At 44.4% G+C, this 62,197-nt stretch overlaps 1 protein-coding gene and 1 non-coding gene across 2 annotated transcripts; both read right to left on the reverse strand.

The window, feature by feature from the left end:
- Positions 1–42,869: 42,869 nt before the first annotated feature.
- LOC121159188 lies at positions 42,870–42,976 on the reverse strand. Its single transcript, XR_005884318.1, has one exon. It is a non-coding gene; the product is annotated as a U6 spliceosomal RNA (small nuclear RNA).
- Positions 42,977–45,448: 2,472 nt separating this feature from the next.
- LOC121159187 (SLAM family member 9-like) lies at positions 45,449–50,953 on the reverse strand (the record flags this gene model as incomplete). The annotated part of the gene is made up of 5 exons (XM_040984168.1): positions 45,449–45,683; positions 45,938–46,023; positions 46,216–46,359; positions 48,888–49,184; positions 50,570–50,953. Coding segments are annotated over 5 exons (914 nt in total), but the record flags the coding sequence as incomplete, so codon positions are not given.
- Positions 50,954–62,197: the final 11,244 nt, after the last annotated feature.

Consider the following 62,197-nt stretch of genomic DNA (forward strand, 5'->3'; position numbering starts at 1 on the left):
ACCAATCCAGCAGAGGAACAAACCAGGAGACACAGAATTGCAGGGAGAAGAGTAGGAAAGTCACTAGACTGCACTGAAGCAAGAAGATCAACACGGCCTGCAGGGCCAGTCAGAAAAAGAAAGAAAGGAAAGACAGTACACCACGCAAGACTTGGTGAGTTGCGGTCCTACACAGGGGGAAGGTCGGCGGCACAGCCTTGGCCGACCCAGGAAGGACAAGGGCAACTGCAAAAACAAGCTCCCACACCAGCAGGAGCCACAGACTACTGGCGCCCCGGAAACCCTAAGGGTGGCTACAGGTTTGAACATAGGGGCCATCAACTCCTGCAGAGGTTGAGGACAAGCAGGGGAGGGGGCCCCAGCAGAATGGCCCGCCAACAGCTCAGCACCATTGAGAGAGTGCAGAGGCGGCTGGAGCCACTTTCGGGGACTGGGTCATAGAAACTTGGCTCCAACCTGTGGATTAGCTGCCGAGTTTCCTGCTGTGCTCGGCCTGAGCCCCAGAAGGGGAGCACCGCACCTCAGAGTCAGCCAACCCAGATGGAGGTGAGGGATAGAAGGGACACAGCTGTGCACCTTACAGCTGGGGAGCACATCTGAGAGAGTTCAGCAGGAAACTTCACTAGACCTGGACAACCCAAGCTTTTCTAACCCAGCTCCATGCTGCGGATTCCAAGCTGCAGGCAACTGGAAACTCCAGCGGATATCAGCTTTCCTAACCCAGCTTGGGGCTGCAAATTCCAAGCCTCAAGCCGGCAGCAGAAGGCTTGGGCGGAACCCCCTGCCAGGCTCAGCTCTTAGCCCAGAGGCGGGGCACTGATTCGCAGGCTAGCAGGACCAGGGCAGTGTGTTCCACAGTGCAACAGCGCCTTTGAGAAAGCCCAACAGGGGCCCTCACTAGACCAGGGCACGTCAAGTTGTCCCAAACCAGCTCAGGGCTGCGAATTCCTAGCCACAGGCAGCTGGAAGCTCCGGTGGAACCCCCTGCCATACTCAGCCCCATCTCCAGAGGCGGGCAGCACTGCTCTACACAGCTAGCTGGGCCGGGCAGGGTCACAGGCTGGCAGGCTTGGAGGGAGGAGACAGTGTGCCTCACAGTGGGACAGCGCCTTTGAGCTTGTGTAACAGGTAGAGCAGCCTCACACTAGGGCCAGGCCCACAGAACCTTCCGACACAACTCAGGGTCAGAAAGAGCAGCAGGTGGCTGGAGACTGGGATAGAACACCCTGCTGTGCTGTACTCAGCTTTAACTCCAGAGGCGGGGCACTGCTCCATAGAGTCTGCTGACCTGGGTGGAGGCGCAGGCAAGAGGGCCACAGCAGCGTGTCTCCCAACAGGGGAGCACATTTGTGAGAGTATAGCAGAGTGTGGAACCACACGCTCTATACCCACCCAGAGCAAAGACAAGAAACCCAAGCCTACAAAGTCTCTCATCCACACTCTATCCCCATTGGCACAACAAGACAATACCTAACCAAGGAAATAGAAGGAGGATGACCGAGAAGGGCAGGCATAGAGGAGGACTTGGTAAAAGAGGGACAAAAGATAGCTGAGGGAAGAGCAGCAGACCAGAAACATGCAGAGAAGAGTGCTTGAAGCGTCCCCGAACACGGAACAACCAAGAAGAATCACGCAACTTAGGAATCCAGAGAAAGTAAGCAGGAAACACAACAACCCACCCGAAGCATGGAAAAAATAGCACAAAGAGAAAAAGCATCAGAAAAAGCAACGACTCAGTTGAGAGAGCCAGCACCCCACCAAATGAGGGCCAAAAGCCATTACCAATATCGGAGATGCGAGATGAAGACATGGAAAATTTACCAGACAAGGAATTTTTAAAAATAATGCTAAAATTCATCAGAGAACATGAGAAGAAGTGGGAAGACTTCAAGAACAAAATAGTCACAGAAGTACAACAAGTCAAAACCAAAATGGCTGACATGGAATTTATAATGGAAAGTTTGACCAACAGAATAAATACAGCAGAAGAAAGGATCTCCAAAACTGAAGACACACTTAATGCAGATACCCAGCTCGTTAAACAGCTGGAGACAAGCCTCAACAAAGCTAATAAAATGATACAAGAAATGAAAGATCACCTCAGAAAATCGAATATTCGGATCATGGGTCTTCACAAAGGAGTGGAAAGAGAGTCAGGAATGCAAGGGGTGCTCGACGAAATTATACAAGAAAACTTCCAAAACACAGACACTTCACCCAGACACATGGTACTGAAGTTCTACTCCAATTAAGTCAAAGAATCTTGAGACAAGTACGAAGCAGAGAAAAGATCACATACAGGGGAAAAACCCATCAAAATCACTGCTGACCTCTCTGAAGAGACCCTACAAGCAAGGAGAGAATGGACAAAGATCTTCCAAATCCTGAAACAAAACAACTGTCAACCAAGAATAATATACCTAGCAAAGATTTCATTTATATATGAGAATGAAATCAGATACTTCCATAGCAAGGAAAAACTAGAAGAATATGTCAACACAAAACCAGTTCTACAAAATCTCCTTAGAAATGTGCTAAATCCAGTAAAAAGGAGGCAAACCATAAACAAAGATGGCAAACAGGAAGGTCTCCAAACTAAAGCTCACACAAGGAAGGGCAATTACACAGACAACAACACACACAAAACACAATCGCATGGCAGGGCAAAATCGCAACCTCTCAATCTTAACTCTCAACACAAATGGTCTAAATTCACCAATCAAAAGACAAAGATTAATGGAATGGATCATCAAACAAGACCCAACTATCTGTTGCCTACAAGAAACACATCTAACCAAAAAAGATGCAAAGAAACTGAAAGTGAAGGGATAGGAAAAGATATTTCATGCCAATGGACGAGAAAAAAAAGCTGGGGTAGCTGTCCTAATTTCAGATGAGATAGACTTCAATCTAACTAACATCAAAAGAGACAGGGAAGGCCATTTTATACTGGTGAAAGGAATGATCCATCAAGAAGCAATCACCATCATTAATGTTTATGCACCAAATCTCAATGCGCCTAGTTACGTAAAGCAATTACTTACAGACTTAAAGGAAGACATAGATACCCACACAATTCTTGTAGGCGATATCAAAATCTTTAACATCAATGGACTGGTCTACGAAACAAAAACTCAACAAAGAAACAGAGCTCACACAAACAATAGAAAAACTGGACTTAGTAGACATATATAGAACTTTTTATCCTAAGGCCACGGACTATACATTCTTCTCAGCAGTGCATGGCACCTTCTCCAGAATCGACCACATGATAGGACACAAAGCGAATCTAAATAACTTCCAAAACATTAGAATCATGCCATGTACCCTCTCAGACCACCATGGGATGAAACTGGAAATCAACAACTCAAAACTCCCCAGGAAATATAGACTCTCTTGGAAATTGAACAATATGCTATTAAACGAACAATGGGTCAGAGAAGAAATTAAAGATGAGATCAAAAATTTACGGAAACCAATGAAAACTCTGATACAACATTCCAAAACTTGTGGGACACCGCCAAAGCAGTGCTACGAGGTAGATTCATTGCAATTGGAGCCCATGTCAAGGCCCAAGAAAGACGCCAAACACAGGAACTAACCACACACCTCCAGGATCTGGAAAAACAGCAGCAGAAGAGTCCCACGCACAATAGGAAACAAGAAATCATCAAAACAAGGGAGGAGATAAACCACATAGAAATAAAAAAAACTATACATAAAATCAACAAATCAAAAAGTTGTTTTTCTGAGAAAATAAACAAAATAGACACTCCACTGGCTCGACTGACCAAAAAGCAACAAGAGAAAGTGAGAATCAACAGCATTAAAGATAAAAAAGGCAACATAACAACAGACACTGCAATCATTAAGAAAATAATTAGAAATTGCTACAAAGAACTGTGCTCCAATAAATTAGAGCACCACCAAGAAATGGAAAAGTTCTTAGACCTCCACCACTTACCAAAACTCAGTCCAGAGGCAACAGAAGAATTAAATAAACCCATAACTGAGACAGAGATTGAAGCAGTCATCAAGGATCTCCCAACAAAGAAAAGCCCAGGCCCAGACAGCTTCACTACAGAATTCTACAAAACATTCTGAACAGAACTAACCCCAATCCTCTACAAACTCTTCAAAACAATAGAAAAGGAAGCAACCCTTCCAAACTCATTCTATGAAGCCAACATCACCTTAATCCCAAAACCAGATAGAGAACCATCAGAGAAGGAAAACTACAGACCTATCTCTCTGATGAACATTGATGCTAAAATTCTCAACAAAATCCTAGCCAATAGAATTCAAAAAATCATCAGACAGATCATCCATCCGGATCAAGTAGGATTCATCCCTGGAATGCAGGGATGGTTCAACATTCGGAAATCCATAAATGTGATACATCACATCCAAAAGCTAAAAAACAAGAACCACATCATAGTATCAATAGATGCAGAAAAAGCCTTTGACAAGATCCAACACCTCTTCATGCTAAAAACTCTAACCAAGGTAGGCATAGATGGAAAAATCCACAACATAATCAAAGCAATCTATGAAAAACCCAACACCAGCATCATACTGAATGGAGAAAAGTTAGAACCCTTCCCGCTGAGATCTGGAACAAGACAAGGATGCGCACTATCTCCACTGCTATTCAGCATAGTCCTGGAGGTACTTGCAGAGGCCATAAGACAAGAAAAAGAAATCAAAGGCATACAAATGGGGAACGAAGAAGTCAAGCTTTTACTATATGCAGATGACATGATGCTGTACATAGAAAAGCCAGGAGACTCAATACAGAAACTACTAGAACTTATACGAGAGTTTGGCAGAGTGGCAGGGTATAAAATTAATGAACAAAAATCAAAGCCATTGTGTACACAAACAGCTCCAAGATGAAAAAAGACCTAATCAGCAAGATAGCATTGAACATAGTAGAGAAAAGTATGAATTATCTGGGAATAAATCTAACTTAAAGACTAGGAGACCTATTCGAAGAAAACTACAAACTATTCAAAAAAGAAATTGAACAAGACCTCAAAAGATGGAATAACATTCCTTGCTCCTGGATAGGTAAAATCAACATCATTGAAATGTCTATACTACCAAAAGCAATATACACTTTCAATGCAATGCCAATCAAATTGCCCAAAGCATTCTTCACAGAACTAGACACAATGATTCAATAATTCATCTGGAAACACAAAAAACCACGAATAGCTAGAACCATCCTAAAGAACAAGAAGTTAGCAGGGGAATCACAGTTCTGGACCTCTGGACATACTATAGAGCAGTGGTTATCAAAACAGCCTGGTACTGGCACAAAGATAGAAAGGAAGATCAATGGAATAGAATAGAAGCACCCAAAGGAAACCCACACAGATACAGCCAATTAATCTTTGATAAAAAGACCAATGACAGTCCAAGCAAGTGGGAAGGCCTCTTTAGTAAATGTTGTTGGGACAACTGGCTGATAGCCTGTAGAAACAAAAAGATAGACCCACATCTATCACCATACACTAAGATCCAATCTACATGGATAAAAGACCTAAACCTACATCCAGAAACCTTCAAACTCTTGCAAGAAAATGTAGGAAATACCCTGCAAGACCTAGGAGTAGGTCCTGACTTTCTAAGAAGGACACCAAAAGCAATAGCAGTTGAGAACAGAATAAACAAATGGGACCTCATCAAACTAAGAAGCTTCTGTACAGCAAGGGAAACAATCAACAAAGTAAAAAAGCAACCCACAGAGCGAGAGAAGATCTTTGCACACGATATAGGCGATAGGGGGCTAATCTCCAGGATATACAAAGAACTTCAAAACAACCAAAACACCAAAACAAACAAGCCACTCAAGAAATGGGCATGGGAAATGGGCAAACATTTCACAAAGGAACAAGTCCAAATGGCAAACAAACATATGAAAAAATGTTCCAGCTCCCTGGCAATAAGGGAAATCCAAATTAAAACATCGATGAGGTACCACTTAACACCAGTTAGATTGGCCCACATAAACAAGAACACCAACGACACTTGCTGGCGAGGATGCGGGGGAAAGGGAACCCTACTCCACTGCACGGCCGGGTCTCCCAAGGGTTAACTCCACAGCACAGCTTGTTTCTCAAAGGTGTAACAGGAAGGGCAATCATGGCCTGATACATTCAGCCCGTGGCTTGACTGCAATTTCCCTCCTTCCTGCCTCCCATTTTTGCACATCCTGACTGCAATTTACCTCCTTCCTGCTTCCCCTTTTTGCACGTCCTTGGGGGAGCTTAGGTGTTGCTTAACCATTGAGAAGATCCTGGGAGGGGCCAAGTAGACTATATAAGAGAGTTCGACTTTAAATAAAGGCCTCACTTCACAAGAATGAGTCTCAGTGTGTTGTGTGTCTGGTGTGTCTTTTCTGTCTCATAACCCTAGTCCCTCCGCTCGACTCGGGGCTCGGGGTACATGGCAATGCAGGCGTTGCCAACAAATGGAGGTCCCACCGAGATCGAGAAAGAGAGGATACACGACGAAGGGTCGTCCCGGGAAGCTGGCCAGCAGGTAAGTGGGACATATTGTAAGTCTTTCCTAAACTGGTAGGAAAGGGAGTTTTATTTTGAAATATATGTAGGTTTAAGATTTATTTTGAAATATAGTTAATGTTTTAGATTTATTTTGAGGCATAGTTAGGTTTTAGATTTATTTTGAAGTATAGTTAGGTTTTGGTGTTTAATTTATCCTGCGAAAAGGACAATAAAATGGGTTCAGCCGTCTCCCAGGATAAATTGGACACCGAGCTTGAAGAACTTCTACATAAAATGGGGAATGCTGTTGGTCAGAACAGGCTGACCGGAGAGTTAAGCAATTCAAGCAAGGTAGATATAAAATAAATAAAAGAAAAAAAAAAAGGGTAAGAAAGAAAAAACAAAAAAAAAAAAAGGAAGAAAGAAAGACACATGTTCTGCAACTTAATTTAACAAAAATAATCTGATGTAGAGTGGTCCACTGTTGAATTAACCTAAAGCATGAGAGGAACCTAAGTACTTGTTCTATAAAATATCTCCAGGTTAAAGTATGTCAAAGAAGAGTTTGGAAATCGCGATTGCAAAGGATTTAAGAGTTGTATGTCTCTGTTCTGATGTGTTTGTGCATATGTTTAGTCACTATTATTGGTGTTCTATTATTTTTGTCCGGACAAAAACTAGATTTTGTTTTATTATTCTTTCTCCAGTTCTGTCTTTGTCTTGAGTTGTTAAGTTGTTCTTGTTCAGAACTGGGTGCGTGTGTGACTGACTGACAGACGAGATGGGACGGACCATGACTTACTCCCTTTCTTCTAGTGAATAATTTTAGAGAGGTCTAACAATCTAACAGGCCCTGGGCAGACCAGACTCCCCACCTCCATTAGGAAAAGTTCCTATGATGTTTTCTTACTGTTTGATCCTCAGCTTACAGTGTTTTCCTGGTATTGATCAAGTCTAACAAGTTAAACTCATTTAGACCTCTAAATTCTTCAGAGTTCTAAACCAATTCTCATGACTTTGAGCGTTCTAGTAGGATCCCTGGAACTCTCAAAGATTGAGACAAAAAAATTTGAGTAGTGTAATTGTCATTCAAAATAATTTAGATTATCAGATGATTCCTAATTATGAAATTGGCCCTGATTGTGAATTATTTGTGTTCTTACTTACAAGAAAGTATGTCAAATTTTGCCTTACAGGAAAACAACAAATTTGTTTAAATTTTATAGTGAAAATGGCTATGATGTGTATGATTTCTAAATTTTGCCTTTAAGACAATGGAGTTGGAGTCTGATTTCTTGTGAGAAACAACAGTGTTTTAGCATCTCTTTCAAGTTTTCACCTTATTGTTAAGTACTTGAAGTTTTTTGAAGTGTGCATACATAAAAATGCTAGTAAATATCTAAAAACAAAAATATCTCTAATTTTTAAAGCTGTTAAAAAATCGAAGCATTGAACTTTAGTCTCTATTTAATTGGTAACTTTATCAAATGTCTATACAGGTTCAGTAAGCTCTATTCTTGTTCCAAACTATGAATTTAGTAAAATTCTTAAAAAGTTATGAGAAGAGCTGTGATTTCAGGAGTATTTTCTATTATGTATTTACTTTGAAATATTTGGGTGATCATTTACATGTGATAAAAATTTTTTGATATGTTGCTGTTCAAATCAGTTTGGATATTTTAAGGCCTCTTGGCATATTTAATATGCTTAACTCTTCTGGTTTTGGACTTCTAGATGGGCCCCTAGCAGCCTCAAAGTCAGAAGAATGTTTCAAAGGTTGGATCTTTTAGTTGGAAAAGTTAATTGTAGGACAAACAACTGATTCAATCTGTTAAAAAAAAAATAATTGGGGGGCATTGCTAAAATGTAATAGTAAACTATAGGTATGGTTTATTCAGATCATTAAAAGCAGAATGTAATTCTAAACAACTGGTAATTTTAACACACTTAAGAGAATTCACTTAAGTAATTCTAAACAACTGGTAATTTTAACACACTTAAGAGAATTCTCAAGTAACTGTTACAAAAGCAGTTTTGTTTTATAATGTGTTATCTGATATACATGTACATGCTTATGTGGCAAGCTATGTAGTCTATCCTAATTGGCTTATAGATGAAAATATTCATAAATGTGAATTGCTAAGCTAAATCCTTTTGAAAATAATATATGGATACATGATTAAGCTCTTGGAGAGGCATGTCTATTTCTGTTTTCTCAGGACCTACAAAGTCTGTGCAGCTGAATGGTTCCGAAAGAGAAGCCTCTCAAGTGCCAGGACGTACATCAAACACCTGATGACTTCTGCCTTCTAGCAGGAACCACTAGATGGACAGACCCCCAACTGCTGCTGTTACCCAACTGCACGCCCCACTCACCAGGAAGAAGCTAAGAGCTGATGACTACGCCCCTTTCCCTAAGAACTTTTGGGATCCATTTTTCTGTTTGGAAATGTAAGAGCCAGATGGGATGATAAGTAGTTGGGGTCTCCGGTTCCTGCTAAAATTGTGGTATACATGTAACATTTTAGCTCTGTGAGATTCTTGATTGTTAGTATTTTCAACAATATTTGAACATTGTTAAGACTCGAGTGACCCTCATGTTGGGAAAGTTATTGTAAATGGCATTAACTGAGAGCAGGGATGTTAAAGGAATGGAGTGGAGTCTTAGCCATGGGGCTGATGGCTACAGCCATGATTGCAGTACTGTTTACTCCTCTTTGCCGCCTATGCAGGCAACAAGCCCCGGAGCAGGTCATCACTTGACAAACTATGATGACTTTAGCTGTGGAAAACCCTAGAGCTCAAGTCCAGTTGAGCATGATGCGTAATGGGCAGCCAGAGACGGGTAAGATCTGGCAGAGCTGATGACCAACCTAAGACAGGGATCCCACGTGCCCCGGGTGGGGCTCCCCATGACGGGTAAGGCATCAACTGACTGCTGGACAACCTAAGACAGGTGTCGATTAAAAACAAAAAAAGGGGGACATGAACGGCCGGGTCTCCCAAGGGTTAACTCCACAGCACAGCTTGTTTCTCAAAGGTGTAACAGGAAGGGCAATCATGGCCTGATACATTCAGCCCGTGGCTTGACTGCAATTTCCCTCCTTCCTGCCTCCCATTTTTGCACATCCTGACTGCAATTTACCTCCTTCCTGCTTCCCCTTTTTGCACGTCCTTGGGGGAGCTTAGGTGTTGCTTAACCATTGAGAAGATCCTGGGAGGGGCCAAGTAGACTATATAAGAGAGTTCGACTTTAAATAAAGGCCTCACTTCACAAGAATGAGTCTCAGTGTGTTGTGTGTCTGGTGTGTCTTTTCTGTCTCATAACCCTAGTCCCTCCGCTCGACTCGGGGCTCGGGGTACATGGCAATGCAGGCGTTGCCAACACTCCACTGCTGGTGGAGCTGCAAATTGGTACAGCCTTTATGGAAATCAGTCTGGAGAACACTCAAACAACTCAAAATCTGCATACCGTATGACCCAGCAATAGCACTCCTAGGAATATATCCAAAACACCTGTTTTACGACAAACCAACATGCATCCCTATGTTCATAGCAACATAATCAGTAATTGCAAAAACATGGAAGCAACCGAAATGCCCATCAGCAGAAGATTGGATAAGAAAGCTTTGGTTCATCTACTCCATGGAATACTATTCAGCTATTAAAAAAAACAAAATGCAGTTCTTTGTGGCTAAATGGGCCCAACTGGAAACTATAATGCTAAGGGAAATGAGTGAAGCCCAAAAGGTTAGATACCACATGTTTGCCTTGATTTAACCTGTAATTTTTTTGTTTGGTTGTTTGTTATTTTTTGAACCTGTCATTGATACTGTCTCAACCCAGATGTTTCCAAGAATGGAACTTGCATTATTTTCAACATATTGTTTACCCAATACTATGTCAATTAATTCCATAATGTTGTATATTGATACTGAGGTTTTGTTGGGGCTTTTAACTGACCGGATCTTTACTCTGTTAGCCCTACCTTCACACCAGAGAAGGTCTCCCCAAGAGGCCACTGAACTTAACTGGACAATAAGACGCTGAACTTTATGCTAGGCATGTGTTTGCAAGGAATGAATCTCAACTGAACTTGAACTATGGTTATGCAACAAGGTGGAGGAATCCACCATGGGGGGAGGGGTATGGGAGGGGTGGGGGGGAATCCCCAGCGCCTATAAAACTGTACCACATAATACAATGTAAACAACAATAAAAAAAAAATCTTTGACAAAAAGACCAACGACAATCCAAGCAAGTGGGAAGGCCTCTTCAGTAAATGCTGTTGGGACAACTGGCTGATAGCCTGTAGAAACAAAAAGATAGACCCACATCTATCACCATACACTAAGATCCAATCTACATGGATAAAAGACCTAAACCTACATCCAGAAACCTTCAAACTCTTGCAAGAAAATGTAGGAAATACCCTGCAAGACCTAGGAGTAGGTCCTGACTTTCTAAGAAGGACACCAAAAGCAATAGCAGTTGAGAACAGAATAAACAAATGGGACCTCATCAAACTAAGAAGCTTCTGTACAGCAAGGGAAACAATCAACAAAGTAAAAAAGCAACCCACAGAGCGAGAGAAGATCTTCACGCACTATAGATAGTGGGCTAATCTCCAGGATATACAAAGAACTTCAAAACAACCAAAACACCAAAACAAACAAGCCACTCAAGAAATGGGCATGGGAAATGGGCAAACATTTCACAAAGGAACAAGTCCAAATGGCAAACAAACATATGAAAAAATGTTCCAGCTCCCTGGCAATAAGGAAAATCCAAATTAAAACATCGATGAGGTACCACTTAACACCAGTTAGAGTGGCCCACATAAACAAGAACACCAACGACACTTGCTGGCGAGGATGTGGGGAAAAGGGAACCCTACTCCACTGCTGGTGGAGCTGCAAGTTGGTACAGCCTTTATGGAAATCAGTCTGGAGAACACTCAAACAACTCAAAATCTGCATACCATATGACCCAGCAATAGCACTCCTAGGAATATATCCAAAACACCTGTTTTACGACAAACCAACATGCATCCCTATGTTCATAGCAACACAATCAGTAATTGCAAAAACATGGAAGCAACCGAAATGCCCATCAGCAGAAGATTGGATAAGAAAGCTTTGGTTCATCTACTCCATGGAATACTACTCAGCTATTTAAAAAAACAAAATGCAGTTCTTTGTGGCTAAATGGGCCCAACTGGAAACTATAATGCTAAGGGAAATGAGTGAAGCCCAAAAGGTTAGATACCACATGTTTGCCTTGATTTAACCTGCAATTTTTGTTTGATTGTTTGTTACTTTTTGAACCTGTCATTGATACTGTCCCAACCCAGATGTTTTGAAGAATGGAACTTGCATTATTTTTAACATTGTTTACTCAATACTATGTCAATTAATTCCATAACATTGTATATTTTTCCCACATTTTATTGTTATTGCTATAATTTTATGATACAGTTCCATATTCCCTTATCCCCTCCCCAATTCCCTGCTCCCCACCTAGTTCCTTTATATCATTACTAACATATAGTCATTTATACTCAATTACATGTCCATCACTGTAGTCATGGATAAAGGCAGAGAGTCCAGAATCCTATTGTCAAGATATAATATAAACAGTTTCACTGTAAGTCCATCCTTGTCTGGAAACAGAAATGCAGGCCACACTGCATCCTCACATCCGAATGTTAGTCTCCATTACATAACTACTGTACATTCCCTTAAATGAAAAGTCATGATACAAAATCAACAATAGAAAGAAAAATAGAAATTTACAATGCCATGAAGTTAAATGACATGTTACTAGATATGACAGTCTCCATTACACAACTGCCATACATCCCCTTAAATAAAGAGCCACAAAACAAACTCAACCTCTGGGAGAAAAAAGAAATTAACAACACCAAAAAGTTAAACAACATGCTATTAAATGTATAACATGTAGCTGAAAAGTGAAAATCAAGAACCTTCTTGAAGAAAATGATGTGACTGTATGATCTACAAGTCATTGAATGATTTAATCAGTAGAAAGTGTTTTGAAGAGATGAAACCAACAGAAAACAACAAAACCCATGTGTTATAGTTTCCGCTGATCTTTGTTGGAGTGTGTCTCCTCCAGAAAATAGACGGATGGGTTTTATTTCTTAATCCAGTCTACTAATCTATGATGTTTGATTAAGCTTAAGCCATTTACATTCAGAATCATTTTAGGAATGGGTTGTTCATTGATCTAGTCTTCTCTTGTCCTTTTACTGGGATGTTCTTCCCATTTGCCTTTGGTTTTGGTAGGTGCTATTGCTCTAGTCTGTGAAAAAAACATCTTGAAGTATCATTTGTAGGGCAGGTTTGGATGAGGCAAATTCTTTTAGCTTTTCTTTACTGTGGAAGAATTGTATTTCATTTTCAAAGATGAAAGAAAGCTTTGCTGGATATGTTATCCTAGGCTGACAATTTTTTTCTTTTAGAGTCTGAAATATGTCACTCCATTCTCTTCTTGCCTGTAGAGTTTCCTGTGGGAGGTCTCTTGTGAGCTTAATTGACATTCCTTTATATGTCAATTGATGTTTTTCACATGCACATTTAAGGATCTTTTCCTTATGTTCAATTGAAGAGAGCTTGATGATCATGTGTCTTGGTGTCTTTTGATCAAGCCTGTTGGGAGTTCTGTATCCCTCCTGGATCTTGTTTCACAATTCTTTCTCCAGATCAGGGAAATTTTCCTTGATTATTTCATTAAATACATTTGCAAACTCAGCTTCTCTTTCTGCACCTTCCGGGACTCCCAGAACTCTTATATTTGGCCTCTTAATAGTGTCTTTCAATTCTTGAATACTTTTTTTGGCCTGATCCAGCTCTGCTTCCAGCTTTTTGTTTGTTTCTCCCTGGTGACAGGAAATATCTTCCAATTCTGAGATTCTTTCTTCTGCTTGCTTCATTCTATTTTGGAGACTTTCCACTGTACTTTTAATTTGCTCTACTGTGTCCTTAATTTCTGATATACCAGCCTTGATTTGCTTTACTGCTTCCTTAAATTCTTTGAACTCTTGTATGAGCTTCTCATTTTTGACCAGAATCTTTAAAATGAGTTTTATGTATTCTGTGTCCCCCATTTTCTCGAAATCTTCCTCAGTTAACTCTAAGGTTGGCATAGGGTTTTGCTCCTCTGCAGGGGAGTTTTCAGTAATATTCATTGTGCCTTTGTCTCTTCTTTTGCTCTTGATCATTCTACTTCTGGTTAGCAGAGTGTTCTTCTTGGGGCAGGTTTCTAAGCTGTGTTAACCACAGGTCTACAGTTTGATTTTACTTATTGCAGTTGGTACACAACTTTTTGCTTGCAGCCACTTGTGCCACAACCTCCAGCGAGTTCCAGGACTGGATTCTTATGTCAGATCCAGGATTAGAGAGACACCAGGTGTCCTATCTAGTTAGGTGGTTGGTGGCGCTGATCTTGTCAGAACCTGTTGGACGTTAGGTCTGGGTGCCACATGGACCTATTTTGACCTGTACAATGTCACAGGTGGTATTATTTTCCTGCGGGACCTCAGCAAGTTCTCTCGAGCTCAGCACATGCACAGTTCACTGTTGCCCCTACAGTCCCAAAGCTATTGCCACAGTGCGCAAAATGGCACCTGACGTGCTGCCCCTACAGTTTTTAATCTGCTGGCTGTCAGATCCGAGGGCTACCCAAACCTGCCCCGGGTGGAACCTGTAGAATGCCACATCATTGCAGTTCACCAAGTCAGAAATGAGCTCACACCCCGCTCAGAGCATATGCTCCATCCTTTCTCTTGCCCTTTCCTCTTTATGCAAAATGGCGCCCAATTCAGCTCTAGAGGGCTGACTGGGCTATGAAATCCACTCTGTTCTTGCACTGTCTGAGATTTGCTGCTCTGTCTCTGCTCCTGGTCAAATCAAACAGACCAGCAGGATGGACTGTTCCCCGTCTGGGTTCACCTCTCAAGCTCCCAGTGAAAGTCCCTTCCCACCTGGTTGCTCGTGGAGTTCCGGCTGCTGGTGGAGTTCAGAACGCCGAGCTGGAGTATCAGTCAATGCAACACCACACTGCTGTGCCCGCTGCTTATCTGTGTCTGTCAGTCTCCAGGTACCCCTCTGCTGTTGTTCTGTCCTGTCCTATTTCCTGAAATATGTCCTCTCTGCTTTATCCTGATTAAATGTTTCTCCCACCATTTAAACGTGTCCGTACCCTATTCCGCCATCTTGATTCTCAACATTGTATATTGATGCTGATGTTTTGTTGGGACTTTTAACTGACCGGAACTTTACTCTGTTAGCTCTACCTTTAGACCAGAGAAGGTCTCCCCAAGAGGCTACTGAACTTATCTGGACAATAAGATGCTGGACTTTATGCTAGGTATATGCTTGCAATGAAGGAATCTCAACTGAACTTGAACTATGGTTATGCAGGAAGGTGGAGGAATCCACTATGGGGGGAGGGTTGTGGGATGGATGGGGGGAATCCCCAGTGCCTATAAAACAGTATCACATAATACAATGTTAATAACAATTAGGGAACCCTGTTGGGGTCTCAGCCACAGCCACCGCCGCAAGACTGGCGGGGGCAGAGACCAAGGCCTTCTCCTGGCCCAGGAGTACCTAAAGCCCCCTCGTGGGTAAGTACCCACGGGGGATGGCTGGGAGCTGGGGGTAAATTCCTGGCTCTCCCCTGTCCCCGCCAGCCAATAGCTGGTGGCAGGACAGGTAGGGCGGGTCCAGTCTCAGGACAAGAGGCAGGCTTAACCCCCCATCAAGGTGGCACTTGTCAGGGGCGCCTCTGCCGGACGGAACCCTGTTGGGGTCTCATCCACAGCCACCGCCGCAAGACTGGCGGGGGCAGAGACCCCGGCTTGGGCAGCCAGTGCACCAAGTGGTGCCAGGCTCTGCCTGCTGGCCACCCAGAGGCGAGCTCTGGGGTTTTTGATGATATGAAATAGCTGCTTTGGGACACCCAAAAGTAAGACCAGCGTTAGCGTAGGTGAGACACTGATTTCTGGTGATTCCCAGGAACCGGGACATGAAACCTTAATGTAAGTGTGGGACTGAGAGCTGAATGTTCGGACTAAGCAAACCTTAGTCCACAAACATGATTGGAACACAGGGTTCAGCTCAGGACATGCCCAGCATGGTTTTGGCTCCAACTGGTCCACATTAAGCACAGAGTTGAGCCACGGTGTCTAAGGCAGGGGTCATGACAGGTGGATGGGGCTGCGGCAGGGTCTGGATACAGTTGTTGTCTCCCTTGGCACAAGTGTGGACTGGAAAAAGACGTACCGGGCCAGGCCAGACCGTAACACCTTCTGGTGCTTTGGAGTACCAGGGTGGATGTGGGACGGACTAGGCTAGGTCCCAACCTCAACTGAGCCATATACGAGCTATATGGGGGCGTGGACGACCGTGGCTGGGCTGAAACACTCTACAGCAAGAACCAGAACGGGATGATGGCCAGTTAGGAAAGGCCACTGTTCCTGCTAGGACAGGAGGCGAACTGGCACATGGACCCACTGGTATGCACGAAACGTGGCACATGGAGGGGTTCGGATGGAGGAGCTCAGGCAACTCCTCTGGCAGGACTCAGACCCTGCAGGTCAGTGCAAGGAACATGGAAGGTAACAGCCAAGAGGTCATAGAAAGTGTCCCACTGGCATGCATTTGGCATGGGTCAGGGGCAGACCAGGCTGAATCTGTTCATGTCATCCACTGGTAAATCTGATCACCAGAACAGAGTGTGGGTCGAACCAGGTCCGGTCGTGACAAAAGCAACACACAAGTTGGAATGCCAAGGTGAGGTAGCCTGAGCCGGAGGCAGCCGCAGCACCCAACCAGCACATGTGAGAACCAGGAAAGGAGGAGGCAGAGCTGACAGGGGAATAAGGGGTGGCTCCCTAACTGAACACCAACTTACACTGAGGAGCGTGAGCTGGGTAGGGAGTAGACCAGACCAGGCAGGGACACAGCACCTGCGCACCTCATGTGGACCAGATTGGGTGAAAACCAGGCTGGGCTGACTATTCCCACTGGTGCAAGCTACAATCAGAGTTGGTGAGGGTTGTTGGAGCTTAGTTGTAGCATCAGCTGGCGGAAGCTGATACAAAGGGTTAGACACGTTGAGTTGAACCACAGGGCCAACTGGAGAGGGCACAACTAGAATGGGAACGACCTGGGAGGGAAATAGTGGGCTCCTCCCTCGTGGGTCATCACCTTCCACGGGAGGACATGGGAACTAGGACAGGGGCTGGGGTGGCTAGACAGACACCCAACAACATCCGTTAGGGACGGTAGGAGGAGATGGTTGGATGGAAGTAGGTTGCAACACCTGTTGGCAAGTATATGAACAGAAGGGTATTTGGGACAGGCTGGACTAATATGCCATACATACTGGCAAGCCAGGGTAGGGTGTGGGCCTGGTTGGGGTTACTGTGGGCCGCCCTGACTGGGCTGCAACTCCTACTGGTACGTGCGAGGGACAAGTGCGTCCAGGGTGGAACCAGGCCGGACTGCAAGAGGACACAGGTGGAGACAGAAACGACCCAGCAACTGCAACCACCAGCTGATTGGGGCAATGGACTGTGCCGGGCCCTATGCTTACTAGATCATGCAGGAATCTGGACTGGGAATACCCCAAAATTTCTTTGAGGATCTCCCCAGTCGAGACACCGGACTCAGAGTCCTAACCAAGAAAAGACAGAACAAGTCAAGCAACAACCTCAGCTATCTGTTGGCAGCAAAACACTGGGCAAATGGAGATTCTAGAAGGGACTGTGTCAATCAGTGGACTCTTCAATGACCACATCATACTTAGAGTGGCGAGACTGGCAGCGACCCATGAATGGTGAACTATTGGAACCACTTGATCAAGTATCTCAGAGCATGCCCCACATCTGGGACTTAGGGTGGGTGGGAAACTGGGTGGGGCTTCTTCCTCTATATCCCCCTTTAGGCCTTGAACCTTTTTTGCCCCAATTAAATTTGTAAGGATTGTCAAAATTTAAAAAAAAAATTAAAAAAAATAACAATTAAAACAAGTAAATAAAGTTTTAAGAAAAAAAGAAATTTTACTTTCTCATAAATATGTATACACAGGGAAAACGGAGCATACACTTACATGGGCTTTGACGGTATCTGTAATCCCACATATCCACAAGAGATCCTGAGATGCATCCACTATAGATAAGATCTCATAACATTAAGAGCTTATGCACTATAAAAATCTCTGCATGTATTTAAACACTGAATTAAACATATCAATACATGCTAAAGTTAGTATGAGGAAGGAGAAAAAGAATTAAGTAAGGATTACACTGAAGTTTTATTAGCAGAACAAATAGAAGGAGAGAGATGACTTTTGTTGGAATGGGAAGCTGTGTAGGTTGCAATTTAAGAAATTGCATCTTAAACATAACAACTCGCAGATACCCGTTATACATCCCATTGGGTAGTTTAAGTAAATGATTGACTATTCACAATATGGAGTCCAGAGAATGGATCCAGACCAGAAACTTCAGAGGAACCACCATAGGAGTTTGTGAACATGAGGTGACATACATCTGTATATGCTTATTAGTGCCATAATACAGCAACACAAACTAAGCACTTGACTATAATACTACAAAATTTTTTTTCTGTAGTTCTGAAAGTTATACTACTGCTGCAAATATAATTGGAGGAAAAAGAAGTGGGTTTAAGGATACTGAGCCCTGTGCTCACTTCGGCAGCACATATACTAAAAAATTGGAAGGATACTGAGCCCTAATGCAGACAGTCCAGAAGAGCCCACCTAATGCTGCTGCTAGAATTTATAACTTTGTAGCTGCTCTCTTGTTGAATGTCTACAAGGGACTTTCCAGGCTGCCTGGGGCCACTTGCCTATAAGTTACAAATACCCATCCTGCCTTCATTACCTCCCTACTCAGGATGCAGAACCCAGCTCCTTCAGCACAGCTAGCATCTCTACAATTACCCATGTAAGTGCTCATGTTCTTATCAAGATCCACACTGTTGATACAGCAGAGGCAGTGAGGATTAGCAATGTTCACTGACATTCAGATCCTCCATGGGAAGGTGTCTGGAGACATAGCAACACCAGAGGAAGAGTCCTCAACATGCAGGCATGAAGGTCCTGAGAGGGCAGCTTGGCAAAGGCAGGAGGGAGTAATAGGCCTGGGCAGCTTAAGGAGCTATGGCCAACAACTCCAGTTAAGGCAGACAAAGGACAACTGGGCTTGGATAAGACTAAGAACACAAAGGCATGCAGGCAACAGGCTCAGAATGCAGGCATCTCAGCATGTTGAAATCTGATTCCAATAACTGGATGATCTTCATGGCCCAGCCTGGGTTATGGACATTGCTATGGATGGAAAAGATAGGCTCCTTGTTGTTGATCTCCACTCTGGGAACGCAAGACAGAGGGTAGGCGCAGCAGTGCAGGAATAGAGAAGCTTCAAAGTGACTTGCATAGAAAAAAATAACAACTGATATGACTGCAAATTTCACCAGAGCATTAGGTAGCATTTGTGAACTCTTTTAATTGAAACTTCCGGTAATACATGACTGTGAAAAGTGACAGTGATATAAAAAGCAGATGCCTTGAAATCCCAGAACTAAACCTTCAAGACAGATGAGTGTCCAGCTTTCACCTTGTCCTTTCTTTCCTGAATCTCCTGCTTCATCAGTTATGCATAGTGGATGCCAATGTCAGGGGAGCTGAAAACTGAATTCAAAGCTCAAAGACAAGTATGTGGTGTTAGCAAGAAATAAGACATGGACCATAGTCACTCAGTCCTCATAATGGATGACTTAGGAAGCTTTTTTATTTACATAGAAGTCATTACAAGCTTCTGGATGGACATTTGATTGTTCTAAATTTACTTCATAGTTAAGAAGGTGTTTTCAGGGTAAGGCACCATGGATAAGCGGCTAATAAGTCCTTGCCTTGAATGCCCCAGGATCCCATATGGGCGCGCTGGTTCTAAACCCAGCAGCTCCACTTCCCATCCAGCTCCCTGCTTGTGGCCTGGGAAAGCAGTTGAGGACAGCCCAAAGCCTCGGGACGTTGCATCTGTGTGGGAGACCTGGAGCTCCTGGCTCCAGATCGGCACCGGCCATTGTGGTCACTTGGGGAGTAAATCATCAGACAGAAGGTCTTCCTCTCTATCTCTCCTATATATACATATGACTTTGTAGTAAAAATAAATAAATCTTTTTTAAAAAGGTGTTTTCAAAGATAATTCTGAAAAATACTATAATCATTTCATTTCAAAGCAAGCCATTATTTATTCTGATCTTGCAGCCACTGGGCAACAGCCAGGAACTCTTTGGCCAGCAACACATGCAGTTACATCTTAATCTATAATACACTCCTACTACATTTCTATTTCTACAACTTATCTATCACTTAATGGCATATGTCATAAAGGAAAAAACTTTATCCATTAAATACCACTACAACCACAGGCTTTATGACCCCATAAACAATCAAACAATAAGTGAAAACATGTTTCTATAATACTAATATAAGTATCCTTTAATTCCTCTAGCCAAAGGGTCTTGAAAGGGGGTAAAACAGATACATTTTCTATGCTCAAAAGAAATTGTAAAGACAGGCTAACCCTTAAGGTTACAGTAACTATCACCACAACACTTTTGGTTCATACTCCCATTATTTTCATCAATTTTTAGGGAACTTATCAAATCATCCCTCAGAAGGCATGCTACATACCTGGGCCAGGTTCTGAGGCAACAATTATCACAAATTGTTAAAGGCCCACTCACCAAGATGTTATCAACAGCATCAATTCTTAAGCTCACATCAGTTGCAGAAATCATCTCACAATGGCAAACAACATGCCTCAAAGGATTTCTGAGTTTTTTAAACTGGTAGGTGAATGTCCATGCAAAGGGGGTGAAACCATATTGAGGTGGTTGAAGAGACATCTGCCAGGCCTAGCCATATAGCTCAAAGCTCCTCACAGCTTTGCCAAAAGGGGAACTGCTTTCTTTACACCTTTATGTCATTCACTCCATCTGCCCGGCTCCCAGCAGATGGGCCTAGTCCAGTAGCTGGGATGGGAGGAGCATGCAAGGGTCATTCACCAATCACCAAGTTCTTACTTGATGTCAGGGTGGCTAAGATGCACAATGTCTGATTTCACCCCTAGAAATTCATCCCCAGGGAGGGAATACTGACAATGAATCAACTTCCAGAGAGATTGGGGTCACAGCCGAGGTAGATTTGTGTTCATCTCTTTGTTTTGGGAGACAGAAAATTCCCATGCATTTGTTTACTCCCCAGAGACCCATAGCCCTGAGAAAATCCAGGAGCAAAGAACTCAATCCAGCTCTCCCATGTGGATAACAGGAACATGATTCTTGAGTTGTCTTCCATGATCTTCAATGGCAAAAGATGGAATCAGGAACCCAGAGCCACGGATTAATCTAGGAACTGGAATATGGGAGGCAGGTATTATAATCAGCCTCATGTTAACCAGGCCAAAAGCCCACCTCCGTTATAACCTTTGTGTTTTGTAAAAGATCAGGTTTTTAGGGAAGTCCTCTCAGTGGAGACACTAGGAAAACTCAATCATGAAAGAAAAGAGGAGGGTTCCCACATATTCAAGATGTGGCAGTCTAGTTATGAGGATCACCACATTTAAGGAACAGCTGTGTGTGTGTCAAAAAAACAGTGCTGGGATTTCTCAACAAAAGAGACAGCCAAGGAGGTAGGAAGATGTGAAGGGGCCAAAGGAAGAAGAAATTGTAAGTCCAGAGACTCGTGTGGTCCTGATAAGTGCTTAACATCAGCTGAGACACCAGGATAGACATGGAAAGAGGACATAAGAGGGACCCTGATCTATCAAATCCCTCCAGCAGCTCCAAGATTAAAGGTTAGAGAACATGCAGCTCCCGATGGTGTGCATGAGTGAAGTCTATGGCAGACTGGGTTGGTCTAGGCCACAGTTCCCATCAGTTTGCATAGGACATGGGATTTGAAATGGAACTGATTCAATAACTACAATCACAAATGTCTGCATAGGATGATGCGAGTGACAAACTGAACCAGATCCTGTAGTTGCTAGCACATGGAAGAGTTAGGTCTGTGGTCACCACAGGTGAGGTTTCTTAGGGGACTCCCCAACTGGACCACTGGACTCAAAACTCCAGTCACAGGGGAGATCATAGGATAGTAGGATTTATAGTTGACCTTGGAATGTGTATGTTTGGTCTGGATATCCTGGATTACTGATGTCTGTGTCATGGACAGCATACTCAGGTACATATGGGGGTCAAGGGCAGGCTCATTTAGGCCTGCAGAGGACATGGAGTACCATTGTCAGAAGATAGAGAACAGAATGGGCTGGAGAATTCTCCTGGCTGAGCTTTGCCTTCAAGTATCTGGATGAGGGGATGCACTGAAGTGAACTCTGTCAGCCAATGGACTGTGGAAAGATTTTCTCAACCTTGAAGCAATGAAACCAACAGTGTCTCAGGACTATTAGAACCATTCAAACAAAGACCACAGAACATTCTTCTCCACATCAGGATTTTGTAAATGACATCAAGTGGTCATCCCCCATCCCTGGGTACTGATGCAGTTTGACAGCTGGGAGAGGACCCCTTCCCACCCACACACCCTGATACAGGAGAAAGGGAGGAAAGGAAAAATTAGAAACATTTGTACCACCCATCTTTCTCATATCTTGACTGTCCTACCCTGATTGGTGGTCTTCATGACATGAATCCTTGTCAACTATGTTAAAAAATATCAGAAATAAAATAAAATTTAAAGCAAAAGGTTAGAGAACATGAGGCTCACTCAAGGTATCAGGTCACTGATATAACAGGTCACCTGTTGTGAGCACATTTGACTAGCAGCAGTGCTTGGAGCAGAAATAAAAAAGCAGAAAAGATAACACTCTTTCATGAATGTGAAAAGAATAACTCTCTTCTCTACAATTTTAACCATAATCAAAGTTTTAACCATAATCAAAGTTTTATACAGCTTTGAACTTGTCTGTTTTACAAAAGTTTAACCTACACTAAAAATTTGTTTGGTTATGAAAAATCACACTCCTCTTTAAAATTTAATACTAGTCAAAACTGTCTTCTCAAAACACCAGTCCCCTTTCTGGATGTTTTACCTTCAGCATTTTCTTCAGCCTGAAAAAGGACAACACATTACCAGAATTTTCACATCACGGCTCAGAAGGCACTGGGCTCCTTTTCCCAAAGCAAATTCTTGCTTTGCTTCCCAGAGACATTCTCTGAGAAACAGACATCTGAGAAGTGCCAGGTAGGTGGGTTTCAACTGATGAACAAAAGCTAAGAAGGAGTCACATGAGTACACTAGGTGATGCAAACGCTGCATCCTAGGTACACAAACACAATAGACATGCCCCCCCGCCCAGGCACATGCTCACTCACATACACACTTCCAATACCCCCAAGTGAGGCCTATGTGAGATTTACAAGGAAAGCATCAGGCCAGTCTTGATAGAACCCCAAGAACACAAGGGGCCTCCATTGCTCTCCAAACCAGGAGCCAGAAACCAGCTCTTCCAGCACAGTCAACACCTCCACAATATTCCTCTTCCAGAGCTTACAAACTCACAATGTCTCAGAGTGACCAAGCAGGGACAGTAGAGATTAGCTATGTACTTGCGTAGGCAGCCACTCCATGGGAAGATGTCTGAGCAAAAGATGTCAGGAATCATGGCAATGCCAGAGGAAGAGCCCTCACAAGGCAGTGTGTGCATCCTCAATGAAAGAGCAGTATGAACAGGCAGCATGTGCCTGGGGAGTGGTAGACACTAGGTAAGGGTTAGTCAGCAGCACAACTGAAGCTGAACAACAGCTACAGATGAAGGATCTGCACGCATCAGCCTTGGAGTGCAGGTGCCCCCGGAGTGCCAGTTCTGCTTCCTTCACTCAGATCATCTTCAGACCTAAATTAAGTTAGGAATCCAACAGTAGATGATCATGGTAGATTTCTTTCCTTCCAGATTTTGTTCACCTCTGTTCTGGGGACACAAGATGGAAAGTAAGCAGAGACATTGAGGGAAAGACAGGCCCAGGGGGACCTGCAAAGACAGAGCACACTGACAAGCACTGTTTGTGAATTTCCTCCAATCATTTGGTACCATAAATGAGAGATTCCAGATTTTCTTTTTCAAAAGTGATCTATTCCATAAAAAATATGAGAAAAATAGAGGAGACCAATAACAGAGATCTGGATTTGAGAAACTCAAGAGTAACTTACATGTCACTTAAAGAGACATGCCGGTGTCCACACCAGGCTGGCCACTACTTCCTACTTGCTTGTTGCACTTGCCCTCCTGAATCTGCTGCTTCATCAGCTGTATGTAGTGCGCCACCACCATCAACCCTGTGGTCATCCTGTAGGGCAGCACTTCATCAACTCTGGTGTTTTGTAAAGCACAGATTAAAGGTTTGTTCTATACCTGGGAGACCTTGCCATGACATGAACACTAAGTTCATGGCTACCACCACCTCCTCTGCCAGGCCTACTACCTGGCAGTTAAGACAGGTGAAGGAACCTAGAATGAAAGTGGGGAAGTAACTGGGCAGCAAAGGGGAAAGGAAACCTGCCTGTTCCAGGCTCCGTCTTCTTTTGATGAGTCTTCCAAAAGTAGAGTCCAGCAACCAGGAGCAGCAGAGCAACCGGAAGAGCTCCCCGAACTACTTGCACAAGGATAAAATGGTTCTGTCCATGAGACTTTGTTTCTATAACACAGAAATTTTAAAAATAAATAAATAAAAGAGGAGGCAGGAAGAAGTAGAGGAAACTATTTCCAGAGAGGGAGAAGAGGAGAGAAAGCAGATGGAGAAACTGGGAGGGTCCTATTCAGAGCTGAAGTAGGAGGAGCTTGGAAGATTCATTCTGATGACCACCCTAACTGAAAAAGCTGGGACCCACAAATCCTGGTTCTGGATCTGAAGAAGTTCACCAACAGATGCAAAGCTGAGAGAATAACACAAGCTTTCAGGAAGACTGTGGTGTCAGAAAGGTAGGTATGCTTCTTTGTATATCTGTTTTATTCCTTCTTTGGGTTTGGAGAAGCAGCTTGTTGCATTATTTTAACCCCTGGAGTCCACTGCCTTAGGCAAAGCCAGGACCTGAAATCCAATACTTGTCTCAGGATACGAAGTCACTGCATCATTCAATAAAACACCTTTGTGGGGGAAAAAAATTGCAACAGAATCTGTACTTGGAACAGGAATTCAACGAGAATAAGACGTGACCACTTTCCCTTATGGTGCTATAGTCTATGGAATCAGATGCGTAAATGGGTTTTACTACTTTGCTTAGGATGATCATTATTAGTTCCGTACAAAAAGTGATACCTTAAAAATGTAGCATACTGTTGTTGATGTCATGTTGTGACTTTTCATTGAAGGGGATGATATTTGCCAACTCTACTTTCAGAACAGGGATGGTTTCCCAAGGAAACTGTTGAATTAGTCTGGACAATAAGAGGCTGGACTCTACGCATGGGACATGCTCGCAATGAAGGAATCATAACTGGATATGAACTGTACTACAGCAATAATGTGGAATCCAACATGGGAGGCGGGCATAGGGAGGAGTTGGAGAAATCCCAGAGCCTATGAAACTGTGTCATAAAATGAAATAAAAAATATATATATATAACATAACAGGACACTCTCAGGAAACCTCATCAAGCAGTTCATGGTGAAGAATGTGAGGCCAACAAAAAGGACAGAGGAGCATCTGATCCCAGAACATTTCACAGAGTCACTGGAGCTCAAACAGAGCCCACACAGATGAAGGACACAATCTGGTTGGTTTCTCAGAAGATGATTCTAGACCCACAATGAAAAGTGGGTGGAGGAGAGAGCTTGTGATTGGTCTCCCTGGATGGCAAAAATGCCTAAAGTCTGGAGTAAGTGGCCAGTGATTTACAGAGTTCCGTATAGGTGTAAAAGTAGAGTTTAGCTTGACATTGCAGACAGGAAAGCATGAAACCCTTAGACCACCATGCACTGTCTGTTATACTCACTTTGGACACAGATATCACCAAGCTCTAAGCTGGCAGTCTTCTGGTCCACCAGGTTGCTGACCACACAGCTGAAGCTGGCATTGGGCTGACTCATGGGGAGATTCACATCCAGGATCCAGGAGGTAGGGGCTGGTCCCTGTGTCCTTCCTTGCTTCAGCTCCTCATTCATGCCTGCGCTCTCCCAGGTCACATTCAGGTCCTTGGTGGCCCCTGTCACCCTGCACTCCAGGGTGACATTGCACCAGCCCAACATCAAAGACGGTGACTTGGCCATGAGGTGAGGAACAGGCACTGGCTCTGGGGCAGAGGGAGACAGAAGCATGGGGTCTCAGCTATGTACAGTCATCACAGCACACATACTCTCACCATGACCTCACTGAGCCCAGACACTGCCCCGTGAGGAATGCGGGACCTTGTAACAGATGAAACGCAGTTTCCCCAAAGCCAAATATTGAGCAAAAGACAATAGGAACAGTAACCCGGATTTTATATCCAGATTTCACTCTAGTGAGCAAGTCCTAAAACTTTTACCAGGATACGGTGAACATTGGATCACATCTTTAAGAGCCCATCATTTCTAGGAGAGTGCGGTTACTCCAAGAAGAGAAAAATGCCTGGGGCAGAAGCTGACATGAAGCCTGGGACCTCACAGAGTTGGGAGGCAAAACACGAAGCCGTTTCTGTGAGGCCATGGAGAGGTCCAAGCTCCCTGTGGTTTGTGGGTGTTGCTGTGGTGGTGACCTGGGATAACAGCTCCAAGTGAGAGCAGAACATGCCACTGAGCTTGTGGCACAGACAAGAAAGAAGGAGCAAATTCTCAAGCCCATCTTAGAAATTGCGTGAGAACCAAAGGTGCTATCTCAGTTACTGGCTCTGTGGCAGGACATTTCACAATCAGGAAAGAGTCTGACCAAAGAAAAAAGGTTAAAAAGAGGTCCTTAGGGAATCTTTCAATGTGAACTTTCTCCTGTACCAGCCAAAGCTTTGAGGGCTGTTTTGGGATTGTGGGGTGAGTTAGGGGTGAGTTGATGCTGAAGCAAAGACTTGCAATAAAAAAGTTTTAGATACATGAAGATTCTGCCTGTGAATGCACCACAGTGGTCTGAGTGACGTCTCAGTTATCATTCTCAGAACACATGAACACAAAGACTATGGCAAAGGGAAATAAAGATAGCAAATGAAGGGACCAGCATATGGCATAGCAGGACATGAAAAAAGAAAAAAAAAAAACAAAAAGACCGCTTAAAGAGCACAAAGCGAGATATAAACTACCTTGCTGGGTTACATAAAGAAAGGGACCATGCACCAGGCTATGGAAGCAGCCTATAAGACAGGGAGAAAGAATAGAAAAAGGATTCTTCTCAGCCATGCATCACTCAGGTATGATACATCTCTGCTATGTTTAGCCACTACTCTAAAAAAAATTTTTTAAGAAAAAAATGCAAAAATTATGTAATCACAATGCTATAGAGAAAACTACTCTCATTTCAAAGTCTCCAGTTTCGTGTTTTCCTCATGAAAATCACTGAGTTAATCCTTTCCAAGAGTGGCTCTCTGCTCTGCTGTCGGTGAGTAAATGCTCTGTGCTCAGAAAGGCAAACACACTATTACAGCACCATCTGATGAGATCTGCACAGTAGGCCTAGGACAGCAGAACTGGGCCAACAGCAGAAACTGTGCCAGGGCACACACAGAGCTGTCACTTACCATAGACAGAGAGGTGGAAAACCTGACTCAGTGATAATCCTCCTGTACGTATGGCCAAAGCCCGGTACTGCCCACTGTCTTCGGGGATCAAACTCTCGATCATAAGGGATGTCGTGTTGGGCACATGGACTCTCCCTTTGAACTTGTCCTGAAGGCCAAGCCATTTGGGAGAGTCTGGTCCACTGTTGACTCGCAGGAAGTACTTATATGCTGATTCTGGTCCAAAGCCCCACAAGAGATCCAGCATCTCTCCTGACTTCGAGATCACATGGAACCATACAGAATCTCCTCGTATCCCCTTCACAGCAGAGTGCACGCCACCAGGATCCATAATCCCAGAGCCTCGAGCTTCAGGGCTGTTGGCCAAGGTGTGACAGATGCCTAGGGAATTGGAAAGAGGAAATGAGAACATTTTCTTTTTTTTTTTAATTATTTATTTTTATTAGAAAGGCAGATATACAGAGAAGAGGAGAGCCAATGTGAAAGATCTTACATCCAATGATTCACTCCCCAAGTGACCGCAACGGCTGATGCTATGCCGATCCGAAGCCAGGAGCCAGGAACTTCTTCCAGGCCTTCCACAGGGGTGCAGGGTCCCAAGGATTTGGGCCGTCCTCAACTGCTTTCCCAGGCCACAAGCAGGGAGCTGGATGGGAATGGAGCTGCCGGGATTCGAACTGGCACCCATATGGGATCCCAGCGCATTCAAGGCAAGGACTTTAGCCGCTAGGCCACGCTGCCAAGCCCAAGAGAATTTTCTTAATAAGTAAAAATGACAGAAGCAAGTTTTTTCTTTCTTTTTAATCAAAATCATCCAAACAGTCCCTTAATTTTCAAGAAAGCAACCTTAAATGACACAATGCAAGCAATTCTGATTACACTTCTTATTCCAATGAATGTAGCCTTGAACAGGAGACAGTATCCTTTCCTACATCATAATGACATTGTGAACTGCATCAGGTCATGGTTGCAGATTTCCCAATACTCACTGAGTGCATCATTGTAAAAGTCCACTTCTGAAGGAGCCTCCAGATCACTCACTCCTCACAGACATACTTGAATGTAATCCCCTCCTCATAGAGTGTAATCCCCTCCCTGGAGAGTGGCTTCACCGAGGAAGATGAGAATACAGCAGACGTGACTCCAGGGATGCAACACTGTGACATTGTGTCTCCCTTGCACTCTCTTTCTCCTTCTGGATCTGAAGATCATGCCATGCTGGGAGCTGACCCAGGACGAGGCCCATATGCCCAGGGACTGAGGAAAGCCTTGGGCAAACAGCTGGTGGGGAATGAATGGGTGCTCTGTGTTGTGTGCTGTCCACAGGTACAAGTGTGGGGACAATCATGCCCCTGGTAGTTAAGTACTTACTGAATGTAGAGCTTAAAGAAGCAGCTTGCTTTTCCCATGAGAGAAGGACGGCAACTGGACTTGCTGAGGGACAAAATTTAAAACCCTTCCCATGAGGACACCATCCTGAGGGACTTTAATAGGTAATCTGGGTCAGAACAGTGTTAGTCTTTCAACCTGTCTACATCATGAGAAGGGTCATTGAGGAAGAAGCTGATGTCACCTCTAACCAGGCAGGAACTGCATGGGCTCACTGAGTCTTTTAGCAGCTGCCTCTGTCTAACTAGCCTAAGGGCATACCCTGGTCAACAAATCATCTTGTAGGCCAAGTTCCCACACAGTGGGGGAATCATAATATCCTTCATCAGGGTGTCTGAGGACAAGGGACCCTGGGGCCAGTCTCAGGTACAGAGTCAGAGAAAAAAGAGGATGGATGAGCTTAAGGATGAAGAATTGTCCTGCTGTGGAGGACAGTGGAAGGGGCCACAGTGACAGCTTGGGACCTCCCACTCAAAAAGGAGTCCCAAACAGACTCAACAGAAGTCCATGCCAGTATAGGACAATGAGCTGGTGGCTAGAGAGAATGGACCCACAAAGCCTGTCCCTCAGCCTAATAACAAGATTTTAGTAGCCTTGGCCAGTCTCACACCATAGTACACATGAAGGAGATAAACAATCTGTCGGAAGGATAAGGTAAGGTACACTCAGGACAGACTAAGAGTGACATAGACATACTGACTCTCATGATCTGGTAACACTGTCAAACAGGTCAAAATCCACAGTGGTAATTTTTCATTTTTAATCTTCCTGTGGCTAGCACCTACTTTTTAAGTTTATTGATAGCGCAGAGTTTCAGCGACCCTCCCTTTGAACCTCCTCTCCCCCCATTGACGTGAATTCAATGTATGAAACTGACTCCAGAGCCCTTCACGCATCCTGTGCTTCCTACCACCTGCACCATTCAAGTTCATTGCCAGCATGGAAATGGCTCTGGAGGCTCACAGCACCTTGCTTCCTACTACTTCCTACTGTGTTAGTTTACAATTTTAAAAAAAAAATTACGTGGAAACTATGAGATCAGGTAGCTCTCTCCCTCCCTCCAGAAACTTAGTTAATTGAAGAAATGGAAACTTTGTTTGTCCTACATGGTTCTCAATCATATTGGAGAATGACAGTATAAAAACTCCTGATTATATCCACACTGCACAGTGGCACATGGGTTGTCATGGGACTTGCTTTTGCTAAGCTTGGACAATAAAGAATCCTCTTAACATCCTACATTGTGAACAGTGTGGTCTCTCACCATCCACAATAATCATAACAAATTCACATTGGCTTATACCAAAAAAGCCAGGCCCTAGAGAAGTGCAAACTCACTTATTACCAGATGAAAATTACTTTCTTTAATATAGGAATGGCCACTAACAATGTCTGTGGAAAGAAAGCTATTGATGAATTTAAGAAGGACACTCCTGGAAATAAAGAACAAAGGATTGCTCCCAATAGATTCCTGTAAGCAAGACCAAGGGACCCTACGTACACATCATGCATGTTAAATACATCTGGTGAATATCAGGCACAGTTCAGCCGGTCAGCAAGATTTCTCCTGAATGCTCCATTGGCTTTTTAGAGGCATTCTCTTCTCACAAGGCAGAGTTCAGAACTCACTTAAATTCCCTATGAGGTTTCTAATGAGCTGATGTTATTGCAAGCAGGTTGAGTCACTGCCTGCAACACCAAATCCCATATGAACACTAGTTTGAGCCATTACTGCTCTAGTTCCAACCCAGTTCCCTGCTAATGTGACTGGGAAAGCAGCAGAGCACCCGTGTGAAAGATCCAGAAGAAGCTGCTGGTTCCTGGCATCAGATCAATCCAGCTCCAGCCATTCCAACCATTTAAAAATTAACCAATGAGAAAGATATCACTCTCTCTCTCATCTTGCTTTCACTCTCTTGCTCTCTCTATTCTCTTTCAGTCTCTCTCCTTCTATACATCTGCCTTTCCAATAAATAATCTTAAAAATAAGACATTTGTAAGATAAAATAAAGAAAATAAATAATAACAATGGGTCACTCCAGGCTGTTCCAATCAGCTAAAACTAACAGATCGCATAAGTATAGTGCCCAAGGTAAACGATCTGGTAGACATCATGCACACCTCATCCCAGCTTAGAAAGAGTTTATCTTGAATATTTTGCAACCTTTTCAGTGACAGCTTGTTTCCACAATATAAAGTAAAACACACACTGAAGCAGGATACAAAGTGGGTGAGCAGTTATAAGGAAAGCCTGAGACCTCCAGGCACCCTCCTACACCCACTAGGATGAGCTGCTGGGGGCAGAGCTCAACCCGTCCATGCCAGAGGCACCTCCTCCAATTCCCACACCAGGACAGCTACAGAGATTCTCTGAAACCCTGAGTTCAGCCTGGGGAGCCCTCTACAAGATTCTTCCCTAGGAGAAACATTCCTAGTCAGTCCCTGGCTCTCTCAGCATGTGGCTCCACCTGTGTTTCACTGTGTAGAAACAGAAGGCTTCTTGGTCTCTGAGAAAGCCTCCTCTGAAGCCCAGGGCACAGGCTCCATGGTCGCACCTCGACACCAGGCCCCCACCAAATGCCATTTCCCTCTTTCCCATTTATGTCCATCCTGGCCCAGATGCATGTGATATATCTCTCAATTGCTACACTAAGACTTTCTCTTCTTGTTCCCCACACTACAGGTCCCGAAAGCCCTGCAGTACTCAAGAGCCCAAGCCAACCCAGCCCTCCCATAGCCCTCCCTTCCATGCAGCCCAGCACTCACAGAGGAGGGGGCTGAGGCACACCAGGAGCCCCAAGGTCCAGTGGAGAACAGAGGTTCCTAAGCAGGACCCCATGGCAGGTCCGGCCTTCTGCAGCTAAAGAAGAAACAGAAGAAACAGAAAAGGACAAGGCAAAGAAACAGGAAAAACTGTGTTCACAGAAACCATTTGCTCTTCCGCAACCGGTGGGTGGAGCCCAGGAAGGTAGAGTGATAGACATTGCAGGACCCAGCAGGATGGAGCCAAAACAAAGGTCGGTATGCGCTAACTTGTGTCAACCACGTGCTGGCCTCTCATGTAACTCCCTCCCTGCACACGCAGCCAGCGTTGTTCTCATATACACAAATCCCATCTACCCTCTACCCTTACACCCTTCCTGACATCCTACCTCACTTAAAGGAATCTAAGTCCTCCCTTTGTCCAGTATATCCATTACCTATATCTACCCACATGTGGGCATGTGGCAATCATTTTGCTTATCAGATCAACTTGAAATGTTGCAGTCCTCTGTTCAAAGAACTGATGTGTAGAAGCCTAATGTCACATCACATTTCCTGTCTCATTCACCTCTTTTCACATCCTGAAGTAGGCATTTGCATCATCCCATTACATTTCAAGAAGACAAACATAACACAATACAATATTTAAAGATAAACATTCACAAATATTTTATTGTACTACATTGCAATACTTGCTTTGTTTTTATGTAATTATTTTCCATCCCTTCCTGGGCCTAATTTAGAAATTAAACTTCTTCGTATATTCATATACAAAGGAAAACAGAGCATACACTTATATGGGGTTTGACTGTATCTATAATTCCACATATCAACAAGAAGTGGATAACACAGGTAGGAGGTAGTAACATAATGAGCACATACACAATGAAAATCAGTATGTATTTAACATCTGAATTAATTAGATCAATATATGCTAAAGAGAGTATGAGGAAGAAGCAAATGAATTAAGTAAGGATTACACTGAGGTTTTATTAACAGAACAAATGGAAAATAGAGGTGACATTTGTTGGAATGGGAAGCTCTGTAGGAAGCACTTTAACTAGATGCATTTTAAACATGACAACTTGGACATGCCTGTTACACATCCCAGTGGGCTGTTTAAGTAAACGATTGTCTATTCAAAGTGTGCAGTCCAGAAAATGGATCCAAGTAGGAAATTTCAGAGCACTCAGCACATGAGTTTGTGACCATGAGATGACACACATCGGTATATGCTTATAGATGCCATAATACAGCAGCACAAACTAAGTGACTTTAATACTACTAATTATTATTATCCTAGTTCTAGAAGTTAGAATTCTTTATAAAGATACTTGGAATAAAATGAAGGGGCTTAAAGTTATTTTGGCCCTTTTAGAGAAACTGTAAAGGAGCCCACTTCATGCTGCTGCTAGAATTTGGATGCTTGTAATTGTTGCATTATTGGATGTCACATTGCTGGAAGTCAATGAGGGTCTTTCCAGGCTGCCTGAGGCCATTCTTCTCTAAGTATCAAGTGTGAATTCTCTTAGTTGAAACTACTAGTATTGCATGACTGTGAAAATAGATGAGATACTTGGAAAGCCCAGAAGTAGGCCTTCAAAGCAAATAAATGTTCAGCTCTCACATTGTCCTTGCCTTCCTGAATGAATAAGGAAAGGATGAGGCAGGACAGAAGCTGCAGGGGCCATTGCCATGAGGTGACTAAGAGAGCAAGTAGGGGTAGAAGTTGGAAGGGACCTAGTTCAGCAGCTGACATGGGAGGAACATGGAAGAGTCATTCTCTGATCATCAAGTTCCTGTCTGAAGCCAGGAAAGCTGAGATGCACAATGCCTGGCTTCACCCATGGAAAAGCTCACACTGGAGATAGAATTCTAGGAAAAATAAAAACGCTTCTAGACAGAGATAGGGGATGCAACCAATGTATATGTGTTTTTATCTGTTTCAAGAGACAGATCCTATGCATTGGTTTACTCCACAGAGACCCACAATCCAGGGCAATGCTAGGAGCTGAGAACTCAATCCAGGACTCCCATGTGGGTACAAGGACATGACTCTTTACTGATCACATGTGCCTTCCAGGGTCTAAATTGGCAGAAAATGGAACCCAGAGCCCAGAGATAGGAATTGAATCCAGGAATTCAGGTATGCATAATAAGAATAATAACCAAATTTGTAACCAGTAGGCAAAATGCTCACTTCTGCTATAAATTTTGTACCTTGGTCAAGGTCTTCAAACAAGGCTTCTTAGAGGAGGCACTCAGAAAAGTAAATCATTAAAGAGGAGAGGAAGTTTCCCAACTACTCAAGCTACAAAAGTCTGATTATGAAGATCACCACATTTTGGGAAACAACTGTATCAAAGTGCCCGTGCTGGAATTTCTCAACAAAAGAGGGACAGCCAAGGGAATAGCCAAGTATGAAGGTAGCCGCAGAGTGGGGGTGGTGGATTCTCAGTTCAGAGACCTGGCCGTGCAAAGTGGTTAACACCTTTCCAACAGCTCCTACACTAAAGTTAGAAAGCAGGCCCGGCACAATAGCCTAGTAGCTAATTCCTCACCTTGCAAGCACCAGGATCCCATATGGGCACCAGTTCATGTCCTGGCTGCTCCTATTCCCAACCAGCTCCCTGCTTGTAGCCTGCAAAAGCAGTAGAGGACTGCTCAAACCTTGGGGCATTGCACCCACACAGGAAACTCAGAAGATCCTAACTGCTGTCTTCAAGTGGCTCAGCTCCAGCCATTACAGAAACTTGGGGAGTGAAGCAGCAAATGGGAGATCTTTCTCCATGCCTTCCTTCTCTCTGTAGTTACAACTTTCCAATAAGTTTTTAAATAAAATAAAATAAAGTTAGAGAACATGAGGTTCAATCAAGGTACCAGGTCATTGACTACTAAATGAAACATCTGTTGTGAGCAAATTTTAACCAGAGGCCATGTTTAGAGTAGAAATTCAAAGGAGAAAAGGACAACACTCCCTCGTGAAGGTATGCTAGTCTACGGACAATTGAATTCCAATAATAAGGAATGAATACTGAGTGTGAGAAGATCATGTACAGCTCATTAAGAAAGTGATGCTTGAAAAGCTCATCATAGTGGACATTCTCAGGGAACCATAGTTAGCAGTTCCTGGTGAAGTCTGTGAGTGAGGCCTAAAACATAGACAGAAAGGCATCTGAATCCAAAATGCTTTCGGGAGTCACTGGGGATCACAAACTATAGACAACATTGCTGAGCAACACCATGTGATCTGCTTCTCAAAAGATGACTCAGAACCTTAATAAAAGGTAAATTATGGGAGGCAGGCATTCAAGAATGGAAGAATCTTAAAAGCAGAGATGAACTGGATGTAACTTCCAAATATCTATAGAGAGTAACTAAATAGAGAGGGTTTTACAATGAGTCAGAGAGAAAAGCAAGATATCCTCAGATTCCAGTACAATGTTAAACTGACCTAAGAAACAGGTATCACCAAGGTCTAAGTTAGCAGTTTTGTTGCCCACCAGGTTGTTAATCATGCAGGTCAGGTTGATTTCCAGCTGACTCATGGGAAGACACACATCCAGGGTCCAGGAGGTGGGGGTTAACCTGTTGGCCCTCCCTGCTTCAGCCCTGCAAGGGACCACTGTATTCCCCCAGGTCACATTCAGGTACTCAGTGGTCCATATGGCCCTGCATCTAAGATGACATGGCACCATCCTGACCTTAAGGATGGTGACTTGACCAGGAGCTTAGGAGCAGACACTGGCTCTAGAGCAGAGGGAGACAGGAGCATGGGGACTCAACTGTGTGCAGTCATCACAGGCCGTGTATTCTCACCATGATCTCACTGAAGAACAGACACTGTCCTGTGAGGAAGGTGAGAGCACAACAAAGACAAAACACAATTGCCTCAAAGCCAAATATTGAGGAAATGACATTAGGGATGGTAGCCACTGAGTTCACATCCAGATTTTTGGAGTGAGCAAGTCTAAAATTTCCAGGGGACAGTGAACACTGGATTCTACCTTCAAGGGCCCATGGTTTCTAGGAGAGTGGGATCTCTCCACCAAGGAGACACTTGGGGCAGAAACTGACATGAAGGCTGGGAAAACACAGCCCTTCTGAGAGAGGACAATAGGGCAACATTGGTAGGCCAGGGAAAAGCCCAGTTTCCCCCTGTTTGTGAGTGTTGCAGTAGTGCTGAACAGAACAACAGCTCCAAGTGTGGGCAGAAATGGGAAACTGAGCTTGTGGTGCAGACAGGAAAAGAATGAGCAGATTCTTAAGCCCCTCTCAGAAATCACATGGACTCAAAGTTGCAGAAGTCACTGTCCCCAAGACAGTGATTCCCTACACATAGAGGAACTAGGACAGAAAGCGTCGGCAGATGGCTTTGCCAGAAAATCATCCAGTGTGAACTCTCTCCTACATCATCCAAGGGTTTGAGAGAGCTGAGTTTCTGGGGGTGGAGTGAGTGAGGGGCAAGCTCGTGCCGAGGGAATGAGAGTGGACAGGAAGTCCTTGGGTTCAGGTGAATTCCTCACATGTTGGCAACACAGTGATCTGAATGACATCCAAGTCATTATCCTCAGAAGGTTTGATTATGAGAAGATACATGGAATTGTTGAATAAGGTAGCACATAGATTTAAGTCTGCTGAACTCCCATGGTGCATACAGATCCTGCTAGTGAGCAAAAGAGCTGGGACTGGGAAAAGGCTAAGCAGGCTGGGTTGCAGCCCCACTGGCACATGTGTGAGCCAGTTCTGAGGCCTCAATGCAGTGTCAGTCCACTGCACATACTGGCATGAGTGTGAGCCAGGCCAAATTGGACCACAACACCTGCCAGTTCACATAAGGGCTGGGGTGGACAAAGTTGGGGCGGGTTAGGATGCTCCTGCTAGTGAGTACCGAGTCTGGGAATGGGCTGTCTCAGACTGGGCTATAGCACCTGATGGCACAGCTAAGAGCTGGGACTCAGTGAGCCTGATAAGGGAACTTCGAGGACTTCCTTGCTGGGCTGCCACTTCCTCTGGTGAGCATGAAAGCTGGGACTGGGGATAGGCCAGTCTAGCAGTGGACCAGGCTGGGCTAAGCTGTTGCATCTGCTGGCATGCATGACAGCCAGAATGGGTGTGGGCCAGCCAAGCTAGGCCATAGCACAAGCCGGCAAGTGCCCAGGTAACCTCAAGATCCAGGGCTGGGAACATGTCTGAGAAAGGAACTGGCCATCCCCTGCTGGGCTGTACCTACCACTGGTAAGCATGAGAACCAGGGCTGATGGTGGCACAGGCTAGACAAGGAAGCAACACATGTTGGCATACATGTGAACCATGTCTTGGGGCAAGTCACTGAGCTAAGCTTCAGCACCCACAGGTGTGCATAAGATTCAGATGCAATATTAGCTGGGCTTGGCTAGATGGCAGCAGAGGCTGGCACATACAAACCAGATCTAGGGGCAGGCCTGGTGGAGGTCTTGGGGATCATACCTGTGGCTGCAGAAACCACTGGTATGAGTGATTACTGGGTCTGTGACACACTGGCTGGGCTGAGACATAGCATTCATTGGTTTGCATGAGATATGAGCCTTAAATGGAACTGACCAGGCAGTTGCATCCACCAGTATGTGCCTTGGCTGGTGCTGGTGACAGACAAAATCTAAACCTCTACTGGTTGGCACACACAAGGGTCAAATCTGAGGTCACCGGTAAGGTGAGGTTTCTTGGGAAATCCACTGACTAGGCTGCTGAACTCAGATCCTGGTTGCAAGGAGAATCACAGGATGTATAATCCCACCTTGGATTGCATGTATCAGGACTGGGCATCCTCAATTGCTGATGCCTGTGCAATAGATAGCATGTCCAGTTGCATGTGAAGGACATGATAGCCAGCCCATCTAAGCCAGCAAGTGGCATTAACTGCCACTTCAGAGGATGGAAAGTGAAACAGGTTGAACAATTCTCCTGACCAAACTTTGCAGCATGTGTCTGGGTCTGTGGATGCACTAAGATGGACTTTGTCAACCAATAGACATTGGAAAGATTTTCTCAACCCTGGAGCACTAAACTGACTATGTCTCATGAATATGAAAACCACTCAAGTAACACTCTCATCACACTCTTCCCCACATCAGGGTCTCTAAGGCATTTTCAAATGGCCATCCCCTATCCCAGGGTGCTGATGCAGTTTGACAACCAGGAGTGGCCCTCTTCCCCTCCTTCCCTGCATATACAGGAAGGAAAAAAACAAATAGACCAAAACATGTGTCCCACTCACATCGCTAATAATTGACCTGTAATCAGATGCTCACACATCCCTCTCAACTATGGAAGCATTTCTTACACTAACATTTTGCTAGCACCCACAGAAGACACCCAGAGGAAACTCGTGGACCCTAGCATCAGATCAGATTATCTCACTTCCAGTCATTTCTGCCACTTGGAGAGTAAACCGGAGTATGAAATATCTGCTGGTGTGTCACTCCTTCTCTCTGTAATTCTGCCTTTCAAATTAAAACAAAAAATTAAATGTAATAACATAAAGAAGGAACCATCACAATGGCTCAACTGGCTTATCCTCCCCCTTGCAAGTGCCAGGATCCCAGATGGACACTGGTACATGTTCCAGCTTTCCCACCCAACTCCTTACCTGTAACCTGAGAAAGCAGTGAAGGACAGCCCAAGTGCCTAGTACTTTGTACCCATGTGGGAGACCTGGATAAATCTTCTGGCTGCTGGCTTCAGATAGGCTCAACTCAGCATGGCAGCCATTTATGGAGTGAACCAGCCAATGGAAGATCTTTATCTCTCCTCTCCAAAAATCTCATCTCCCTGTCCAATAAAAAATTATTAAAATACAAATAAAACCCCTGAACAAGAACGAACTGAAGAGAATGCTTTCTACCTAATGAAGAATGTTTATTTTAAAAATACACAGCATTTTCATGTAAGAATAGAAAGTTAACTTTCTCCCAAGATCAAAAACAAAACAAAGGTGTGTGCAAACAACAATCATACTGTACTCTGAATTCCAACCAGAGCAATTAAGAAAAATAACAAAATCTACTTGGCTTGGACAGGATAAAAACTGCCCCAGGGCTGGCATTGTAGCATAGCCTCAGCTGTGGTCATTTTGGCCATTGTAGTGAAACAGCAGATGCAAAATCTCTCTCTTTCTCTGTCTCTTTCTTTTCCTATAGACACTGCTTCTTAAATGAATAAATGTTTTTAAGTTAAAAATTAAAATTGTCGGGCCCAGCGCAATAGTGTGGTGATTAAGGTCTTTGCCTTCCAAGTGCCAGGATCCCATATGGGCACCAGTTCTAATCCCAGCAGCCCTGCTTCCCATCCAGCTCCCTACTTGTGGTCTGGGAAAGCAGCCAAGGATGGCCCAAAGCTTTGGGACCCTGCATTCGCACGTAGGAGACCTGGAGAAAGCTCCTGGCTCCAGGCTTCGGATTGGCTCAGCTCCAGCTGTTACGGCTGCCTGGGGAGTGAATCATTGGGTGGAAGATCTTCCTATCTCTCCTCCTCTCTGTATATCCACGTTTCTGATGAAAATAAATAAATCTTTTAAAAATAATTTTTCTTTAAAGCCACTGCAAGATGTAATTAGCTAAATTAAGATGAGTTCATACAGTGATACAGCAGATTCCTAACCAAGGACCACTGATGTTTTTATAATAAGAGCATAAACAGTAAGGCAGTGTTGTGAAAACTAGAGATATGGATTGGAATTGTGATGTCATGAGGCAAAGAATACCCAGAGTTTGAGAGGTTGAAGTAAACCAAGAAGCAGCTTTCCCCAGAGGCTGTGCAGGGAGTGTGGCCCTCCAACACGTTGGTTCCAGATGTCTGCCTTCTAGAACTGTGAGACAATAAATTTCTGTTGCTTTAAAAATAATACTATCGGGCCCGGCGCGGTGGCGCAAGTGGTTAAAGGTCCTCGCCTTGCACCCCCGGGATCCCATATGGGCGCCGGTTCTAATCCCGGCAGCCCCGCTTCCCTTCCAGCTCCCTGCCTGTGGCCTGGGAAAGCAGTCGAGGACGGCCCAAAGCTTTGGGACCCTGCACCCGCGTGGGAGACCCGGAAGAGGCTCCTGGCTTCGGATCGGCATAGTATCGACCCGTTGTGCTCACTTGGGGAGTGAATCATCGGATGGAAGATCTTCCTCTCTGTCTCTCCTCTCTGTATATCCGCCTTTCCAATGAAAAAATAATAAAAATAAATCTTTAAAAATAATACTATCTTTTTAAATTAAAATTGTCTCTATTTGAACATGGCATAATCCTAGATATAGAAGAGCTAAATGAATCAATAAGAAATGACTAAAGCTAATAAATAACTTCAACATGATTGTAAGATACAAAGTAAATGCAAAAATTACTTTATTTGCATACACTAGTAATGAAGACTCTTAAAATAGTTAAGAAAACAATCCTGCTACAATAGACAAAACATTACCCAGCAAAGTTAACAAGAGAAGTCCACTAGTAGAGCACTCAAAAATGCAAAATGTTAGTGTAAGAAATGAAATAGAACCTAAACAAAAAAATGTGACATATTGTGGATTAGAAATATAATATTGCTAATATGGCAACATTTTCCAAACTTTTGCATCACTTCATGCAAATTCTACCCAACTCCAGATGCATTTTTTGCAGCAACTAGCAAACCAACCCAAAATTCATACCAAAACACAAAAGTTGTAAAACAGTCAAAGATAATCATGAAAAAGAGGAACAAAAACACAAGACATCTGCATCATGGTTTCAATATATGCTACAAAACTGAAATGACCAAGTCATTATAGTGCTAACATGGAAGAAGACAGTGGGAAAAAACAAAATCCAGAGATAAGCCCTCACATAAGGGTGAATTGATTTTCTTTTTTTAATATTATTATTTTCTGTGATACAGTTCCATAGGCTCAGGGATTTACCTTCCCTCCCTCTCAATACCCCTTTCTCCCAACAAAACAAATTTCCCCTACATTATTGTAATAATATACTCCTTCAACAACCGGCACAAGTCCATCTTTCTACTACTTCAGTATGTCCTGACATACTGATAGGTATGAACAATGTTAGAAAGTCTGGCATTGTATTGTCAAGATATATTTGACAGTTTCATTGAGAGTCCATCTTTTATTTGGGAGTAGAGATGCCTGCTACAATGTATCTTCACTTCTTGGTATGCTAGTCTCCATTGTACAGCTCCTCTAGAATATAAGTATGTATGTATACTCACTCTCTCTTTCTCTCTCTCTCTCTTCTTCATCTGCCTTTAAAAAATAAACAGACACATCTTTAAGAGAGAGAAGAGAGAATACAGACTTTAGGATCTGATTACCAGACTAAATCCCAGATTTGGCATTTATTAGCTATTTATTTATCTGTAAGTTTAATATTTAATTAGACTACAGTTTCCTGGGAAAAGCAGTGGAATCTACATGTTAACATCTCCACCTTACACTTGTTGCTTTTTCTATCAGTTTGTCTTTAGACCAAAGCTCCTAAAAATGGACCCTGCCTCACATCCCTCATAGTGCAATGGAGAGAATCAGAGGAGGGAGGAGAGAGGACACTAGGAGGAGAGTGCAGGGTTTTATTCACCCATTTTATTGGGGGGTGGGAAGGAGAAAATCAAAAAAGAAGAGGGAGAGAGTGATAGAAATTATCATTCACTGGTTGTGTCTCCTAAATACATGCAACAGACAGAGTTAAGCCTGGAATAAGCAATCTGGGTCTCCCATAGGGATGGCAAACCCAAGTATGAGTCATCAATTGCTGCCCCCAAGGTGTGCGTTAGCAGGAAGCTGAATCTGAATACGAAGAGCCACAACCAGACCCGGGCACTCCAAAGTAGGCCAGACTGTCTCAACTGGCCACATAACTACTGTTGGTATGCGCTTTTTTTTTTTGTAGAGATTTATTTATTTTGATTGGAAAGTCAGATATACAGAGAGGAGGAGAGACAGAGAGGAAGATCTTCCATCCGATGATTCATTCCCCAAGTGGCCGCAATGGCTGGAGCTGAGCCAATCTGAAGCCAGGAGCAAGGAGCTCTTCCAGGTCTCCCACGCTGGTGCAGGGTCCCAAGGCCATGGGCCATCCTTGACTGCTTTCCCAGATCACAAGCAGGGAGCTGGATGGGAAGCAGGGCCACTGGGATTAGAACCGGTGCCCATATGAGTTCTCAGGCATTCAAGGTGAGGACCTTAACCACTTGCACCATCGCTGTTGGTGCACTTTTAATTGGAGTTGGGAAGCAGTCAAGATTGACCCTACTAATAGGATGACATTTGGACAAAACCAAAATACCCGCAAGAAACAAGACATGCAGAACCTGGAGAAAAAAATTCCAACCAGAAGAAAAGGTTTTGAGGTAGGAGCAACCCTGGAAAATTAAAGCAACGACAAAAGCCTAGTGTCTTACACAGGATCAAGGGAGGAGTGAAGCATAAAATACGCAGGGCCTGGCAGGTGAAAAGGAAGCCATAGTAAACTTCAGAATAAAGGGTGACATGAAGCAACTTCAATTTTGAAAGGATCCTGGGGGATACTATTTTGATAGTAAGTATAAAGTCTCAGAACAACAACAGGAGTCTATGAGGCTGCTGTAATTGTGTTGGAGAGTAATAGTAGTGGTACTGAACCAGGCAGGGTGGTGATGAGTACAGAGATTATCCTTTACCTACCATTTCAGTTACCCTAATAAGCCATGGTCTGAAAATACTGCATGGAAAATTTCAAAAGAACTATTCATCACTTTCAACTTGTACATTATTCAGATTGCATAATGAAATCCACCATCCTGCTGCTTCTTGCGTAAGATGTGATTCATCCCTTTGTCCAGCATATCCACCCTCATCATCACAACCATTCTGGAAGTGAGCCAGCAAACAAAGATCAATCTGTGTCTCCCTGTCTATATATAACTTGGCCTTTAAATAGGTAAATAGAGACCTGGGGACAGGGTTCCTGGTGAGACTCTGGTCCCCTAGCTTGAATCTCTTTTTTTGTTATTATTATTAATTGCATTGCATTATGTGACACAGTGTTATAGGCACTGGGATTCCCCCCACCTCTCCCCGAACCGTCTCCCCCTTGTGGATTTCTCCACCTTGCTGCATTACCACAGTTCAAATTCAGTTGAGGTTCATTCATTGGAAGTATTCACCCAGCATAAAGTCCAGCATCTTATTATCCTAGTGAGTTCAACGATTTCTTGTTGAGACCATCTCTGGTCTGAAGGTAAAGCCAGCAAAGTATCGTCCCAATCAATTAAAAGCCCCAACATAACATCAACAACAATTTACAACATTATGGCATTAATTGACATGGTATTGATTAACCAACATGTTAATAGGCAAATGCAGGTTCTCAACTTCATCCTGTGACTTCTTCATAGACATTTCAATTTTGGTTTATATTCAACCAGGTTCTATAAAAATGTGGAACGTTTCACGAGTTTGCATGTCATCCTTGCACAGGGGCCATGCTAATCTTTTCTGTATCGTTCCAATTTTAGTATATGTGCTGCCAAAGCGAGCACCCCTAGCTTGAATCTTTTGACTGGAATGCATGCAGCCAGGCCAGTGAGCCTCAGGGATGTGGGTGCCTAGCAGGACTTTGGGTCAGGTGGCCCAGGAGATAATGGCACCTAGCAAAGCCCTCAGACAGCCCAGCAACCTGCTCTGTGATCTTGGGGTATAGTCTTACAGGGGGTGTAGGGGATGGCACAGATGGAGCAAGCAGGAACTTAAGGGTTCTTGTGCAGGTGAGGAATAGACTAATGAGGAGCTTCCATAGACAAGGCCACCGTACTTACAGGTAATGGAGGGGGCTGAGACCAAGCAATTTGGAGGGAGAAATGGGAAGACCTTTTAGGATCAGATCAAAGTATTAGCACACACGGGATACCTGAGTTGGGCTAATTAGCAATAGCCCTCACTGAATATCACTCAATGGCACACACTAAAATTAAGGCTGGGGGCCTCTCTGGCAGGGCTGGATCACAGTACTCACCAGTGAGAGTCAGAACAGCAGATAGGTAATGTTAGGCTGGGCCGTGACACTAATCAGCATGTGAGAGATTCAGGTCTAGAGGCAGAATCTGTGAGGGTTGTATGTAGACTCATCCCTGTGGAACATCAATCTCTGTTGGCACATGCAAGATTTGAGGCTGGGAACAAGCCTGGTTGGGGAGTTACGGGAATGCCCTGGCTGGGTTGTGGTTCCCACTGGTGAGTACCAGGGCCAGAGTGGGGGCAGCGTTGTGGGTTGAACATGGCTACAGTCTCCTTTGGTTTCGGTGTGGACTAGGTCTGGGGCGCGCCAGACTGTGTTAGACTCAGTGCCCACTGAAACTCATGAGAGGCAAGGTAGCTAGAATGGGATGGTCAAAGTCTTGGCTCCAACTGATCCATGTGCAGGGTGTGGCTGGGCTATAACACCCAATAGTAAGAACCGGAATGGGTGTGGACCAGTTAGGACTCTACCAAGCCAGACTGCAGCACCCTCAGGTGGATGCCAAAGAGAGGCAAGTCATGACAGTCTGGGGCTAGTGGATGCTGGTCCATGAACCCTGGGAGCAGGGAGTCTGACATGGCCTGGGTTACCTGGCCTGAGTTGTTGGGCCCACCTGCATGGTCAGTGCCAGGTCTGTGAGTTCCGAGGAAAGGGGGTAATGAGGGACCTGGGTCACCTGTCCAGGTCCTTGGGCCACCTGCACAGTGGACGTTGGGTCCATGAGCTGCACATGCACTCGCACGTGCACGCGCACACACACACACTGCTCAAGAGAGCTCATGAAAAATCAGCACAGGTATCTTTTTTTTTTTTTTTTGACGATTTTTTTTGTTGTTGTTGTTGCTTACATTGTATTATGTGATACAGTTTTATAGGTGCTGGGGATTCCCCCCACCCCTCCCATACCCCTCCCCCCAGGGTGGATTCCTCCACCTTGTTGCATAACCATAGTTCAAGTTCAGTTGAGATTCATTGCTTGCAAACACATGCCTAGCATAAAGTTCAGCGTCTTATTGTCCAGATAAGTTCAGTGGCCTCTTGGGGAGACCTTCTATGGTCTGAAGATAGGTCTAACAGAGTAAAGATCCGGTCAGTTAAAAGCCCCAACAAGGCCTCAGTATCAATATACAACATTATGGAATTAATTGACATAGTATTGGGCAAACAATATGTTAAAAATAATGCAAGTTCCCTTCTTCGAAACATCTGGGTTGAGACAGTATCAATGACAGGTTCAAAAAATAACAAACAACCAAACAAAAAATTACAGGTTAAATCAAGGCAAACATGTGGTATCTAATCTTTTGGGATTCGCTCATTTCCCTTAGCATTATAGTTTCCAGTTGTGCCCATTAAGATTTATTTTTTATTATGTTTTTATTGGAAAGGCGGATATACAGAGAGGAGAGACAGAGAGGAAGATCTTCCGTCCAATGATTCACTTCCCAAGTGAGCACAACGGCAGATGCTATGCCAATCCGAAGCCAGGAGCCTCTTCCGGGTCTCCCATGCGGGTGCAGGTTCCCAAAGCTTTGGGCCGTCCTCGACTGCTTTCCCGGGCCACAGGCAGGGAGCTGGAAGGGAAGCGGGGCTGCCGGGATAGAACCAGCACCCATATGGGATCCCGGGGGTGCAAGGCAAGGACCTTAACCACTTGTGCCACCGTGCCGGGCCCCAGCACAGGTATCTTCAGCCACTTGTTTGTAGGCTCCCAATCATCCAGGTTCGCTCCATTATCTTCAACTAAGAATCTAGAATCCAGCCCTCCTATTAGTCAGCACCTCTGTCATGTCTCCATGCCAGTGCTCATGTTCCCACCAGGATGTGCTCCAGTGACCCAGCAGACAGTGAGGATCAGCAATGTTCAAAGTCAGGTAGGTCCTCTTGTGGAAAGGCTTCTGGTGTCAAAATGGAGAAGAAAGAGCTCACGCCTTTCTTCTTCCTGAGTGTGACAGCAGCTTGAGGCTGTGGCAGAGAACGTGACAGGCTCTGGGAGCCTTGGAGTCATGGCCACCAGACCAGGATAAGGCAGACCAGGACACCTGCTGTTGGACAGGAGCTAGAAAAACCAGAGGCCTACCGGCATAAGGCTCAGTGTGCAGGTGCTCAGAGGGGCCAGGCTCTGCTTCCTCCACTCAGATGATCTTCATGGGCTGGCCTGGGTTATGGACCTTACTGTAGATGGTCATGACAGATTCTTTCTCTTCCAGATGTTGCTCACCTTCACACTAGAAATGCAAGGCAGAGGGTAAGTGGAAGGGCTGAGAAATAGAGAGGCCCCGAGGGACCTGCCCATGAACTTGTGCTGGTTGTGTTTTTTCCAAAGCACTAGGCACCCTAGTGGCAAGTTGCAAATTTCTTTTTATAAAACTGTTGACATCATTAACCACTGAGAAAAACAGCAGGTGTCTGGTCTGGGAAAGCCCATGGTTAAGCCGTGAGAGGCTCGTGAGTGTCCACTCTGACCACCACCCCCAGCTCTCACCTTGCCTCCCTGGGTCTCCTGCTGCGTCAACTGTACATAGTCAATATCGTCATCATTAGTCCCATGGTCTTCCTGCAAGGCAGCACCTGAGTCATCCACAGACTAAAGATTGGTTTTGTGCCTGGGAAACTGTAAACCTCCCCATGCCATTGACCCCAACTGCATAGTCAACCCCAACAGCTTCTCTGCAGGGCTCATCCAGCGCAACATCATACAGGTGTAGGGACCACCAGTGGGGGAGGAGAGGAGCTGGAACTTCAAGGAGAAGGGAAACTTGCCTCCTTCAGTCTCTTTCTCCTTTATGCTCTTTTTCTTCTTTCCACGTTTCTTCCAAAGGACTATCCCAGCGACCAGGAGCAGCACAATCAGAAGTGTCACGACAATGACTGTCGTGATGTTAGCCTGTCCATGTGACTCTGTTTCTCTCACAAGGAAAGAGTAAACAAAGGATGAGACAGGAGAAAAGTTGAGATAACTATTGCCAGGGGAGATGAAGTGGAAAAGCAGGTGGAGAAGTTGGAAGGGACCTGCTGGTTCAGAAACTGAGGGCAGAGGAGCATAAGAGAGCCATTCACCAATCACCAAGCTCCTGCCTGATGGCAGAAGCTGAGATGCACAAAGCAGGGATTCACCTTGGGAGAAGCTTATCACCAGGGAGGGAAAGCTGAGAAAACACTGACGGGTCCCAGACAGAGTGTGACTGCAACACAGGTGAGTGTGTACTGGTTTTTGTATGTTTGCTTGATTTTGAGAGATTATGTTGAATCACTTCCCACATACCCACAGTTCCCACTGCTGGGAACATCCAAGCCTTCAATATGGATGGCAGGTACCTAGTTACTTGAGCCATCACCTGTTGCCCTCCAAAGTGAAAAGCCTGAATTGGGAACCAAAGCCAGGAATTCAAGTAAATAAAACATACATCATGAAGCAGCCATTTAACCACTAGGAAAAATGCCCACCCTACGACAGCTTTCACACTTTTGCTAGTGCTTTAGGGAAGGCTTTGGACTTTTCGAATACACAGGCTACAACAGGCTAGTAAGTAAATGTTTCCATTTGGAAAGTGTATGTGTCAAAATGTCAGGGCTGAAGTGACCAGTTTAGAAGGACTATCAAGGGAGCAGCCATGATAAACTCAGAAGGTAGTGATAGGAGTTCAAGTCCAGAGGATCTTATGTCATGGTAAGTGTTTGACTTAAGGATGGAAGTGTGGAGAAGATGTACTTAATGGTCTTGCTATGTCAAATCCCTCCAGCAGCTCTTGAGGGTGGGAGGAGGGCGGGAAAGGGGCAGACGTGAGGGAGTTAGAGAGAGAATGACATCCATTCAGTGTACTGGGTCATCCATTCATTCAATGAAGTACCATTTATGAGCAAATATGATCAGAAATTCATTTTAGAATTAAAATTCTAGAGGGTCTGGCATGATTGCTCAATGCCTAAATCCTCACCTTTTGTGTACCTGGATCTCATATGGGTACCAATTTAGGTCCTGGCTTCTCCACTTCCCATCCAGCTCCTTGCTAATGGCTTGGGAAAGCAATGGAGGATGTCCCAAGGAATTGGGACCCTGCACCCATATAAGAGACCCTGAAGAAGCTTCCTGGTTCTTGGCTTCAGACCAACTCAGCTCTGGCCTTCACAACCATTTAGGAAATAGACCAATGGACAGAAGATCTTTCTCTCTTTCTCTCATTCTCTCCATAAATCTGATCTGCTTTTCCATAAACAATAAATAAATCCTAAAAATGAAAAAAGGGAGAAATGTTAGGGCCAGTTGTGATGACCAGATAGGCTAATCCTCCACCTGCAGTGTCAGCATCTCATTGGGCAATGGATCATGTCCCAGCTTCTCCACTTCTCATCCTTCTCCTTTTTTATACCTAGGAAAGCAACAGAACATGGCCCAAATCCTTAGTACCCTGCACCCACATGAGAGAACCAAAAAGACTCCTGGACCTGGCTTCAGAATGCTTTAGCTCTGACCATTGTAGCAATGTGAGGAATGATCCAGTGGATGGAAGATCTCTGTCTCTCCTTCTCTCTGTAAATTTGTCTTTCAAATAGAAATAAACATTTTAAAAAGACTTTTTTAAAAAGAGAAAAGATATTCAAGGTAGAAAAAGACATGACCCCTTCTCTTAAGGCATTAGGTCCACAGGAAAATCAAATTCATGAAAGAATTATATTACTACTTCACCCAGGTTGACCCTGTGCAACTCCTTATAAGAAGTACTACCGTATTGTAAATTGTTGTTGATGTTATGTTGGGGCTTTTAATTGATTGGGACGATACTTTGCTGGCTTTACCTTCAGACCAGAGATGGTCTCAACAAGAAATCGTTGAACTCACTAGGATAATAAGATGCTGGACTTTATGCTGGGTGAATACTTCCAATGAATGAACCTCAACTGAATTTGAACTGTGGTAATGCAGAAGGTGGAGAAATCCACAAGGGGGAGACGGTTCGGGGAGAGGTGGGGGGAATCCCAGTGCCTATAACACTGTGTCACATAATGCAATGCAATTAATTTTAAAAAAAAAAAAAGCACTACCTTAAAAGCTCACCATAGCTGGACACTGTCAGTGAACTACAGCAAGCAGTTCATGGTGAAATGTGCGAGTGAGACCAACAACACTGACAGAGGAGCATCAGACAGAGAACCCATCAGAGAGTCATAGGAAGTCACATCCCAGAGACAACACAGATGATTGAAACAAATGCAAGCAACAGTTTTTTTCTCAAGACAACTTGCATCCACAAGGTAAAAAGGGCTGGGGAAGAGACAGTCCAACAGGCCTCTATAGATGAGAGAATTTTAACAGCCAGTAGGATGTGACTCCATGCTTCTGAGATGAGTATAAAAGTAAGAGAGGGTGTTGCTTGATATGACAGAGAGAAAAGTCATGAAACCTCAGACCCCAGGGCCCACTCAATTATACTCACTTTGGACACAGATATCATCAAGCTCCAAGGTGGCAGTCTTCTGGTCCACCGGGTTGCTGACCACACAGCTGAGGCTGGCTTTGGGCTGACTCATGGGGAGACTCACATCCAGGGTCCAGGAGGTGGGGGCTGGCCACAGTGTCCTTCCATTCTTCAGCTCCCTGTTCAGGCCTGTGCTTTCCCAGGTCACATTCAGGTCCTCAGTGGCATCTGTGACACTGCATTCCAGGGTGATGTTGCACCAGCCTGACATTAAGGATGGTGACTTGGCCATGAGGTGAGGAACAGGCACTGGCTCTGGGGCAGAGGGAGACAGAAGCTTGGGGTCTCAGCTGTGTGTAGTCATCACAAGCAGCATATTCTCACCATAACCTCACTGAGCCCAGACACTGGCCTGTGAGAAATGCGGAAGCGCATCACAGACAAAACACAATTTTCAAATACTAAACATTGAGCAAATCACAATAGGGGCAGCAGCAATTGAGTTCACAGCCAGATCTAACTGAGACACTAGAACAGTATAGACTAAATTCCATTTTCATGGGCCCATGGTTTCGAGGAGAGTGCATTCATTCCAGCAAGGCAGAAGTGATTGAAGCAAAAGCTGCCATGATGCCTGGGAAAGCACAACCCTTCTGAGAGAGGAAAACAGGGCAGCACTGGTAGGCCAAGGAAAGGTCCCATTTGTGGGTGATGCCGTGGTGGTGACAGGGATGACAGATCCAAAGTAGGGAAAAATATGCAACTAGGCTTGTAGAACAGACAAGAAGAGAATGGAGCATGTTCTCAAGCTCTTCTAGAAATCATATGGGATTCAAGTTGCCATATCAATTACTATTTGTGGCAGGATATTTCACAATGAGGAGAGGATTTGAAGGGAAAAAAAATAGGTGAAAACTGGGTTGCCTAGAAAATATTCCCAGTGTGAAGTTTCTCCCACAGTAACTAAGGATTTCATAACTAATTTCTGGAGTGTGTGTGAGTGAGGTGTGAGCCAGGCTGAGGGAAGGGGAGGGGACAGGTAGGCCTTAGGTACATGGGGGCTCTACATGTGATAGCAGCACAGTAGCCTGAGTAACGTCCAAGTCATCATCCTCAGATCATGTGAAGATGCAAGGTCCATGACAAAGGGAACTGGAGATAGCAAATAAGGATATTGGCACCGTGGGGTAATGATTAGTAAAAAGAACAACATTTCAGAGAATGCAAAGTGAGGCCTCACCCACACTGGCAGGTTTGCATAAAGAAAAGGACCACGCCCCAAGTTATGGCAACAGCCTACAGGACAGGGAGAAAGGCAAGAAAGGGATTCTCCTTCACAGCCCTACATCACTCAGGTATAACACAGCGCTCTGCTGTGTTAAGACACTACTGCTCACAATCTTTAAAATAATAATAAAAAATACAGAAATGAAGTAACCACAATGCTATAAAGAAAATTACTACTATTTCAAAAGCCCCAGTTTTCAAATGTTATAATTTCTTCTCATAAAACACTGGGGTGATTCTCCCCACTTATGGGTCTCTGCTCTGCTGACTGCTGGTAGTGGCACACACTGTGATCAGAGACAAATGCACACTCACAACACTGCCTGGTGAGATCTGCACAGCAGGCCTAGGACACGTTCCTGGGCAAAAGCAGGAGGAGATATGCCAGAACACAGATGGGGGCAGTCACTTACCATAGACAGAGAGCTGGAAAAACTGATTATATGATAATCCTGATGTGTCTCTGACCTCAGCCTTGTACTGCCCGCTGTCTTGAAAGGTCAAATTCTCAATCATAAGGGAAGTGACATTGGGCACTTGAATCCTCCCTTTGAACTTGTCCTGAAGGCCAAGCCATTTGTGAGAATCTGGTCCACTATTGACTCGCAGGAAGAATCTGTACTCTGACCCAGAACTAAACAGCCAAGAGATCTCCTCCAGCATCTCTTCTGACTTCGGGATCACATGGAACCACACGGAATCAGCTCGCATCCTCTTCACAGGAGAGTGGACACCACCAGGATTCACAACTCCAGAGCCTTGAGCTTCAGGACTGTTGGCCAAGGTGCTGCCGATGCCTAGGGAATTGGAAAAAGGAAATGAGGGCATTTTCTCAGCAAATACAAATGAGAAAAGCAGAATTTTCCATTTTAATCAAAACCATCAAAACAATCCCGTAATTTTAGAAAGACAACCTTAAGCAGTGCATTGGAAGCTATTCTGTAATCTATTGCTGGTTCCAAAGGAGCATGCCCTTGAACAGCTGCCATCCTCTTGTAACGTTCAATATCCTTCGCTGCATCATAATGACAGTGTGAACTGCATCAGATCATCGATGCAGATTTCTCAACACACAATGAGAGCATAATTGAGAACTCCACTTCTGAAAGAGCCTCAGGATCCTTCACTCCTCACAGACACACTTGGATACAATCCCCTCCCTAGAGAGTGGCTGCACTCTCTAGGTGAGAATATAGCAAATGGGACTCCAGGGGTGCAAAACTGTGACATTGTGTCTCCCTTGCACTCTCTTTCTCCTTCTGGTTCTGAGGGTTAACTGCCATGCTGGGAGCTAACCCAGGATGAGGCCCATAAGGCCAGGCAATGAGGGCAGTCTCAGGCCAACAGTTGGTGAGGGACTGATGAATGTTCTTCTGTGTTGTGTGCTGTCCACAGAGACAAGTATGAAGACAAACACGACCACTGTACCTAAGTACATCCTGAATGTAGTGCTCAGAAAAACAGCTTGCTCTTTCCATGAGGGAAAGAGGATAAGTGGACTTGCCAAGGGACAAGCTTGCAAACCCTTCCCCATAGGGAGTGGGTACCATCTTGAGGTTGTCTCATGAGTAACTGAGGGACTTTCTGCAAACTGCCTTGCACACCTAGTTTCCACACAGTAGGAGGAGCAATGCCGTTTTTCAGCAAGAGGTCTAAGAACAAAGGCACTGTAGCCACTCTCATTGACAGAGGCAGAGGAAGGCAAGAGCAGGTGGAGGAACGGGAAGAGGAAGAATCAACCATCCTGGCCCAGCACTGTGGCCTAGCAGCTACAGTCCTTGCCTTGAACACACCAGGATCCCATATGTGCATGGGTTCTAACCCTGGCAGCCCCGCTTCCCTTCCAGCTCACTGCCTGTGGCCTGGAAAAAGAGTCGAGGATAGCCCAAAGCCTTTGGATTCTGCACCTGCGTGGGAGACCTGGAAGAAGTTGCTGGCTCCTGGCTTCATGTCGGCTTAGCTTTGATCATTGCACCCACTTGGGGAGTGAATCAGCAGACAGAAGATTTACAAAAATAATAATCAACCTGCTGTTGAGGACAGAGGAGGTTCCTGGCTCCTGGTTTCAGATCTGTGCAGCACCGGCCAATGCAGCCACTTGGGGAGTGAATCATTGGACAGAAGATCTTTCTCTCTGTTTCTCCTCCTCTATGTATATCCTCCTTTCAAATAAAAATAAGTAAATCTTAAAAAAAAAAAGAACAAAGGATTGCCCCAGATTTGTCCCTGTGACCATACCAAGGGACCCTATGTGCATATCACCCATGTCACACACATAGTTCAGCGCAGCCAGCAGGTGTAGCTTCTGAACGATGCAGGGGCTTCTTAGGGGAATTCTCTTCTCATAAGGCAGAGTTAACACTTGTTTAAATTCTGCATGATGTTTCTTTGAGCCAACCTGTGGTATACTTTGTAAAACTACCATCTGTAACATCAGAACTCCACATAGACACTAGCTCAAGTCCTGGTTACTTCCCCATCCAGCTCCCTGCTAGTGTGTCTAGGAAAGCATCAGAGAATGGCCCAAGAGTTTGCACCCTTACAGCTATGTGGAAGATCCAGAAGAAGCTGCTAATTCCTGGCCTAGAATCTGCTGCTGTTTAGAGAGTTAACGAGTGAGGATGATTTTCTCTCTCAAGAAGCAAGATGGTGGGATAGGGTAAGGACACATTGAAACAGAGAAACATTACCCAGTGTGAAGCAGAAAGAACAAATTCCAGGAAACAGGACAGGAGAAACAACAACAGAGGGGCACCTGGAAACTGACAGAAACAGGAAAACACAGACACAACAGTGTGGTGTTGCAGTGACTGATACTCCAGAATTCAGCGAGCAGTGATCTGAACTGCAGCAGCCAGAACTCCACCAGCAACAACGTGGGAAGGGGCGTTCACCGGGAGCTCAGGAGGTGAACCCAGACAAAGAACTGCTCATCCTGCTGGTCTCTTTGATTTGATCAGGAGCAGACACAGAACAGCATACTCCAGATGGGCAGTGCAGGTATAGAGTGGATTTCACAACCCAGTGCACCTCCTAGAGCCAAATCGAGCTTCATTTTGTACAGTGTGGAAAAACTTTTAAGACTGCAGGGATAACAGTGAACTGCGCATGTGCTGAGCTTGGCGAGAACTCACTGAGCTCAGTGGATTGCACTGGTCCCACAGGGAAAAAAAATACTGATTACGGCATCGTACAGGTCAAAATAGGTCCGGGTGACCCTCTGACCTAATGGCCAGCAGGTTCCAGCAAGATCACTACCAACAACCTAGCTATATAGGACTCCTGATGTCTCCCTAATCCTGGGACCTGCTCCAACTGGAAGTGGAAGAAAGGTTGTACAGACAACAGTGCAGCCTCAACATGATATCACAGGAGGTGGAGAGTGGTGAGTCAGGAGCTAGGACTACAGAGACAGTGGAGGAAATCTAACATAAGAACCCAGACCTGGAACTTGCTGGAGGGAGTGGCACAATTGGCTGCAAGCAAAGAGCTGTGTACCAATTACAATAAGTAAAATCAACTGTAGACCTGTGGGTGACACAGCTTAGAAACCTGCCTCTGGGCCCGGAGCGGTGGCGCAAGTGGTTAAAGGTCCTCGCCTAGCACGCCCGGGATCCCATATGGGCGCCGGTTCTAATCCCGGCAGCCCCGCTTCCCTTCCAGCTCCCTGCCTGTGGCCTGGGAAAGCAGTCGAGGACAGCCCAAAAAGCTTTGGGAACCTGCACCCGCGTGGGAGACCCAGAAGAGGCTCCTGGCTTCGGATCGGCATAGTATCGGCCCGTTGCGCTCACTTGGGGAGTGAGTCATCGGACGGAAGATCTTTCTCTCTGTCTCTCCTCTCTCTGTATATCCGCCTTTCCAATGAAAAAATAATAAAAATAAATCTTTAAAAAAAAAAAAAAAGAAAGAAAGAAACCTGCCTCAAGGAGAAGAATCTGTTAACCAGAAGTACAATGACAAGAAGCAAAAGAAAAGACAGAAGCACAATGAATACACAATGAATACTGAAGACTCCCCTGTAAAAGAGCAAAACCCTGTGCCAACCTCAGAGTTCACTGAGGAAGACTTCGAGAAAATGAGGGATACAGAATTCAAAACACTTGTTATAAAACTTTTTATCAACAACGAGAAGCACATAAAGCAGGCATTCAAGGAATTTAAGGAATTTGTCACACTGGAAATAAATCAAATGAAAGCTGATATGAAGAAACCAATGGAGCAAACAAAAAGTACAGTGGAGAGTCTCCAAAATAGAACAAAGGAGTCAGAAGAAAGAATATCAGAATTGGAAGATATTTCCTGTCACCAAGGGGAAACAAATAAAAAGCTGGAAGCAGAACTGGGTCAAGCTAAAAAAATTATTCAAGAGTTGAAAGACACTATTAAAAGGCCTAAAACACGAGTTATGAGAGTCCTAGAAGGTGCAGAAAGAGAAGCTGGGTTTACAAATGTGTTCAACGGAATAATAAAGGAAATTTTCCCTAAACTGGGGAAAGCATTGGGAAACAACATCCAGGAGGGGCACAGAACTCCCAATAGGGTTGACGAAAAGTGATCTTCACTGTGACACCTGATAACCAAGCTCCTTTGGTCGAACATTAGGAAAAGATCCTTAAAAGTGCATGTGAAAAAAATCAAATGACATATAAAGGAAGGCCAATTAAACACACAGCTGACCTCTCACAGGAAACTCTACAGGCCAAAAGAGAATGGAGCAACATATTCTAGCTTCTAAAAAAAAAAAAAATTTGGTGGCCCATGTAACATACCCAGCAAAGATTTCCTTTGTCTTTGAAAATTAAACAAGTTTCTTCCACAGTAAAATCAAGAGTTTGCTTCTTCCAACCTGCCCTACAAATGATACGTAAAGTTGTTCTCTTGACAGAGAAGAGAAATAGCACACACCAAAACCAAAGGCAAATGTGAAGAACATCCCAGTAAAATAACAAGAGAAGACTAAATCAATGAACAACCCATTGCTAAAGTGACAGGACCAAATTACTACCCATTCATATTAACCCTAAATGAAAATAGCTTAAAGTAATCAAATTCAATGGATTAGTAGACTGGATTAAGAAACAAAATGCATCTATTGGTTGTCTAAAAGAGACACATTTCACCAACAAAATCAGCAGAAACTATATCTCATGGATTTTGATTTTTTGTTAGTTTCATCTCTTCAAAACACTTTCATCTCATTAAATCATTCAAGGACTCGTACATCATACAGTAACATCTATTTCTTCAAGAAAGTTCTTGATGTTCTTTTTCATTTCTTCAACTACACATTAGTCATTCGGCATCATATTATTGAACTTCATGGTGTTTCTAATTTTTTTCTTCCTGTTGTTGATTTTCTTTTGCAGCTTTTCATTTAAACGGATGTAATAACTGTGAATGGAGAATATCATATCTAGTAGCATGTTATTTAACTTCATGCTGTTGTCAATTTCTTTTTTCTTCCTGTTGTTGATTTTGTATTGTGACTTTTCGTTTAATGGGATGTACAATAACTGTGTAATGGAGACTATCATCTCCAGATGTGAGGATACAATGCAGTATGCATCTCTACTTCCAGACAAAGATGAACTCCCAACAAAACTGTTTGCTACATCTTGACAACAGGATGCTGAACTCTCTGCCATTGTCCATGCCTGCAATAATGGACATATGACCGTGTATTAAGAACTATACTCTAGTAATGATATTCCTTGTCACCTTGAAAGAACCACTTCCATTCTCAATACCAGAGAGCTAAAAATGAGAACTACCAGGCTTGTTTTCTTCTTTCCTTTACCAATTTCCTTCCTATTATCCTAAAACAAGTGAATATGAAGGTAACATTGTAAGTGTGATTTAATGTGCTTTCAAAAAATACTGTAGACACAGAAAGACCTACATTTTGCTAGCCCAAGGCTGTCACCTTGTGAGGATCCAACCCCTTGATTGGCCAGGCTCATTGCTTGCTCAGCATGTCCTGGTGACAAGTGCTCTCTGATCCAGTTTTCTACCTAAAGTCTCTGCAAGAGCAACTACTGCTTAAAGCTTGATGCAAAAATGACAGTGATGGCAGTATTCTCAAACTCTCAAAGTCAATAGAGTTTATGGTTTCTTCTTACAATAGAGGTTACTGTTGTTGCTTCATTTCCACATGCATGCAAATATCAAATCATACATATGTATTCAATGTGGTATGTGCTTCCCCTAAGACAGACTGTCTCTCAGTCCCTGGCTTTTTGGGGTTTTGTTGTTGTTATTGTTAGTTTTTGTTTTTGTTTTTTCACTCCCAATCCTCTCTGCTTTCTCCCCATCTATTTTGTCTACCCCTGTTTCCCAAGGTCCTGTGATCTATGTTTGCAAAACCCTGTTCCTTTCCACAGTTTCAACATGTTGGTCAGCATGTGGATGCAAAGCCCTGACCTTGGGGAGGCTGCATATATCAATTATAAGGATTGGTGATGTGCAAGTTCCAGATTCTCGTTGACAACCATATAGAAATTTCACTCCAAGGAAATGAGAAACATCTCCCAAACAGTGCATTTGATTTTTTGTTGCTATTGTTGCTCTACCAATCATCAAATCTTTCTGAAAAACTAACACCAAAATAGCAGATATAGTTGTAGACTTAATGGAATTAGACATCATTGCACCATCTCATTAGCAATAGTAGAATTACTCAACTTGGGATAAGACCTGCTAGGAATAAAAACACCAGGGGGCTCTGTGGCTAACTAGAGCTGCTGGCCCTAAAAGAACAGCCTTCAGTGAGTGTGGCTTCCCCTGTGGGCTAGCCCAGAATCCTGGAGCACTGACACTAACTACTCCACATCAAGGTCAGCATCCATCAACCTGGACACTTCACATCCAGAAAACAAGACTGTGGGCCTTGAAGTAGCCACTTCATTTTATTGCTGCTGCTTTTTAAAATTCTTATATTTATGCAAAGTGAACAAATTGTACATATATGACAATACACATTTAGGCCCTTACAGATACTTCCCACCCCAGCCTCCTTCCTGCCACATTCTTCATCCACTCTCTCTCTCTTCCTACTTATTCTTCTTTCTAGTTTTTACAATAATCTGGTTTCACCTCAGCTATATGTTGGCAGTGAAAAACTGGGCAAACGGAGACTCTAAGATGGACAACGTCAATCAGTGGATTCTTCAGCGACCTCATCGTGCTTGGAGTGGCTGAGATTGGCAGCAATTCAGAACTGTTGAACTATCAAAACCACTTGAGCAAGACCCTCGGAGCATGCCCCACATCAGGGACCTGGGATGGGTGGGAGGCTGGGTAGGACTTCTCCCTTAATATCCCCCTTTACCTCAGATACATGAAGGAAACAATATGGAAATAATAGTTTTACCCACTTTCCTGTAGCCCTTGAATTTTTTACCCTAATTAACTATGTAAAGATTGTGAAAAATAAAATTTTAAAAATGGAAAAAAATAAAAACAGATTTTATTTTAATTCTGGAAAAAAAACAATAGTCTGGTTTCACTTTATTTTACAACCTCATGTTTAACACCATATTAGACAAATATATAAAGATAACAACACATTAGCCATTTCTTTTTAAGTTACCTCTTTCCTCCTCACTTTGTGAACCTGGAACTAAAGGCATAATGGTAGTATCCAAGCCCGGGGAACCTGACTACCTCTGACACTGCCCAGCCCAGAGCTCAGGGTGGCTTTGCTTCTTACACTCCTGCGGTATCGATGACACAGAACACCCTCAGTGTATTCAGTCACCCCTGCATCCCTGGGTGCCTTTCCCACTGTCGTGAGGGATTTAGGTATTTCCCCCTGACAGCATGCCTGACCCAGGCTTCTTTGACCTGAGGACCCCAGGGTTGGAATTGCATTTCAGCACAGGGGAAGAAGCAGCACCCAGGGAAGAGAAAGGGCACCGTTTCCATGTGCTATTTAATCAAAGGGAAACATGTTTCAGCATTTCCCAGTGAAACACACACTGAAGAAGGACACAAATTGCATGAGCAGCTGGAAAGGAAGCCTAAAACCACCAGGCCCACCCTCCCCTGCGTCCAGCCCCAGCCCCGAGATGAGCTGCTGGGAGCCGAGTCTACCCACCCCTCTCCTCCGCACCAGAGGCACCTCTCCCAGCTCACACAACACACAGCTGCAGAGACCGCGGGTGGCAGGTTTGGGTGTTTCAGGGTACAAGGAGAAGTGGCTAGTTAAAGTGAAGAACATTTGACATTAGTGGGGACAGAATGAGGAAGGGAAAGAGAGAGTAGGAATTGAGCTGCCTAGACAGACAGCTGGGAGTTGATGCCAGGGTGCATGCTGTCTGAGCAGCAGATAGCGTGCTTTCTCAAGCACCTTGCTGGGGAGATGCAGAGCACCGCCTGTGACCCTGAGAAGGTGGGTAGGGGGTATTCAGTGGGAAACTGCACAGTGCATGGTCTTAGCTGTTTGGAATGTCTCAGATGTGGGACTTTCCAGATCTATCAACATTCCAACATTCCACTAGCCTCTAGATTAACTAGCTCCACACAGTTGTATCAGGCCTGGGAGTTCAGGCCCAGAGTACTAACATCAGGGACCCAGTGAGCTCCAACCGGGGACACCATCTACACCCCTTCTTCTCCAGAGACAACTTACCCAGCTCATGTCTGTTCCTCCATCCAGGAGGCTCAGCCTCCTCCTGGGAAGGCAGCACAGAGAGGCCCCAGACCCTGAGAAGGGTCTCCTTCAGTGTTCCCAGGCTCCCCTGACAATAAATGCTGTCTCTTTCTTTCCAATTCCTGACCACCCAAACCCTAGAGGACTGTGGAACATCTGTCAGTTGGAGTGTCATGGTTTTCTCTTTTTGTGCCTCAGAGTACAAGTCTTCAGAGCCCTGCAGGACACAAGACCCCCAGCCAACCCAGCCCTCCCAACCTCCCTCCCTTCCAGGGAGCCCAGCACTCACTGAGGAGGGGGCTGAGGCACACCAGGAATCCCCAGGCCGATCGGAGAACAGGGGCTCTTAAGCAAAACCCCATAGCAGCTCCTGCCAGCTGTGGAGCTGCAGAGGAAGCTCGGAAAGGGAGGAAGCAAAAAGAGGAAAAACTGTACTCACAAAGGCCATTTGCTCCTCCTCACGCTGGGGGTGGAGCCCCAAGAGGAGTGACAGACCCTTCAAGCAACCACCAGCCTTTAAAACAAAGGCAGATGTGCAATGACCTGATTCCACCATGTGATGACCTTTCAGACAGGAACCCCGCCACCCCATAGATACAGCCAGCGACATTCTCACATACACAACCCCCACCATATCACACACCCTTACATGCTTCCAGGGCTGACCAGAACCAGCCTGTGCCACAGGACACAAAGAGCTTGGCTAGGTCTTCTCCGGAGTCCCCCTCCGGAGCCCAACAAGTCACATTTCTCTTCTTATTTCTAAATTTTCAATCATCAGTTGCCTGAGTAAGAAGCCAGGAGGAGTGGGCCTGGTGGCAGCAGTTGATGCAGTGACACATGCATCCCAGCCTGTTCAGAACCAGCTGCTCCTCTGCAGAGCCAGAACTCAGCCAATGCATCCTGGGAAGGAGCCAGTTATGGCTCGTACATCTGGGCCCCCAATTCCTACCTTGGAAGCCCAGGGAATTTCCTGGAGTTCCTGGTTCTTGGATTCTACCTGGTTAGTCCTGGCCTTTACATGCATTTTAGGAGTAAACCAATGAATGAGTGATCTCCCTATTTCATTCTCTCTCTCTCTCTCCCTCTTTTCTCTTTCCATATTGCTTTGCCTATTGCAAATACAGAAATAACACAAAATAAACAAACAACCTGTTCTTCAAACAATAGGATAGAAAAGGCTGACTCCCCCCACCCCAATGCAAATATTGACATTCCTTGCCTGCTGCCGGCAGCCATCTGGACTTCAGGGCTCAATCTAACAAGTGCCTTCCTCTCCACATGTTCAGATCAATGACATGCCCTACGGACACTTGTCCTGCCCTGCATCAGGAGTGGGGGAGCAGTGGACACATGCACACTCCTCCTGCCCCACACCACACCCCTGGTATACACAGGGCACTGGGGACCTGCACACTCATCCTGTCCACAGCCTCACATCCCTAAAATCACCACAACCTCCAGACTTAGATACATCTGAGAGCTCCTCTTCTCACCACCCTGGTCTTTCCAAAAGTCCAGCCATCTAGTAACCTAAGCTACACCTTCCAAGCCAACCTGTGAAAAAACACAACGCACAACAAAAGCACTATTTGGCACTTAAAGACGTGCCCCCTCTGCCATTTGGCTTCTTGTCCATTGCCAGTAGGACCAGCCAAATAGGAGACATGTCAGGGTCAGAGCAGTGGTGGGTTCTGGAAGAACAAGAGACCAGGAAGTAAGCACATGAGAAGAGGCACTCAGGAACTGACAGCACTTGCAGGGAAGGCTTTGGAGCTCTATGGGACATCATGGGTCACCATGCCAATTTTGTTTAAAAGCAAAACATTGAAATGCCCCATCTGAGACTTGGGATGAAGAAACTTTTATTGAATATCTACTAGGCCCCAGAGGCTTCATAATGCTACTTCAGTCATGCATAATCCACATTAAATTCAATCCTCAAAGTTGTCTATTAAGCATCCTAGTACCTCGTTTTCACAGGAGCATCTTCCATCTAATAACTAGCCCACAGTCCCCATCTCCAACAGCCATTAGGATCACAAGAAGCATCAGCGGGAGCCCAGCTACAGACCTATCCCCAGCAGGAAAGTAGATTCAGAAAATCCCAGGTCAGACGTATGAGACCCAGGAGAAGACAGGAAAGTGCTGACCTAAGAGATGGAAGTAACAGCCTGAGATCTGGAAATCTGCTGCCTGGCAGTTACCAGCAAAGATCCCTGTCAAACCTACTCCCAGGGAACTGTCATGATTTACACTCAGCCATAAACAGCCTTATCTGTGGGCCAGCCTAGGGCTCACCCCAAAGGAGGAACAACTGACCCAGTCTAACTTATCATCAATGACAGGTCATTAACTAACATCATGACTGAGGAAGTAGATAATTCTGAATGTAAACAGTAACCTAATTAAAACCAGAATCAATAACAAAAAGAGCCACCTGCAGGCTGAGTGCCAGGTTCCTGAGCTCCAGAAGTGGGGATCTGTCAGGTCTCAGGTCACCTGGCCCGAGTCCCTTGGACTCACCTGCAAGAATATACCCACCTCAGTGAAAAAAGGTGAAGCAGTGGATGCAGATCCTGATGCACATGGAAAATATGGTAGCCCATTTGGTACCATAGCAGAAGAAGGAAAACAGAGCAAATTAGACAACTACCCCATTCAAACAAGAACAGCAATAATCTGGATGAATGGAGACTTGAGGTTCACTATGTCAGTCAATGGACATTGGGAGGGCTGCATCATCCTTGGGTTAATGAAATCAACAGCATTTCAGAACTATCCAAACCACTTGGGCAAAACCTTTGGAAAATACACACACTGGGACCTGGGTGGATATCAGGGCAGTTCCCCATCCCTGGGTATTGGGACATTTGGAAAGCTGGGTGCGGCTTCTCCCTTTATCTCTCCCCTTCCCCCAGAAACAAGAAGAAAAAATAGCAACTTTGGAAATAATTATTTCACCCACTTATCCCTAACCTATGATCTTCCCACCTTGATCAACTATGTAATCAACATAAAAATTTTTTCTAATTCTTTTTAAAAAGTGAAGACAGGGCCACCACTGTGGTACATCAGGTTAATTTCCTGCTTGCGAGTTCAAATCCCAGCTACTCTGTTCCTGCTCCAGCTTCCTGCCAATGAACCTGAGAAAACATTAAAAGATGATCTAAGATGCTCTGTGCAATGGCTCAGTGGCTAAATCCTTACCTTGCAAACACCAGGATCCTATATGAGCACCAGTTCCAATCCTGACATCTCCAGTTCCAATAGAGCCCCATGTTTATGGCCTGGGAAAATAGCAGAGGATGGCTCAGGTTCTTGGACCCCTGCACCCATGTAGCAGACCAGGAAAAAGCTTCTGGCTTTTGACTTTGGATAATAAATATGG

Source organism: Ochotona curzoniae, unplaced genomic scaffold (genome assembly GCF_017591425.1).
Source record: "Ochotona curzoniae isolate NIBS_2020 unplaced genomic scaffold, NIBS_Ocur_1.0 contig_4071, whole genome shotgun sequence".
Lineage (NCBI taxonomy): Eukaryota > Metazoa > Chordata > Mammalia > Lagomorpha > Ochotonidae > Ochotona > Ochotona curzoniae.